Source organism: Cryptomeria japonica, chromosome 9 (genome assembly GCF_030272615.1).
Source record: "Cryptomeria japonica chromosome 9, Sugi_1.0, whole genome shotgun sequence".
NCBI classification, from domain to species: domain Eukaryota; kingdom Viridiplantae; phylum Streptophyta; class Pinopsida; order Cupressales; family Cupressaceae; genus Cryptomeria; species Cryptomeria japonica.
In genome coordinates this window covers 527824304-527896392 of record NC_081413.1, presented here as the reverse complement: position 1 = coordinate 527896392, position 72089 = coordinate 527824304, and the positions used below count along the sequence as shown (strand labels likewise).

At 37.6% G+C, this 72089-nt stretch overlaps 1 protein-coding gene across 6 annotated transcripts; it reads right to left on the bottom strand.

The window, feature by feature from the left end:
* Nucleotides 1–16965: 16965 nt before the first annotated feature.
* Nucleotides 16966–52563, bottom strand: LOC131077051 (scarecrow-like protein 21). Of its 6 annotated transcripts, none has more exons than XM_058014421.2 (3): nt 52121–52562; nt 47392–47786; nt 16966–19675 (listed from the first exon to the last, which is right to left on the bottom strand). In XM_058014421.2, the coding sequence occupies exon 3, from the start codon at nt 19316–19318 to the stop codon at nt 17633–17635; it is 1686 nt and encodes a 561-aa protein (XP_057870404.2). In that variant the 5' UTR covers nt 19319–19675; nt 47392–47786; nt 52121–52562; the 3' UTR covers nt 16966–17632. The 6 variants fall into 6 exon arrangements, with proteins under 6 accessions (XP_057870404.2, XP_057870406.2, XP_057870403.2 ...); XM_058014423.2 differs by having other exon boundaries at nt 52236–52562; XM_058014425.2 differs by lacking the exon at nt 47392–47786 and having other exon boundaries at nt 17737–17946; nt 18032–19675; nt 52121–52563.
* Nucleotides 52564–72089: the final 19526 nt, after the last annotated feature.

Here is a 72089-nt window from a genome sequence, read left to right as displayed (position 1 = left end):
TCCTATGATTCCTTTCTAGCCAATGATGCCAAATGATGAAAGTAGGACCAATAGACCAAGCTACTCGAAGAAAAGAAGTCTTAGCAGGAGGCCTACCCAAACTTTCCTAAAACTTAACCAAAGAAGTATCATTCTTACAAGCCTAATTCCAAACTCCCCACCAGAGGTGCCAAATCTCCCTAGAGTAAGAACACTGGAAGAAAATATGAGGGGAAAAAAGAAATTACTCCTAGGCCAAGAAAATTTGTTCCACGCCTGTTTCCACCAAGGAATGCCAACCCTCTCAAACATCTACCTATTTAGCTCTATATATCCCAAAGCAACCAAGAACTTACCTTTCAAATTTGGACCCCAAGTCAGAGAGTCCCTCCCTTTGAGTGAATTACACACTCTTCCACCCAAAATCCTAGCTAGCTCTTGTCAAGTTTCCTCTATACCTCTAATCAGCCACTCCTCAGGATCTTTCCATGTAAACACCTTCACTTGTCCCAAATTCTAAACAACTTTAAACTCTTCAACCTTGCTCCAACCAACTTAAAAAAATTGTTACAAAGGGACTATAAATGTGAAAATATTGATATGATAGGGGGATGAATTTCCCAAGAATCGTACTAAAAAGGATCACATAGCTCTTATTATATATCCAAAAAAGACCTTGCTTGATAAGTTTAGCCCCTCTTTTTAGAGTATCCCATATTATAGACCCCTTCCCCACAAGGCTACACCAAGAAATATCAGCATTGTTCACCTCTCATAGATACTTGTGTGTAAGAATTCTAGCCCAATCTTGGTCCTAGTTTATACACCACCACCAATGTAATTTGGTAGCTAAAACTTGGCCACTCAAGCTTGTCGAACAAAATTATGAGGCCTCCTTCTTGCTTCGGCCTGCACACAAACTCCCGCTTAACAAAAGCCCACTTAGATGAAAGTGAATTGTCTGCCCATAATAATTGACAAGAAAGTGCATCAAATTACTTAATGAATCTTGAATGAGTGACATGATCAAAGAACTTCTAAATAGGAAGGGCCTACATCACTTACTTCAAAAGGGTTATTCTCCCATTGACAAAATTCATTTGTATGTTGATTGGTTAACCCTCCTACAAAACTTATCCAACACATCCTACCAAAACTCCCTAGGATGACTGCCCTTGGTGAGAGGAATACTAAGATAAACCAAAGGAAGAGATCTAATTTGAAAATTGAGAATCCAAGAAATCCTAGGCTGAATAAGTTGAGGATTATTGAAGAAGAAAATAAAAGATTTTTCCTCATTAATCTTTTGCCCAAATGCAACCAAGTATCCAAAGTCTTTAAATTCATCACTTCATTGATTTTGGAAATCCCCCATCAAAGTGGTATCATCCACAAGCTATAGATGAGAATGAGGAAGCAAGCTATTGCCCCAACTCCATCTTAGGATCAAACCTTTTCTAACATGAGATTTGATGAATCTTCCCAAACCTTCATCTATAATAATAAACAAAAATTGAGATAAAGGATCCCGTAAGAGGTGTTGGATATTGTTGGTCATTGTTGCTGCTAGGATATGTTGTTGTCATTGATGTCAACATATTCCTGTGTATTGCTTTGGTGATTGCAGATTGGGAAGATCTTATGATCCGATTTGTAGTATTCAGTATTTTCTCTGGTATATTCTAGTGTGATTAGATCTTGTGTGTCTTCATTTAAGAGGGATTGTGATTTGGTGTTCCGCAAGTTACCTTTCTTCGTGACAGTTGTTGATTGGTTGTGTTCTTGAGCTTTCAGATGTTGATCGATGAAGATTTGATAACTGGTGTTGGTGCAATTGTTCATGATGATTCTAACATGCTCGTTGGTGTTTCCTAGTCATGTCCTATTTGTTTTGGTGATCCACATTGATTGTTGTGCGAGTTTTTGGTGGTTTCTATCAACCGGTGATGATTTTGTGTTATGCGGTTTTCCTAGTGATGTAGTGTGTTGTAGTTGATCTTGGCATGATTTCCAGTGGAGTCATGTGTTTGGGAATTTTATTTAAGTCCAAGTTATGTCATGTAAACCATTATATTGGTCTGGTGGTCGATCTTTGTATCATGTAATGTAATTTTGTAATTGAGGGCTGAGGGTTTAGTCGCCCTTGTTGTCAAGATTGATGATTTGTATATATAGGTGATATGTTCATGTAATTTGTGTGTTGATGTTGTGTTTGCATTATCAGAGAGAGGTTTATGTGTGAACAAGTGATTTATCCTTCGGTGTTGTGATTGAGGAGAGATTGGTGTTGCAGAGAAGATATTTGTGCTTAACCGGAACTATAAACAGGCATTTGGAGATGTTATTCTTTCAGTTCATTTCTTCTGGATTGTAGTCTGAATCTTGTTGTAAGTCAGTGAGACTTCCCTAAGGGTTGTAGCCTTCTGGGCCATTATCTTTTGAGAAGTGAACTCTAGGAAGTGTGTCTAAATGCATGTGCATTCCCCATTGTAATATTTTCATATACTACTACAGAGTATCATCTTACTGTGGGTAGGTTCCCACCATGGTTTTTCCCTTAACCGGGCTTTACAAGTCAAAATCTTGGTGTTGTGTGTTGTGCTTTTGTTTTCTTATCTATCTTATTACTGCAGTTTATGTGATCTATTTTTATAGCTAAATTTGCTAATCTGGTGAAGACTAATTCCCCCCCCCCCGCCTTCTCAGCCTTCCCTCTTTACTGCTACAAACAATTGGTATCAAAGCCAAATCCTTCAGTAGAAGCTTAACCACTTGAGGAGATCCGAGATGGCAGATCAAGGTGTTATCTTTAAGAAGGACAGATTGAGATTTGATGGGAGTAAAGTTCTATGCTATATGGAGGGACCAGATGGAAGTGCACTTGAAATGTCTTGGTGAAGAATATTGGAAGATTACAAAGAATGCCTATATTGTCCATCCTAATTGACCGACTACTCCTGATGAGATCAATGAAGCTGAACATAATATTAAAGCGAAGGAAGCATTGCTCAGTGCCCTGATTGATTCTGAGATGACAAATCTAATGGGACTTCAGACCGCACATGAGATCTTGGTGAAGCTTGAGATTTTGTATGAAGGTGATAAACAAGTGAAGGTTGCTAAGTTGCAGAGTTTAAAAGGAAAATATGAGATGTTAAGGATGGGAGATGATGAGAACATACACTCTTTCATGGATAAGGTGTATGACCTTGTCCTAGGTATCAGATGTACCGGTGGAACCATTGAGGAAGATGAAATTGTTGCTAAGGTGCTGAGATATTTGCCTCCTACTTATAAACATAAGGTTGTTGCTATTGATGATATATGGAGTGTGACTACAGTGACAAGAGATATGTTGGTTGGAAACATTGCTGCATTTGAGTTGAGTGAGTTTGGATAATCACATATAAAGTATGAGACTCCATTCAGAGCATTTGCATCTATATTCGGTAAGCAGAAATATGATCCTGATGAGTGCAGAATATCTATATATGAAAGAGAGAGAAAAGAGATGGAAGAGCAAGAAAGAGAGCTAGATGAGCTTGAAGCACTGATTGTCGAGAGATTGCCTAAAGGAGCTGGTAAGTATGATGGAAAGTTGCCTTTGAAATGTTTCTCTTGTAATAAGATAAGACATTTTGCTTCTAGATGCCCAGAGAGAATGGCCAAGTATGACAAGCATGATAAGTTTGATAAGCATGATAGGAATGATAGATATGAAAAACATGAGAAGTATGATAAGCCTTACAAGCCTAACCAGAAGTATAGGAATCAGAAAACTGCTATTATGTTGTTGATGAAGGTATTACTGATAAAGAATCAGAAGGAGATGAAGTTGTATTCATTGCCATTAAGGAAGACAGACATGTACCTGTTGATTCCACTAGTTGTACTATTGAGGAGAAAGCTTTAGCTGCTAAAGTTAAAGAAAAAGATGAATGGGTAATTGGTAATGGTTGTTCATATCATATGACCGGTGGTAAAAGCAAATTTGTGAGTATGGAAAGATATGATGGTGGAATAGTAAGTTTTGGAGATGACAAAGCCTGTGTAATCTGTGGGAGAGGTTCTATTTGTTTTGATGGTAAGCATAACACCAATGATGTCTTGTATGTTGAAGGTTTGAAGCATGATCTTTTGAGTGTTGGATAGATGATTGATAAAGGTTACAATCTACAATTCAAGGATGGAAAATGCAAGATCCTAAATGCCTCCAGTATAGAGATTGCATCTGGAACTAAGACTGAAGGTAACATTTTTCATTTGAATGTTGGTGACAAAAGTTGTTTGATTGCTCAAATTGATGAGAGTTGGTTGTGGCATAGAAGAATGTGTCATGTTAACTTTGATTCAATGATTAAGATCAGTTCTACACATGTTGTTAGAGATGTGCCTAAGATTGTTAAACTTGCTAATCTGGTATGTAAGGAATGTCAGTTGGGTAAGCAAACAAGGATTTATTTCAAGAGAAAACAGTATACATCTGATGGACTGCAAGATCTTGTGCATACTGACCTATGTGGACCTACAAATGTTAGAAGTGTGCAGGGTGACAGATATTTTATGCTACTAATTGATGATTATTCTAGGATGATGTGGGTGGTCTTTTTTAAGGAGAAATCATAAGCGTTGGATAAGTTCAAGCTATTCAAAGCAAAGGTTAATACTGAGTCGGGATTGAAGGTGAAGTGTCTGAGATCTGATCGAGGTGGAGAATTTTGTTCTGGTGAGTTCAATTCATTATGTGAGAAGCATGGGATCAAAAGACAATTATCTCCTCCCAAAACCCCTTAGTAGAATGGAGTTGTTGAAAGGAAGAATAGAACTATCTTGGATGTTGCAAGGACTATGCTGATTGAAAGGAATGTTTTGAAGATCTACTGGAGAGAAGATATTAGCACTGTTGTTTACACATTCAACAGAGTTCACATCAAAAGTGATACCGGTAAGACTCCTTATGAGCTTTGGTTTGGTCATGTTCCTACTGTGAGATATTTCAGAGTATTTGGTAGTAAATGTTATATCAAGAGAGATGAGGATATAGGAAAGTTTGATGCCATAAGTGATGAAGGTATTTTCTTGGGATATTCAATAAAGAGAAAAGCCTATCGGTGCTACCAATAAGAGACTGAGAAAGATAGTGGAAAGTGCAAATGTGAAGGTGGATGAAAACCTAGAGATCAGAGCATGTGGTTATGATGATGGTCAGCACATTGCTTTAACTCCTATTCAGACTAAAGAGCCTAAGCAAAATGATCTAGTAGAGATTGTTAATCTGAATGTTCCTGTTGTCAGTGAAGAGGTGTAGGAACCTGATAATCAGAACAATCAGAAGACTTTGAGGTATGTAAGATTGAATCATTCTGAAAATCAGATTATATGTGATAAGAATAAAGGTGTGATGACTAGAAGGTTAGTTGCTAAAGAAGTATGCTTGATTACTAAAGTTGAACCTAAAGATGTTGCTAAAACTTGTAAAGATGAAAGTTGGATGAGAGTTATGGAAGAAGAACTAGATCAGATTGAAAAGAATAATACTTGGGAACGTGTGCCTAGACCTAAGGATAAGAATGTAATTGGTACTAAATGGGTATTCAGGAACAAATTGAATGAAGTCGATGAAGTTGTCTGAAATAAAGCTAGACTGGTCTGCAAAGGATATTTTCAGAAAGAAGGAATAGATTATGAGGAGACTTTTGCTCCAGTGGCCAGACTTGAAGTTGTTAGACTGTTGATTGCTTATGCTGCTTATAAAGATTTCAAGGTATATTAGATGGATGTCAAATCTTCCTTTTTGAATGGTGATCTTGAGGAAGAAGTCTACATTGAGCAACCAGATGGATTTTCATTATTAGATAATGGAGACATGGTCTGTAAGCTGAAGAAAGCTCTTTATGGACTGAAGCAAGCCCCTATAGCCTCGTATGCTAGACTAGATAAATATTTGTTGAAATTGGGATTTACTAAAGGTGTTGCTAACAGTAATTTGTACTTTAAGATAGAAAATGATAACATCATGATTGTTAGGGTTTTTGTTGATGATATTATCTTTGGAGGTGATGATGACTTGAGAATGAAGTTTGTCGGTGATATGCATAAAGAATTTGAGATGTTGATACGTGAGATGAAATTCTTCTTAGGTTTATAGATTTCATAGACTGGAAAAGGTATATTCATATCTCAAACTAAGTGAAGGAATTGTTGAAGAAGTTTGGATTAGATGATTCCAAACCTGTTGGAACTCCTATGGTGTCTGGTTGTAAATTGTCTAAGAATGATGAATCTCTGAAAGCTAATTAGAGTTTGTACAGATCTATTGTTGGTGGACTGCTATATCTTACCCAAACTAGACCAAACATTATGCATGTTGTGTGCATGGCTACTAGATATCAAGTTGATCCGAAAGAGAGTCATGTCACTCTTGTTAAGAGGATATTCAGATACCTGAAGGGAACTGTGGATTATGGTCTGTGGTATCCGAGGAATGATGATTTCATGCTATGTGTCTACATTGATGCAGATTGGGTTGGTGTTGTTGATGACCAGAAGAGCACTAGTGGTGGAGCATTCTTTTTGGGTGAGAAATTGGTTTCATGGGCTAGTAAGAAACAAGATTTAGTGTCCTTATCTACTGTTGAAGCTAAGTACATTGTTGTTGCTAGTAATTGCACTCAAGTAGTTTGGATGAAGCAAATGTTGAAGGATGTCAAAGTTATTTATGATGAGCCTACTGTTATATATTATGATAATTCCAGTGCTATTAACATGTCAAAGAATCTGGTGCAACATTCAAAAACTAAGCATGTGTCAATCAAATATCATTACTTGAGAGAGCAAGTCAGTGAAGAGAAGGTGAAGCTAGAGTATGCATCTACAAAGGAACAAATAGTTGATATGTTCACTAAGCCTTTGCCTGCAGATACATTTATCTATTTGAGAGATAAGTTAGGGGTATCCACCCCTCATGTTGAGAACTAGATGCATTGAGTTGCATCAATCCGGTGGACTTCACAGTCTTGTCCTTTTATCCAGATTGGTGAGTTGGTGTTGCTCCTCTGCTGGAGTAGTCTGTGTTTTGGGGAGAGTGATCCATGTTTCATATTCTAAGGGGGGTAGTATGTTTGGTTTTCTGTTTTGAGATCTTTGGCATTGTTGTCAAAGGGGGAGAGAGATCATGTGAAAAACAGCATTATATGTCATGATCTTAGGGGGAGTTTGTTGGAGATATCTTCTTGCTTTGCATTAATTGTTTTTCACATTCATATGTTGCCATGAATGCCAAAGGGGGATATTGTTGGTCACTGTTGCTACTAGGATATGTTGTTGGCATTGATGTCAACATATTCCTATGTATTGCTCTGGTGATTGTAGATTGGGAAGATCTTATGATCCGGTTTGTAGTATTCGGTATTTTCTCCGATATATTCTGGTATGATCAGATCTTGTGCTGAGATTTTGGGATATTCTTGGGATGGTTTTGTGTATCTTCATTTCAAAGGGATTGTGATTTGGTGCTCCGCAAGTTATCTTTCTTCGTGACAGTTCCTGATTGGTTGTGTTCTTGAGCTTTCAAATCTTGATCGATGAAGATTTGATAAGTGGTGTTGGTGCAGTTATTCATGATGATTCTAACATGCTTGTTGGTGTTTCCTACTATTTGTTTTGGTGATCCGCATTGATCGTTGTGCGAGTTTTTGGTAGTTTCACGTTTGGGAATTTGATTTAGGTCCATGTTATGTCACGTAAACCATTATATTGGTCTGGTGGTCGATCTTTGTATCGTGTGATGTAATTTTGTAATTGAGGGTTTAGTAGACCTTGTTGTCAAGGTTGATGATTTGTATATATAGATGATATATTCATGTAATGTGTGTGTCAATGGTGTGTCTGCATTATCAGAGAGAGGTTTATGTGTGAACAAGTGATTCATCCTTCAGTGTTGTGATTGAGGAGAGATTGGTGTTGTAAAGTAGACATCTGTGCTTAACCAGAACTATAACCAGGCATTTGGAGATATTATTCTTTCAGTTCATTTCTTCTGGATTGTAGTCTGAATCTTGTTGTAAGTCAGTGAGACTTCCCTAAGGGTTGTAGCCTTTCGAGCCATTATCTTTTGAGCAATGAGCTCTAGGCAGGGTGCTTGAATGCATGTGCATTCCCCATTGTAATATTTTCACATACTACTACAGAGTATCATCTTACTATGGGTAGGTTCCCACCATGGTTTTTCCCTTAACCGAGTTTTCCACGTCAAAATCTTGGTGTTGTGTGTTGTGATTTCATTTGCTTATTTTTCTTATTACTATAGTTTATCTGATCTATTTTTATAGTTAAATTTGCTAATCTGGTGAAGACTGATTCACCCCCCACCCCCCTCTCTCAGTCTTCCCTCTTTGTTACTACTAACAAGAGGCTCCAAATTACTCAGGCAGCTCACCATTGATAAGAACAAAGAAGGAAGTAGAAGAGACACAACTCATGATCTAATTAAGCTAATTCATACCAAAACCAATAACAAGAACTTTTTGTAGGAAAGTATTTTGTACCTGATTATAGGCTTTTGTCATATCCATCTTAATGAACATAGCCTTTTACTTAGAAGTTTCCATAGAGTGAATATCCTCGGTGACAATCACAACCCCATCTAGAATTTGTCTACTAGCAACAAATCCACCTTGCTCTTCCAAGTCCAAAGAATTGAGCCATGGTTTAAGCCTTTCTACAATCAATTTAGTAATAATTTTATAAACCACATTGCAAAGCACAATGGGTCTAAAATGGTCCAGACAAGTATGCCCTTCCCTTTTCGAAATGAGGGAAAGGAACGTATATTTCATGGCCCTTAACATTTTTTTATTTCTTTGTGACCCCTACACAAACTCAAAAATATCAAACTTGATAGTCTCCCAAAACTCTTGAAAAAACTTAATCAAAAAACCATCTAGGATTTGGGTTTTCCCTTTTTTCGTTTGAAACATGATCTCTTCCCATTCTTGCAAATATATGGGTCATATAAGAGCCTCATTCATCTCATTTGAGACTAAAGAGGGAATCCAATCTAGAATTGAGATCTATTCATTACTAGCAGGGGGAGAGTCCTCAGTAAATAAAGATGGGGAAAACTAGGGGCCTCCCAAGAAATCACCCTCAGGGAGAAAAGTTGAATCCCCTCTAAGGACACAAGAGATGTAATAACATTTTCAATCCTTCTAGCCTTAACAAAGTTGTTAAAAAAAGTGGTATTTCTATCATCTTCTTGAAGCCAATCAATAAGAGACTTTTGCTTCCAGAAAATCTCCTCACATAACTCCCATTCCTCCAACTCCTTAGAATTTGCATTGTCCTCTCTACTTAAATCCTCTATTAGGACATGATATTGAATTTGGCAAGCGATAGCATCCAAAAAGGATTGAGTTGTCATTTTATTGAAATGAAGGTTGCCAAAGCATTGCCTATTCCACTTTATAAGATTGTATTTCACAAACTCCAATGTTTTAGCAAAGGAATACAATGGTGTTCCATAAGCAAGCCTACCATTATGCAACCACTCAAGAATTAAGTCCTAAAGAGAAAGGTCTTGAATCCACATAAGTCAAAACTTAAAAGAGGGGTTCTTTGAAGCTCTGAAAGAAACAAGTTTGATTGGCTAGTGATCAGAGCCTCTCCAATCTAATATCTCAAAATTGGTAGTCCGCCACCAAAAATCTACCAAGCCTCTCTAAAATAGTATTTTCACCACTTCTTCTATTGTTCTAAGTAAAGATACCATTGTTCAACTTCACGTCAATCAAAATTAGAAGATCCATATTGTCCCTTACAAGGCCAACAGAAAGCTCGGGCCTAAGTATACCACCTCTTTTTTCCTCAATACTAGAAACCGAATTAAAGTCTCCAGCTAAAATCCAAGGAAGAAAAGGAGCAAGAGACTGAACATACCTAACATGATACAAAGCTTAGATTTTCTAAGAAGATCTAAAGGATCATAAACATTAGTGAAAAGAATAGTTTCACTAGAGCAAAAACTTGAAGTCGTCATAGAAATAAAAGAGTGAGTCAAGATCCACCAAATTTGAACAACATTCCTTGGGTCCCAAAAGCAAGCCACGCCACCTGAGCTACCATGAGCCCCAACACATTGACATTGACCATGGGTCAAAATTCTAGGTGCTCTATTCATCATGCCATCTATTGACAGTTTTTTTTCCTAAATGAAGACATATCAAGAGAATGAGTGCCAATCAACTCACAAATAGCCTATTGTCTAGGGATGATACTTGTACCCCTCACATTCCATGATATGACAATAATTTTTTTAGATTGAGAGAAATGGGAGTCAATGGTTTTCACCAACCTAGATTCCACCAACATCTCACAAATAATTAGTTTCACTTTCTCCTGATCTTTCTTATGCCCCAACTTAGAAGATTTCTCTGGGAGTCCTTTTTTAAGGGGCTTTTGTTGCAAACCTAAAGAGTACAAAACTCAACTACTTAAATTACCAAAATTCAAATTCTCGTTCACCTAATAAGGTGGCATATCAACCGAGATTGTATCATCTTTCAAGACTAAAGTCGTGCTTGGTTCTAATGCTTCAAAAACTCGAAGGGGTAAATCTATATCCATCTAAGCATCATGTAAACCAACCAAACACAAATTATGATTATCATTCTCCTCATCTTCTAACAAGGTCATCCTTAAGGACCCAACACCAAAGGGAAACTCAATTGTAATCCCCCATCCTAAACCAATTCCTCCAAAGCATCAAATCAATTGAAGACTCCATAATTTTTCTATCCCCAAGGGTTCTCTTTTAGCCCCTCCCCTTATTGTGTGGCTTAACAAGAATAAATCACTTCTTATCTATGACCCCTCCAAAGAAAGGAGCCTTCCCTTTATCATTCTTAGGAACAAAGTTAGAGAACACACTGACAATAGCAGTCCCTTGGTCGAAATGTGGACACTTCCTTTGCAAGTGACCATACTCATGACAGATATGACATTGAAAAGGGAGAGTTTCATAGTCAATCTATTGAATCCAGGATGAGGATCTAAGACAAATTTCCAAAGAATTTGGTAAAGGGTTTTTCAAATCAATTTCAACACAAATTCAAACATATGAGATTACCTTCCTATCTAGAGTTTGTTGAGCCAAACCAATTAGCTTCCTAAGTAGAAGAGAAATCATATGCAAGATATCATGTGTCCAATACTCAAGCGAAAGTCTTAGAAGATGAACCTACACAAGGACCCTTGATAGGAGCTCCTCAGCAAAATTGAAACCCACATGCCAGGGTTTGATAAAGAGACCAACTTGGTTGTAGAAATATGGTCCCCCCTCAAAAGCCTTATTCCTATCAGTCATGCATGAGACAACCACCAAAAAATAGTTTTTGGCAATCAACATTATCTCCATATCATGGTCGGGGTTTCAAGCCTATCAAGTCTAAGATTCCAAGATCGACACATAAATTTGAAGCCCTGTGAATTTGCAGATAAAATCTTGATTGCTCAAGTAATTGACATCCTCTGTGACCAACTCTAGTTGAATCACCAAGATTGAACGATCTTGGCTTCTCTTCAAGCAACCATTCACTTTCTTAAATATGGGTAAACCATTCACAGAAGAAGAGATCTCATTAGAAGTCATCTTATTCAAGTTTTCCATGGTCTTTGCATACAAAGACAAAGATGGATCTACCTTGCTTATGGCCCTGAAAATCACTAATCCTGGGGAAGCAGCTCGTCATTCTATTAGAACCACCCACCTGAGGGCATAAGAATTAAAAAGTCAAAGATGGAAAAGCAAACTCCACCAAACACTAGAAGAAAGGCCCACATGGACAAAAACGCCTCTTGCCACAAAGAAGGATACCAAAATCAAGTCACACGCCTCAAAGAAGATACCCAAAACATCAAAATACCCTGCAAAAAACACCCCAAAAAGATCCACACCCACCCTACAATCAATCGAAACCCACACCCAAGCACAAGACCAAACGAAAACACCCCATCACAACTCCAAAATGTAGAGAAAAATAAAGAAATGGACACTACTTAGAGTCGTCGTCGCCCTTCGCCTATCCAATCCTTGTCATTATATAATACTATACTATACTACTATTCTCTCCACCCATAAAATTCAAGTTGTTCATACATTGACCTTGCTTGTTCTTATTTTGATGATGCTTTATTCCTTTCTTTATGTAGCGGTCCTCTTCATCCTCGCTCTTTCATTCTTACCTTATGGACATTTAGAAGCAAAATGTGTCATTTTACCACAATTAAAGCATTTGAATGGCAAATTACTTTTATATTTATCAGATTCTTTCTTTATCTTTCTCATGAAGTGAGCTTCTTCTTCATCTACTTCATTACATTTACTCTCACTTGGTTCACATACCTTGTTCTTTCCCTTTCTTGATGCTAAAGGCTACCTCTCTTTTTGATGGCTTGTCTTTGATCCTCATTTCATAGGCAATAAGTGTCCCATGCAACTCATCATTTGTTAATGTATCTAGAATTTTCATTTCTCCAATTGTTGAAACTTTGGAATTAAATTTTAAGGTCAAATACCATAGTACCTTTTGAACAATTACGGCTTCTCAGCTTCTTCACCAAGTCCTTTGATTGTGTTCATGATCTCATCAACAAAAAGAAAATAAGAGGTTATGTTCTCTTCTTTTGTCTTAAGGCTTTTGAATTTTTCTTGATGGGTTTGAAGCTTTTCCTTCTTCACTTTAATATTTCATTCATAGATGTTCTTCAAATTATCCCACATGTCCTTAAATGATTAGCAATACATAAACTTCATGAATTTGGATTTGGATAATCCACACAAAATTGCATGCTTGGCTTTCACATTGTTCTCATTTTCTTTCTTCCTAGCCTAATCTATTGGGGGAGTTGACAGGGGTGTGTAGCCATTTGCCAATGATTGTCGAATGTCATATCCTAGGACATTCAAGTAGGTTTGCATCCTTATGCTCCAAAAGGCATAATTTGCCCCATCAAAGCATGGTGCCTTATTTGATGAGAATTTGTGTCCTTGCTCGACCATTAGTGTTCTTATAGATCTACCTTCAAGCGGGTAGGCTATATCTAAAGGCACCAACTTTGATACCAATCGAAGAGCACATGATTATGCTGAAAGACGGGTGAATCAGTATAATAACAAACTTCTAATTTTCAAAACTTTACTGGTCTCAAAAGAAATACTTCAAAATTTAATCAACCACAAATGCAAGATCTAGCAAGTTGAAACACAAAAAGAACACACAATTTTCATGGAAACCCTTGGGGGAAAAAACCACAACAAAATATTACTTTTGTATTAGAAGCTTCTTACAATGTTTGTAGGCACCAACCCACACGAGACACCAATCCCTTTTAGATGATTTGGAGGCACCGACACACTGGAGACACCAATCCCCACAACTGAACACCAACTCCCACAATTGAGCACCAACTCAATAAGAAGCACCGATATATATATATATATATATATATATATATATATATATATATATATATATATATATATATATATAAAGACGAGGCACCACCCTCCAATATGATAAAGTGATAAGTGTTTGATCTTCTTGAATCAAAATTGATCCACTTTCACAAATCTGCTCAAAAGAATTCTTGAAATTTGCTCATAAACTTCAATAATTTTTGCTCATAGGTCTACAATAATCACTTTAGAATCTGCTCGTTCTTTGACAATTTCTTCTCATAAGGTCTACAATAATTCACCAATAATATCTACTCATAGATCTAAAATAATCTTCATTAATATCCGCTCATTTATGCTCCTTAGATTTGCTCTAAGGTATGCTTAAAAAAATGCTTGAATGCGAATGATATTTAGTGAATTACTTAACTGAATTGACTTCCAAATGATCTCTTATTTATACCAACTCATGCGCCTCTATACCCACGGTTGCATCACTTTATACTAGGTCAAATAAGGCATCAGTAAATGATTTTATTTATATTATTTGCATTATGAAATTGGGTGCCAAAAATACCAAGGGTCAGCCTTAGCCAAGTGTTAATTTATTTTTGTTTTTAAATATTCTTAACGTGGGTCATCCCATTACATAAGATTATTATTTGCAACTTTGAAAATCTTAAAAAACAAGTTAGCCAACATTTAATATTCTTTCTCCCAAGGTCAACCTATGCAAAAAGGCCTCAAAATGATTTTAATTTATTCTCAAAATGGAGCAACTATTTCAAATAGGGGTTGTACATATAATAATATCGCCAATATTTTCACTAGCTTTATTGAGTCTTCTTGACCTTTGAAATCAATGACAACTAACTCTAACAAGGATCTTATACATAAGAGGTTAATAGGAATCATGTAATTATGTTAATCCTTTTTACCCCAATCTTAAGGTGGATTACCAAATGTATCAACTTGCAACATTAAAATAGGGTCAGTACAATGTGGTTCTAAGGCCATTAAAACAAGTCATCGTCATTTTAATTATTGTGAGATCATAGTCAAAAACTAAAATTAGATAATCGTGTCCATAGTTCTTAATATATAAGAGGTCTATATGGCTACATTTTTAACCCACCTCATCCCATAAGAAATATTAAGGTTAAAATATAAGTAACCTTGTATGCTCAAAGTTTGAGCCTTTGGAAAGTGAAATAATTTAATCCTGAAGGATTTATTAAAAACAGAGATATTATAAAAAGGAAAAATAGAACAGCAGAAATAAAAACGGAGAAAATAAGAACTCAATGTGTGTTTTTATTCATCTAGTATGTTGTAAACTCAAGGAACTCCCTATAATATAGCTAATTGATTTGACAACATACTAGAATAATTGACAACAAACCAAACTAAACACATAACTAAAGATCTTAGAGATCCTTTTTAACATATTCATAATCCTAACTAATTCACTTACTCATAAAAATGGCATGATTTAGATAGTTTGGAAATCCCAATTGTTTAAGTCTATTAATTAACTTTATTTGATAGCCATCAGGACCACACCTCCCTTTTTGAGTTGACAAGGTTTCAATTTCTAAAGTTTGAGCAATCTGCATGCTACTAAATCCTATCTTATCTATTTCCATACACTTTTGACAACAGTATCCACCCATGTTAATTCTAATATGAGTAGCAACTACATCACACAACATTGACTTAACATCTAGTTTAACAACATCATTGATTAATTGTTTTTCACATTTAAAATAATTCTAATCAATGTTAAACCTTATAAACCAAATCTCTTTTCACAACAGTATCCACTAGATCACACAACATTAACTTAACATCTAGTTTAATAACATCATTGATTAATTGTTTTTCACATTTAAAATAATTCTAATCAATGTTAAACCTTATAAACCAAATCTCCACATAAAGAAACTGACACTTTTATCCATCCATTTATAACCAAACATAGGGTGGCGCTGTCTATGGGACCCAATAGAATGCACCAACCGCATAGTGTATTTATAAGTCTAAACTTCTAAATACTCTATGGGGCCGGTGCATTCTATCGGCCCCATAGCGAGAACCCCATTGGAATACTTAACTATTGAAGATTGCCAAGCACGTCTTTTCCACGCAACCTGCAGTGTCTCCTCCATGGATGGGGATACCATGCTTATTAATGGCACAGCCTCCCCCCTGCATACCATGCCCCTCTCACTTTTAATGTGTTTTGTCTCCTCACCATTTTCTTTAAATTTATGTTTCCCCCAGTCGACCACCATGGAAGTGGCAGAGGTGGGGAATGTAACAATTTCGAAAAAGGAAGAGCAAATAGTTTAAAAGCAAACCCTAAAGTATATTCAGGTGTATCTAATCAGCAACACATGACATAAAAGAAGAATCCCAAACGCAACGTCCCAACAAAAAATTGAAACTATGTGAGAAAGCAGAAAACCCTAACAGACCTTTGGGGAAAAAACAGTCTAATAGGAACTTGACTTCGGATTGTAGATACAGAAAACAAAATGCCCACTAAAACAGCAGCAGAATAAAATAGTTGTTAGAAACGAGAGAGAAATAAGAGAATCCACAATTTAAAACTAAAGAACATAACATTATAATAAGGCCATGGTAGAAAGGGTTTTCGAGAGAAATGGTAACATGTCCAATCCCTCTCCAGAAGTAAAACAGAACATGCAAGAACTTAGAAATGAGATATAGACAACTAACCCATTCCTGAACCAAGCATAGGAAAGCAGTAATCATTGAAGTTAGGCATTGCCCTTCAAAGACTGGAAATGCTGCTTAATGCATACCATGAAAGAGACATATAGTGTGTATGCCAAATAAATATCATACATTTTTATTACATTTATTATTTATATACTTCTAAAACTCAATATTGATCTTATTTTTGTATTTAAAAGAATTAAAAATATGAATCAAATTCCAATTTTACGAAAACAAAAATCAACTGAAAAAATACAAGAATGTGATTGTTGGAGAAATTTAAGGATCAAGGAGTAAACAGGCGCACTGATTACTAGTGCTGGACATGGGTAACAACACATTAACTTATAAAGTACAAATGGATTTGATTGGTGCTAAACATTATCTGGCGAAATGTTCTCATAAATTTCTAGACTGTTTTTCAAACAGAAAATCCCTCAAAACTATAAATTATTAGGACATGTTACATTTCAAAAAATGAAAAATTCCCAACCAAACATGCTTTAAAATGAATAGCCCGTCAATTCAAAAAGAAGTTCAAAATCATATGGCCTGCATGAACCAAACGTCCAATAAGTATGAGATAATTAGGAAAAACAAATACATCTTTCAATTTTCAGTCCTACAACAAGTACTCTGCATAAGAATCTAAATGGACGTATGTTTGTTTTAATTCTTGTACAAGAAACTGGTATCCCACTAGATGGGGTCTTCTGCAGGTTCAATGGATGTCATTAATATTAACTTAAAATTCTCCAGAGTACATAAAAGAAGAGAAAACAGTGCAGAGCTTGTGTTTATAAGAAGATATTGATGAAATTAGACGACCCAAAAAAGGGGACAAACATCCATGATAATGTGAGAAATTTATGGAACCTTGCATAATATTAATGTTTTATAATGGCGAACAACAGAACCGGCCCTTTTAAAAATATGATCTGATGAATAACGAATAGTTTCATTACATAACTGAATTCTAATATTTTAACATTCTTGCAAAATTGGGATACCAAAAGTTAGTATAACCTAAATCTTTCTGGAACTCAACAGGATCATCTGACTAATCATGATTCTATAACAGACCAAATATTTCGTATTTCCTTTCCATTGTTAGTTTTATGCTTTGTAGGTAAAGGCAAGGGTCTTCTCTTCTGTGGCACTTGTTAGTTTGTTCATTTTTGGAGCTATAGATTGCTCAATGATCCTTTCCAGGCCTGTCCATTTAGCTCATATGGTAATCACAACTCTTTCTTTTGGATTGTGCTGATAGTGGAGACAATCAAATGACAATGCATCCATCAAAGACTGCGGTCGGTTCTATGCATTAAATCCATCATTATTCTAGAATATTTACGAATTTGTACAAAGCTGGATATTCCACTAACTAGGGTCTAAAGACAGTATTGATTATTGCATGAACCTAATTGACTTAACTGTCTTAACAAGAAATAGTTGCCATTAATGCCAGGCAGAAACAGCTACCAACGACCTTTCCAACCAACCCAGATAGAGTACTTCATCCTTTTCTATTAATTTGTAACTCTCACAATAACTTGCCAAAAGAGTTTTGATTGTGATGTTCACATGTGAGCTTAAAGGATGTGGCTTAAACTCAGCCATGGTAAGTCGTGATCTCCACTTCCCAAACACTTCATGCCTAATCACCCGCTCAGCATTCTCACAGGCAATTATATTCACTATGTTACGTGCTAGACAGTTTTCCTCGACATCCACACGGTCTTTGCTATCTCTTGAAAGAGATGCATCCAGAGCTGCAAAAACAGCAGAGTAATAATTCAGTGTCTCCCTGAACCTAGGAAAGAAAGATGCAGTATTGGTGTTAGATTCTTGCTCTACCAGTGTCACCATTTTTGGATTCAGTTTTCTGACCATTTGTATCAGCCGATCACGATGATTATTTGTACTCACACTCTCATCGGGCATTTGGTGAAGTTGAAATGCAAAGTTCACAGCCAATGCCTCCCCATCTCTGACTTCAAGCATGTTAGCTTTAACATCAGACCCTGATAGTGGTAGAGGATGAAACTCAAAAGGAATATTGCAACTTTCAGCAAGCTTTGATAACCTTTGGCCAACTAAATGTAACCTTCCATCTCGAGCATATTCTGATTCAGGATCCTCAATGCCTGTAATTCGCATGTGGGATGGAAGAACTTTCCTTCTGCCCAATGCTTGAATTAAACTTACCCATTGATTGCCTTCAGCAATATGGAAGTCAACTATATGTATTCTATTTTTATCTTTTAAAGCTTCTGCAATAGCACCATTCGCAGCAACATACCCAAATTTGAAGGGTGGGCATGCTGCATTTAAGATTTGGAAGTATGAAATGAATTCTACACTGTCAGGTTCTTTGTATTGCGATCTTTTATAAATTGTTGGCCCTGTGGACCTTAACCGTGCTTCTAGTCCTTCTACCATATATGCACCTAACCTTTGCATTGGGTTACCCTTTATTGATACCCCTTGTCTCAAATGTGCAATCAACTTTTCTGCCTTCACAACATCACTGTTGGCAACAGCTTTTGCACATGCAATAAGCAGTTGTTGTATGTCATCCTGTGGTCTGTTAAATTCTTGAGCTTGTATTTTCATAGTTTTTATATAATTGAAACACCAATCAGAATTTCCTGACCATTTGTGGTCCCCATGGATAGCTTCAACATTACAAGCATCCACACTATCAGAAATGATATGTGATCCCTCTAATCCTTCTAGTGTATGCCTCACATCTGAAATTTTATCAGTACTGTACCTACTTACAGTGGGAGCAGAAGGAATTCTCGGCACATGGATATCCTGTAAATAACAAGATTGTGGTTGAGATGAAATTGAGCTTCTGTGGGAGAGGAAATTCTCAAGATATGGAGTAACACGAGGTGAATTCCCATTGAACCGAGGAAGAGCCTCATAAAAGAATTCTTGTCCTTTCAAAGACACGTTTATCTGTGAAATGCTTGGGAAAGAGACATGAGTCGATTGATCCTTATCACTTTTGTAAGATTCTGGACACAATTTAATGTGAGACAAACTTTCTGACCCAACCTCCTGTGGCGGAAAGGTAGAAATAGGGGACCTCTTTTGAATCAATTTTGGAGCTCTCCCGATGCATTCATGTGCCATGAAGGATGTGCAAAACAGAATTTGTGAATCTCTAGGAGGCCTGAACTCTATAAACAAATTCTCAAATGCTTACGAGGATGGCTCTCTAGAATATATTGAGAGTTTAGGCAAATTTAGCAAATGTCCAGATTGTTTCACTTGCTATATCAGAAGCTGGGACAATGCTCTCAAAGAATCAACTATTGACTCAAGCTTTTATAATATCCTCTGCCTGATATGTGGCACAGATTTTAAAAACAAATTTTCACTGGAAGATCACACCAGCCCTTAAAACTTGTATTGTGATTAATGTAGTTTTCGCTGCTATCTTTCTTCAATGCAGAAACAGATTTTCTCATAAGCATTGCTTTTTATAACCTGTATACCACCATGAAGACCAGAACAGAAATCAGTTCTAATGTCAATCACTTTTGTTCTACACATACATAGTCAAATGGAAATACCAAATAAACTAGGGCAGATCCTGTAAGACTCCCCAATGTCAGAACCATCATTAAAAGATGCCGCATGTAAATACATGATTAAGAGACACAAAGCAAAACTTTGAGCTGAGAATGCAGGTCCAGTGTAAAGCTAGAATTAAAACATGCAATCCGGGACTGTGATTTCTATACCACACGCTTCATTGTGATTTAAATAAGCCTCTGACATTCTCACTGGAAGCCCTTCTGCTGATGGAAATTTTTCTGATGCATGTTTTGAACCTTTGAAGTTACCTAGATTCAAAATGTAAGGCCTAGGTCAAAGAATCCAATTTATCAACCAACATTTGGAGAGAAATATTGCAGTTAAGAATAAATATTTTAAGCATTGCATTTCAAGTTAAAATCCTGTTTCCAAACTGCTTGACTAAGGTAAAAAATATTTTTCTCTTCCCATCCTTGATGAAAGTATTTTTAAGAAAGGGGATCTGCAAGTTTGATAGATGTGGAACTCCAAATGAGGTGATTGGCTATCATCAAAGACTGTTTTCAGGAACTTGTTCCAAAAAATATTAAAGGAAAAGGTAGAGAGATTTTTTAGTTCAATGCCAAGCAAAACATCAATATTGTGATGGATACTCTCCTTGTGGAAGCCCACAAGGGAATTGTTGTTCTGCTTGCCTTGTTTACTACACTACCACCCACCATATTTGGAAATGTGCCTCATATGTTATCCAGATGGCATGATTGAGACAGTGCTGGAGTTTAATGGTCATAGATAGTGAGGATTGTAGGTTGTGAAGAATTAAAAGCAAATTGTTGACTCTTTGTCCCAATCAGTATGGTGATCTGATGGGAAGTTCTTCTTCAAGAACTGGTCTCAAGATGACTACAGACAATTTGGCAGGGAGAAAGATTAAATTTTCTAAAAAAGCTATATATCAATATGTGGTGCTTGATTATCTTCGCCTTTAGGCTTGTTCATCTGAGAGCTTCTACAATTGTCAATTCTTAGTTTTGTAAGAAATATGTATGGTGATTGTGGCAGGATCTCTGACTCGCTAAGTTCTCTTATAGCTTTGAGAAGTAAATGTGATTATTACTTTTGCGAGCTCCAAGAAGGATTATAGTATAATTTTGGATGACTGCCAATTCTATGCTTAGCTCCTTGTACTTAGAAATTATGTTTCGTCTATCATAGAAGCCTATTCAGAGATCCTGGTCTTCCTTTCTTGGTTGGAAGGGGTTAGTGCTGTATTGCAAGGCTACTTTTAAATTTTATATGTTGTATTTGTATGTTATATGTGGCTCTTTGCAAAATGATCCCAAATTCTGCATTTATGTCTCTTAAATTTCTTAACAGGTTGTGAACATCTTAGGGGAATTTTATTGTGGATAGAGATAAAATAGAAGCTATGCATAATCTCTACAGACAAGTCTAAAATTCTCCAACCCGTCATGTCTCACTGATTTGTTCTCCCACTGATTAGAAAGAGAACTTCCAACTTTTTTCCTCTATTAACAGATGAAAAGCAGCTTCCTTATACTACAACTGTAACATATTAAGAATTCTGGAAACAAGGATATCTCTAATAATTCTAATACAGTTCAACTTGGCAATCCACTAAAGTAAAATGCAGTTGAATCAGCAACACAGATTCCAAGAAAATCCAACAATACCAGGTTTTCTTATTGTCTTTGCTTGTTGCTCAAAAAAACTGAAAACAAAAGTACGAGAAGAGTTTAAAAAAATATCTTGAATGTAATTGTTGCTAGAAAATGAATGTGAAGATGGACAGGCACCTAAACTTGGAATTAAAATCTACACTTGTAAAATAGGGCACAATTGTGAGCCACATTTTGTGTCCTTCGGACTTCCTACTATAGGTAAGACCAAGAAGGCAACTAATTAAATCAATCTCCTAAAATGAAGTCTTGTTTGGTACTATTTTTTAAGAGTATACTGCCTGGTAGGTAAAGGTCAAATCAAGCCGATCTCCAACACAAATATCAAATATATCATGTGTCCAGCACTATATTGTTAGGACTAGGGGACTAGATGGTGTTGTACACCTTGCAGTCCTAGTTTCGGTTGCAGTTATTTAATATTTTGTAATATTGCAAATAATGTGCCAACATGGAAAAAAGCAACCCACTTGGATTAAATCTTGAGATTTTGTAGATAGCATTCTCTCCACCATATGTCATTGACCTTATGATTGTTGTACGTAGTTATTGAAGAGGAGGTTACTACATGGACTACAACTAGCATTTTTTATCAATTGACAATTATTTATTGCCATGCACTAACGTAATTATTGTCTCGTGTTGGAGCACTTGGGAGTTACACTTGGACCCCTTGGTCATATGGGTCAAACTAGACAATCGGAAGTTGCATTCATTCTCCATCCCCTTAGCGCCTGACCCCCTCTCACAAGGTAGACATCAAGAGGATAATAATGCAGATTGTCATATTCTTTTTATCATCCTCTTATCTCTTTTATCCAGTAAATGGTTTGAATTTTAAAATTTTCCTTGCTGTCCTCAACAAGACCAAGGGTTTCAACAACAAAACCAATGCTAGCAAGAAATCTAGTAACACAAACTGGAGTTTTGAGCCCCAATGAATTTATGGTGTTGTAGTCTTACACCCCAGACTGGGTCCTATTAAGGAAGACAGGGAATCAGATCTGGACAATTGATTGCTTAGTTAACAGGATATAAAGAACACACAAAATACATAGGATTGAGGCCCAATATTACTTGTATTGATTGTATTCATTTAGCATATCACATACACCCTTATATCACCTCATACATTCATATTACATGTCCCCTTTCACCTATTGTATCTTTCCTTATGCCTTCAATATATTTCCCTATATTGACCTTACTACTGGTGATTGTATCTTACAATATATTTATATCTACAAAATGAGATGTAACCCATACATAATACCCCTAGCCTACATGATATGTTCCAACTCTTATGGTCTACGGCCTTGATGTGGCAAGATGTTGTGTGATCTCCGGATGTCTACCTATTGTAGCTTCCCTACCAATAGATGCCATCCTCGCCATCTTAACTACCTATAGAAGACTATATAAATGATCATATAACTTAATTAAGATTTATGCTGGCCAGTCAACTATCTTTCCAAACTATTGGCCTAAATGCACCCCAACAAATAGTAGGGGCCCTCTCACCCAAGAATTCAACAAGGTGGTGTTGACGTGTTTTTTATGACTACGTCAAACACACAATAAAGTTACCAACGGTCACCTTACTCTCTCTTGATCAAAGTGCAATTGCATGCTAAGATTGCAGGAAGTTCAAACAATCGACTCCAAGGTTCCTTTATGCTACGTACGTGACTCGATTGGCTGATGTGATTGCCGGTATTCCAAGGGGCCTTACGTTTGGATCATTCTTTCACTTCTTTGATGTGGCTGGAACTCCATCATCGGATATGGCAATTTTGCGATGCTTCTGCTTCGAAAGAACTAAAATAAACAGAAAATAAAGGGGAAAGGGTTTAGAAGGATCTAAATCTACTCCTAAGGGCAATGATATCAATGGATAGTGTTCTGGTGGGCAAATTCCAAATAAACCAAGCTCTGCTTCGCCAAGATTAACTACAACTCCGCAAGAACCGGTGCAAACTTCTGAGGATGTTGAGTGATTTTCACATTGAGAAAGTGCATTTGAATACCCAACACGGCGCAATCCAAATGACTATTCACAATTGAACTTAGCATAAATTTGGGGGTCCAGGCTAACTTTACACTACATCTTATAATCAACAAGATGCAAAAAGTATGAACCATGGAAATTCATCAAACACCATTACATTCTTCATTGAAATCAAAGCACTTTATTTGACAACTGAGAAAATAAAATTCTACTCTAAGTGAGGAAGGTGAAACCACGCAAGCTTTGAAAAAATAACTTAAGTGGACGCCATCAAAGAACAATGTTTCACTGTTATTATCTCAAAACTTATCACATCAATTTCATACAAGTCTCCCCCCCCTTTACAAATGATGGGGGTCACCCCCTTTATATAGGCCCCAGGTTGTGATTACATGCAACACCCTAATTAGGGTTTTCCCTAAAAGATTCCCCACACATGATGCAACAACGTGGGAATCAACAATTAATAACCCACCATGCCCTTATACAATTAATTCAAAAGTACCCAAAATAACATCCATTTGTGCATTAAATGCACCATCTTTACCAAATTCGCCCACATGCACTAAATGTTCTACATGCAAAATTGCCATGTTGTCATAAGTGTCCACCTTTCTTGCATGCGACGACAACATGCAAAAGATGCTCCACCACCCCGCCATGCATTGACTTAGCTGCCCCTTGGTCAAACATTCCAGCAATGAATGTGCCACCATGAAACCATAAATGCACCATCATCTCTTGGACGTGACGACCGCATGCAAAAGGAATCTGCCATTAATTCAATATGTGCTGACCTGGCTGCCACTTGGCGAGAAACCCTTGGAGAGAGAAAACTTTAGGAGAGAGAATCTTTGACTCTATAAGCATTTTCTTGAAGTTTTTTCAACTTTCCTTGCTTTGGAAGAGATTTTCAACAATTTTCCACCATCTCCAATTTTTTAGGAATTTTCCCAAATTAGGGTTTTGGGGTCCAGGCGAGAGAAAATTCTCCCACGAATCCAAATCTGCAAAAAAATTGAAATTCAAACGAGATTTGGCATCTAAAAATGGATTTTTCTAAAAATTTCTTGAGGGTAATTTCTTGTTCTTCAATCCATCCTTAACCCTCAATTTTCCCTTTGCCTTGGAAAATTTCTTGAATTCTTGACCTCGGTGTGGATTTTACTGTGTGAAGGAATTTGTTCAATTTTTCATTTCTTCCATGCCTTAGTCATTTCAATACTTCTCCTTGACCAGGGCGCTAAATCCACATTGCTAAGGAAATTTCAACTTTGTGCATTTTCCATGGGACCCTCAGTTTGGCGCCCTGACTTCTCTTTGGGCGCTATTTCACCCTAGCCAAGGAAATTCCATTTTCTCTAGTTTTCCATGCCTTGCTCTATCTGGTACCCCATCCACCTCTTGGGCGCTAAAACACACATGCCAAGGATTTTCATGATTTTCCATCTTTCCAAGAGGACCCCTGTTTGGTGCCCTAACATCTTCCTTAGGCAGAATTTCACATTGGTGAAGGAATTTGACATTTTTCACACTTTCCAAGACACCTTGTTTTTGGCATCCTGACTCTGACTATGGTGCATTTTGCACTAATCAAGGAATTTCACTATCTTTTCTCTTTCCTTCACCTCCCTTGTTTGGCACCTCTCCAAGACTTTGGGCGCTAAATGCATATTGGCAAGGAATTCATCAATTTGCATGCTTTCCATGCCTTGCCTCATTTGGCGCCTTGGTCCTACGTTGGGCGCTATTCTTCAAGCAGCAAGGAATTCATCAATGTTTGACTTCTCCATGATCCCTCTCTCCTAGTGCCCCTCCATCTTCATGGGCGCATTTTTACCTTGGCCAAGGAAATCACATTTTTCTTGTTTTCCATGATAACTCCCTCCTAGCGCCCAACTGACTCCTAGGGCGCTATCCTTCACTAGGTGTGGAATTTTACGCTTTGAGAGCTTTCCTTGCCTCCACGGATTTGGCGCCTACTTCTGGCTTTGGGCGCCATCTTCACTCTATCTTGGAATTTGATCCTTTCTTACCCAAACTTAGTCGATGTTGGCCATTTTCGGATCAGGATGTCATTTGTGGACTTGAAATGATTTCTCAAACGTAGATGATTTTGATGTTTCCAGATTAGCATGCTACTTCAGGAATGGAGATGAACTTTCCAAACTTAGACGATTTTACGATTTCCACTTCTGGATTGGTTCACCATACTTAGCCATTTTTGCCCCAACATGTCTACTTTCTGACTCTTTTGGATTTAGAGATGATCATGAATGTTCCATCTTCATCGTTTGCCTATGAGGACCTGTCACAAATGAACTTTCCAAAAATAGAAACTTTTTCAGAATGTCAGAGTTAGAGCCCAAAACACGACGCAAGATGACATACTATAAATAGAAACTTACTAAAAATAGTAAGTTTGATTTTTGGCAAAATGAAAACATTCCGGGACAATAAAATATTTAAAAAATAGGAACTTTCTTATAATAAAAGTTGCTCCGATTTCATTCAAATTTTACTAGGAGGTACCTTGAAGGGTCCTGATTCCAGAAACCCCTAAAATTTAGGACTGAAGGCAGAAACCCTAAAACTGACAAAACGAGCCCTAGACAACCAAATTCGCTCAAACGAAAAGCAAACTTGGCCAACTTAACCCCCAAACACTTGCAAAGTAGAGACACCGAAGAGATTGCCACCAAAAGACCCCAAAAACCAAAACAAAAGACTGAGAGGACCTAAAAAGTAGGGGGTCCCCATTTGCAATGGGGCGATGTGTGAAAACGTCACAACAGGTGGGTGGGATACGAGAAGCCCCTTCTATGTCCCCCCACCCCAACAAGAATTGAATAAAGGGCCGATGCAAAAGAAAGAATAAGAAGTAGCCAACCCATTTCCAAAGATGTTATAGCTCCAAATGCAAATGCCTACTCCTTTTTCTCCTCTCTAGGCAAACCCCCACCACTTACTATCTATTTCATGCTTATAGGTTTTGTATGGGCTTGGGTGGTGTAGGTTCAAGGGAGAGGTGGAATTCTTCCCAAAACCATAGCTCGAGAACCCCCTATAGAGCTATACCCACTACCCCTCAGTAATGGCTATTTGATCTTCCAGGAAAGCCTGCCTTTTGGAAGTTCTTGAGCCCGATACAATTATCTCCTCCCCTTGGCAACAACAATGAGGGAAAAGTGAGAGGGGGGAGGGGTGAATTAGTTTTCACCTGATCTACAAACTTAACCACAAAAACAGATCTGATAAACTGCAGCAATAACAAAGATAATCAAGTAGATAGCACAACACACAACACCAAGATTTTGACGTGGAAAACCCGATTAAGGGAAAAACCACGGTGGGAACCTACCCACATTAAGATGATACTCTTGTTGTTTTGTAACTAGTTTGGAAAATATTTATAATAGATTCGAATTGCCAAAGGCAACATTCGAATCCATTAGGATTAAATAGGGTTGAGCCCTATCTCAATCTAAGATGTAAAACAAACAGGGTTGGGCCCTATTCCAATGTTGTTCGGATCATTATAGTGTTGGGCCCTACTTCCCTTATATTCCTAACATATAATGTTCAAAACGCATGGACCTATTTGCCAAACGTGTGGGCTAACGTGTGGACCCATCCTCATTATGTGGCGTGTGAATTAAAGTGAGTTTAGGCGCCAAAATGTATTGGGCCGACCGTATATGCATTCCCTCTACCTTGTATAAATACAGATTCATTTTGGAAGGAAACTATTAAAAAAGCAAGTTCACAAAATACCTCTGCTCCAAAAGTGTGATTCAGATCTGCTCTAGGTGCGAAATCTCCAGCTGTGCAAATTATCCTTGAAGGTCTGCAAACTCAGTTAGGAGGACGGTGAATTGTCATTGTATGGTGCGAATTACATCTGCTGGGTGAAATCCATCTACTGTGCATCTATTGTATGAAGACAGTGAACATCATTGATGGGCAGCGCAACATATCATCATAGAAGCACAGTGAACCATCATCAAAGGAAAGCGAATTCATTGATTTCCTTGCATCCGAAGGACTGAGATAAGTCGGTTCTATCTATTGTCATTGTGCCCTAACTGGGTCAGACTTGTAACTATAATTTCTATCTATTATAATCAGATCTGAAGATCTGTTGTTGCTGGGTTTTTCCTCCAAGGGGGAGGTTTTCCCAGGGTAGTCTTGTGTTGTGTGCATCTCTATTTATGTGCTTTTTTTTTGTTACTGTACATTATCTACTTCTGCACCTATATGTTAAGCGATTGCAAATCTGATTACTAAAATCTAACAACTCTGCAGTAGTATGTGAAAATATTACAATGGGGAATGCACATGCATTCAGGCATAGTGCCTAGAGCTCACTGCTCAAAAGATAAAGACCCAAAAGGCTACAACCCTCAGGGAAGTCTCACTGACTTACAACAAGATTCAGACTACAATCCGAAAGGAATGAACTGAAAGAATAGCATCTCCAAAAGCCTGATTACAATTCCGGTTAAGCACATTGTCTGCTCTGCAACACCAATCTCTGCTCAATCACAATGTCGAAGGATGAATCACTTGTTCGCACATGTACCACTCTCTGATAATGCAGACACAACACTGATACCTAAATTACATGACAATATCACCTATTTATACAATTCATCAACCTTGACAACAAAGTCGGCTAAATCCTTAACTCACAATTACAAAATTACATCACATGATACAAGGATCGACCACCAGACCAATATAATGACATTCATGACATAACATGGGCCTAAATCAAATTCCCAAATGCTCATCACCACCGGAAATCACGCCAAGACCAACCGCAACACACTACACCACCAGGAAAACCGCATAACACAAAGAACATCACCGGTTCAGCAAAATCACCAACAACTCGCACAACGATCAATGTGGATCATCAAAACAAATAGGACACAATTAGGAAACACCCGCAAGCACGTTAGAATCATCAACAACAACTGCACCAACACCACTTATCAAACCTCCATCGATCAACATCTAAACCTCAAGAATATTCAAACAGCAGCAACTGTCACGAAGAAAAGATAACTTGTGGAGCACCAAATCACGAACCATCTAAAATGAAGATACACAAGACCATCCCAAATAATATCCCAAAATCTCAAATCAAGATCTTATCACAAGGGAATATACAGGAGGAAATACTGAACTCTGCAAAGCACTGATTAGATAAACAAACTGCAAAACCAGATCATATGATATGATCAATTAAGCTTTTCGGAACACCAAAACCAATACAGATGAATATAATGATACTAGAAATACTCCATACACCAAACCATAAACCCAATAAATCAATCTGCAATCACCCGAACAAAAGATCACAGGAATATGTTGACATCAATGACAACAACATATCCTAGCAACAGCAATGTCCAAAACCTCCCTCCCACCATGAATTTCCTTCTGATGTGATTGCATCCTACCCACACTACCCCATCTAAGTTCAATCAATCCACCACATGATTTGTTCCTATCATCAAATTCGAGTGATTTATCCACCCAACCAACTGTTTCCCCGATCGTAGGGGCTCAGTAGTGGCATAGTAACCGAGATTGGGCTGAATAATGATGGGAGTGGAATGATGATTGATGGTGGGTCTATTTGCCTGAGGTTGCAATAGAAGGGTTGATGCTTGACCTACAAAAGCAAGGGGTGGACTCAAGGCTCAATGCTCCACTCAAGCCTTTTATCCCCATCCCTTGCTCTAGATCTCCATACCTTAATCTGGATCCCCAATGATGACACTTAGCCATCAAGCCTTCAAGGCCAAGAGTGAAGCTCCATTGCCCAGCTGAAAACCATCTAGAACCACATCGCCCCATCGCAAATGGGGACCCCCTATTTTTGCTTTTTAGGATTTTGTCCGAGCTCTGCAGTTTCATAAATCCATTTTCCCTGAGAGTTTTGAGTTAAGAGTTTTGAAGTCATCCCAAGCCAAATTGAGAAATCATGCTCAGATTTGTGTTTGAACGTTGTCAAAGTGCTTAGAAGGTCTGAAGGATGAGGATTGCAATTGCTTTGGGTCATTTCTGACAACTTTCTATTTTTTGGAATTTCTGCTTTTTTGCTTTTTTCTAAATTTAGAAAGTTTTGTTTTCGGCACTTTGGGCCCAATTCGGGAAGCATCTTCTTTGTCTTTCTTTTTGTTTGTTTTTTGCTTTTTGCTTTTTTCTACTTTTTTGAAAGTAGGATTAGGGTTTTGTTCCTCAGGTCATTTCATCACTACCCATGTTGTCAAAATTGAAAAATTTGGTCTCTATGTAAAAAGTAGGGTAAAAGCCCTAATTAGGGTTTTGTTCCAGAAGATCAGTCCTTAAGCCATATGATCACTACCCATGTTGTCAGAATTGAAAAATTTGGTCTCTAAGTGTACAAAGCAAGGTAAAAACCCTAATTAGGGTTTGTTCCAGAAGATCACTCCTTAAGCCATATGATTAGTGCCTATGTCCTCAAAATTGAAAAATTATGTCTCTAAGTGCAAAACAGAAACCCTAATTAGGGTTTTGTTCCAAATAATCTAGTATTGATATGGCAGATCAAAGTTTGACATAGCAGGTTATAACAGCAGCATGGAAGATCAAAATTCATGGTATAAAGGTCAAAATTCGCTCAAGGCAAAGAAAGTTGGTTGTCCATCAAAACATATCCAGTCTCTCCTAAAATCTGCCATGTCCAAGAGGAAAGATGGCCAACAATGTCTAAAGTCCGCCTTGTCTAGAAGATTGGAAGTTGGCATGGCAAAGAGAAGATGAACTCCCCCCAAGCATACATGTCCAAGCATCTTTCAACTCTGCCTAGCCAAGGAAAGAAGTTGGCAAGTAATCATCAAACTCCTACCTTCGGTTAAGGAACCCATGGCGAGAGTTAAGCAAACTCCTACTTGATAATAAGTCAGCAACAAGAGAGATCTTGCAAACAAGTATTTAAGTTTGCCTAAGTTGGAATAAGGAATAAAGCAGCATGTCTAATAAGCTTCAAAGTCCGCCAAGACATGGCAAGCATCATGCCAACTCAGCCCTATCCAAGAGGCTTCAAAGTCCATCTAGCAAAGAAATAAAGCAGCATGTCTAATAAGCTTCAAAGTCCACCCTACCTTGGCATTTGAAAGCATGTCTAAAAGGCATCAAAGTCCGACCTAAAGAAAGCATGTCTAAAAGGCATCAAAGTCCAACCTAAAGAAAGCATGATAAAAGCATAAGGATGGCGTGGCACTAAAGCACTAAAGTTTGTCAAGCAAGTAAAGCAAGAAGAAAGCGCAGCAAGTAAATAAAGATTAAAACAAAGGAAAGTTTACTTGGCAAAGCACACTCCAAAGTCCACCAAGTGCAAGGAAGAAAGCAAAATAAAAGAATGTCCAAGAACATGTAGACTCCACCCAAGTAGATGAAAAGAAAACTTGGCAAAGGTTTGAAACGTAAAAGCCAAAACAAAGTTGGCAAGAGATCTTCCAACTCCGCCCAGCACTAGTTAGCATGTCTAAACATCTTCAAACTCCGCCATGAAGACATAAGGAAGGGAAAGAATATTAAAGCGAGAAAAGTTTGAAAGGAAAGATGTCCAAGCAATGTCAAACTCCGATCTGCACCATTGGATTCATTATCTTTCTTCCGTTGGTTCTGGTACCGCTTTCTCCACGAATTCGTTTAATTCGTTTTCCTCCAAGGCAAGCATAACTCTAAACTTCCAAGAGACGAAGCTTGATGCACCCTCAAGTCTGACTTCAACTTTAAGTCCATTCACCATCTTGACATTGATAGATGTAATCAAACTCGAAGGCAATAATGGAGGATAACCCTGCTTCTATGAATCTGATCTAATCTTTTCTTAAGCCTGCTCTGATACCATGTTAAAATTTTTAGTGATCAGATTAGATAGACAGTAAATCAAATACAAATTCACAGAATATACCCTGGGAAAACCTTCCTCTTGAAGGTGAAAAACCCAGCAATGAATATGTTTTTATTATCTCAGTTATGTCAAGAGACTTTACAATGATTTTGCTTCACACTTGAAGCTATATATGTGAGTGGCAACAATACACTATAGAGAATATACAATCTGCTTATACAGTTGATTCTCAAACTGCTGTAGATAGTCTTCTATTTGCTGTAGATGAATGTGCACCAACTGCTGTAGAATCTCTCAAACTGCTGTAGATAAACTTGATAGAGATACACTCAATATGAATCGATCTCAAGACGTGCAGGCTACTGTCTGAGTTTCCACGATCTGTTGTGTGTATGAGAACTGCAGTATGTATTCAAACTGCTGTGTATAACATTCGAACTTGCTGTAGGTTATATGTGAACTGCTGAAGATGTTATATGCGAACTGCTGAAGATGTGTATGTCAATCTAAGGAGTGAAGACACGATCATTATATATATCTGCCGATGGATAATAGTCTCCAAGAGTCGGCTCCTTTCAAGGAGACACGACTTCACATAGAGGTGCCGCACCCTTCTAATAAGACATGGCGGACTTTCACCATAAGTCGGCCACTTAACAAACATTTAATCAAGGCCCAATCGGTTATACACATACCGATTTAAATAATGTTAGTTTGCTTATTAATCATGCATATAAGAATTAAATGAATAGTGTATAAAGCATGGTGACAGTAAATAATCGGTTTACCAAGTATGTAAGGCCGATAGGCCATTCACATATTTGGTCTCAGTTAGTCGGCCTGTAGGAGTTATTCGGCCTGTAGGATTACTACCGACGCTATATATATTATCAACAAAAGGGACAAAAGCAAATAAAGCAAAGCATCCAAGTGGACATGGAGTTCGCTAGGCACAAGGCATGAAAGAAATAAAACACAAGACAAAGCAATAAGTTCGACATGTCTTAACACCATCAAAGTCTGCCCTCCTAAAACATGGATAAAAGCAAATCCAAGTTCGCCTAGACATGAAGGAGTAAAGCAAAAATTGAAGCATGTCAAAGTATACTTGAAATCCGCCATGTCCAAGCTTCTTCCAAGTCCGCCAAGCATAAGAAGACAATGTCTGAGCTTCTTCAAACCCCGCCCATACACAAAAAGATTGGCAAATGAGCATCAAACTCCGATCTGCAGTGAAGGGGAATATCCTAAGGTCAAGTAAACTCCGCCCATGAGTAAGGATGGATAAACTTGTGTAAACTCCACCCAGCCAAGTATGAAAGAATAAAAGCATGGTAAAAGAACCTTGAACTCCGCCTTGTCTAAGAAGACTCCAAGTCCACTACAAGGAGAAGGATAAAAACAAACAAGGAATAAAGCGAAGCATATCTAATGAATTCCAAGGGTTTGAAAGATAAAAGGAAATATGTCTAAAGATTTTCCAAGTCCACCTAGACATGATGGGATAAAGCAACATATCCAAGAACATGTGAAGTGCGCCTAGGCATGGAAAAGGATTAAAGCTAAGCAAAGGTGGCTAGACAAAGTTGCAAGAAAAGAAAAAATTAAAACAAGAAAGATTAAAGCACATCTAAAGGCATGGCTTAAGATGATCCAAGTCCGCCTTGGCTAAAGATCTTCCAAGTCCGAAGTAGACAAGGAGAAAGGTTGGCAAGACATGATCAAAGTTTGCCCTCTCTAGCAAGACATTGACAATGAAAACATGAAAAGTTCGCCTAAGGAAATTAAAATTTCCCAGGGTAGATTGTCCAAGCACCTTGAAAGTTTGATCAAATACAAGTTGGTGAAATGAATTACACCAAGATGGATGGACACTGACCAAGTTAGCCTAGGCATAAATGGAATATGTGAAGATGCCTAAGTAAGCTAGACATGAAAATTCGCCCAAGACTTGGAGATTAGACATGACAATGATCAACTTGCCATGGCGAAAGACAAAAAATTGGCTAAAGGAAAAATAATTGACAAAAAAATTGCTCATGAAATCAAGGGTCAATCAACACTTAGAAAGATTTTTGAAAATTCAAGAATTTTGGAATTTGGAAGAAAGATCTAGAAGATTCCTTGCTTTTTTGGAATTTTAGAGAAATAAAACTTTCCATTTTGGAAAGATTTAAAACATAAAAACACAAAAAAATAATTAAAAATTAGAAAAAAAAAAGGCAAAGATGAAGCTTCTAAGTTTAAAATCCTTTTTAACTCTATATATTTTCAACCAGTCACTTTCAAATTCATTATTCAGGTTGGAAATTTGGAGAGCAATTGAGAAGAAGTTTTCTCTCAAATTTTGTAGAGAATTAATTTTGAAGTGAAATTTTCAAGAATCAAAATTTTCTAAGTGTTGGGAAGATAAAACAAGTGCTTTTTTCTGATTTTAAGACAGAATTTTCAGAATTAAAGGTGAATTTCAGTCACAAAGTGTAATGCCCCTCCCTTGTTCAGACATTATTTCCCTTTTTGGTTAGACTTTTGTGGACCTTTTTAGTTTCATATGTGGTTGGATGATACTCTTTTGTTATGATGACTCTAATCAGGATACCATGATATGTTGTTTTAGATTTGATAAATGTTGGTTATGCATTATGTCTTCATGGATGTTTTGATGTTAGAATGTATTTACGAATATTGATTATGGATGTTAGATGTTAATCTTTTCCTCTAGGGTTTCTTGGCAGGGCGTTACACTTGGTATCAGAACACAAGTTCTAACACTGGGCACTCTGGGTTCACTCGATCCCATTTCGCTATCCTTGTTGCTTAAACCTTGCACGTGTGTTTCCCTTTTGGGTATCCTTGGCTTGTGATCTTAGACCCTTTCCTTTGGTGGTGAGTGTTTGTTTAGGAAGATGCCTGGTAGAGGTCGAGGTAGGGGTTGAGGTCGTGGTCGCATGGCCACTCGTCAAAACCCTTCTCCTCATGTTTCCCATGAGAATGATGGGGAAGAACAGCAGCATGTTGAGCATCAAAGTGAGCAGAGGAATGAGGGTCAGCATGGTGGTCAGCATAGCGGTCAGCATGGTGGGCAACAGGAGACTGAGGGGGTTTAGTTGCGTCAGTTGCTTCAAAAGGTTCTTGCCCATTTAGGCCCTAGACAGGGTAATGCCCAGCAAGAGGACTTACAACATGGGAAATCACACCAGTCTGAGCACATTGTTAGAGAGAGGGAGAGAGAGAGATCTCCTAGGAGGAGGGATGATGTGGTGGATCAGGAAGCCGTACTAGCAGGTCACATGAGGGACCTTCTGAGGTCCTGCCCTCCCACCTTTGATGGCTCAAGTAGTGGTCTAGATGCAGAAACCTGGTTGATAGATCTGGATAGGTGTTTTGCCATGCACCCGTATGGCAGCAACACCAAGGCGAGGTGCGCCATCATGCACCTTAGAGGATTTGCTTCTACATGGTGGCGATTGGAGGAACAGAAGATTAATGTGGATATAGCCTCCGTATCATGGGAGTTATTTATTGAGAGATTCATGACTCACTTTCTATCAGATCACTGGAGGCAGTGTCACGCTGATGAGTTCCATGAGTTGAGACAAATGGCGATGACAATGGAGCAGTATGAGCACAGATTCTTTGAGCTTAAACAGTATGCCGATATTGGTAATGATGAGGCGATGTTAGTCCAACACTTCATTAGGGGTTCGAATGCCCACATCAGTAGAGGAGTCTGAGTATTTGAGCCGAAAACCATGGAGATGGTTGTAGCAAAGGCTCGTTTGGTGGAACAGAATTTGACCTTGGCACTGGGTGGTCAAATAGGAGTTTAGATTGAGAGCGCACCACCCGCAGGATTTGGGGCTAGAGGTGGTCAGTCTCAGGCAACCAGTTCCTCTAGGAACTTCCAAACACCCGCTAAGGGTGGACACTAACAGTAGCAGCGACCCCCACAGAAACAAAAGGACTTTCAAGATCAACAAGGTGTTAGTTCTCAGTCGGAGAAGGATCGTAACTAGCAGTGAGCCAAACAGAATTTCTATAGTCAACCTGCTCAGAGTGCACCTTAGATTTCTAGTAGGGGCAACTAGCAACAGTCTTGTGCACCAACCGGAGATAGAGGGTTTGGTAGAGGTGGATGATTTTTGTGTGGGCAGTATGGTCACATAGCGGCTCATTGCCCTCAGAGATCTTCTCACGCAGCAGGTCAAAGACCTTTAGCCTAAGAGCCCACAGTAGGGGATGTAGGTAGATCCCATCAGGTGTTCACAGTGGTTGATGACCGCCAGGTAGATCATTAGAGGGCAGTCTGTGAGATCGCAGGCAGTCGACAGGTAGCTTTCTTTGGATCTCGTGCACATTCTGTAGTGTCAGGGGTTGACCCTCAGGGTTCGCACCATGGAGCAAGGGTCCTATGGGACCCAAATGATGACACCTCAGTTTCTTGGAAGGATGCGATATCTTTACCCGTACCTTTTTGTAGGCTTCCAGGAGTAAGCCTAGTTCGAGGGGGGGAGGATGTAATGCCCCTCCCTTGTTCAAACATTATTTCCCTTTTTAGTTGGACTTTTGTGGACCTTTTTAGTTTCATATGTGGTTGGATGATACTCTTTGCTATGATGACTCTGATCAAGATACTATGATATGTTGTTTTAGATTTGATAAATGTTGGTTATGCATTGTGTCTTCATGGATGTTTTGATGTTAGAATGTATTTATGAATATTGATTATGGATGTTAGACGTTAGTCTTTTCCTCTAGGGTTTCTTGGCAGGGCGTTACACAAAAAGAACTTTCAATGATCCAAAATCTGAATTTGACTGAATTCTTCTACCTTTCTGTCTTATTTCTCTTGAAATTCATCAATTTCTAGACCAAATTCTTCACTTTCAGTCTGCTTTTTCACAGAAATTTAGCTTTTTGACAAGCTGAAAGTGAAATTTTCAAGTAAAAGGGTCTGAAAATCAGAATTAAAATCAGCAAGTTGTCTTGAAAATAATATTATTTTTCATCCGTTTTGCAGGTTAATGACCACCAAAGGAGCACCTTCCAGAAAAGCACCAATGAAGTTTGTCAATAAAGGAGTGCAGCTAGAATCAAAGATCAAATCCAAGTGGAAGAACTTCACAGACACTGACCTTGGGCATGTGGATTTGGAAGAATTAAAAAAGAGAATGTACGGGCATGATGGATACCTACCGACACCTGTTGCTCGCCGGATGATGAGAAATGGCATCATCCAAGCAGCTGGATTTCGACCGGTTAAAGAATGTGCTAAGTTGATAGTTGAGCGTGCTATACACTACAACGCACAATCAAGAGAGATCATTGCACCTGATGGAAGGGTTTTAGATAATCTTTCAGAGTTAGCCATTCAAGAGACGTTTGGAATACCAAACTACAATAAAACCTCATACAAGACTAAAGAGGGTACCAAGAGGATTTATGATAACCAGTCTAAACTCTGTGCGGCAAATATTAACAAGTCATGGTTGGAAAAGAAAAGACCCCGAGGGAAAGTGCCAAAGAATCTGTTGCGCCCATACTTCAAAGAGGAATATGGTGATATCATCCTACTGCTGAATAGGGTAATGGGCGGCCCTCAGGGAGGGCCATTCAAGAAGTGGATGTACTATTTCATTGATGAAATTACCTCGGGGGTCAAGATGTTCAATTGGTCGTGCATAATCAGCAACAATCTTCATGAACAATTGATAAATATGGAGAAGACAAAGTCATTCTACATGAGCTCCTACATTATCTACTCATTGGCCAAAAAATTTAGATATTCCGGACTGATCTGCAAAGGCATAGTTGGCAATGGAGAAAATGAATTCAAGTCTTATGATTGTCACCCACAACTACAACTCAAGGAGAAAAGCCATTTCAAGCGAGTCAATGATGCATTCCTGATGTATATCACAAGGATACTACAAGGAGGAACTCATCAAAGGCTATCTCCTGAAGCCAAAAGTTTAATCAGCAAGTATGGATTCTGGTTATCCAGTTTCTGAAATTTACATACATAAGAGTTGAAGGTTTTGACGGTCATCCTTACCGACTTCCACTCTATCCAACTAACAGAATGGTCCTGCTAGAAGTTCTTAGGCAGCTGGAAACATATCAAGGCTTCAAAAGAGCAAGACAGAAGGCAGCAATTACCTTTCCATTCTTTATTGGAAATATGAAAGAGTCTTGTCCGACAGCACAAGCAGTTGAAAGTGCCAGGCTAGAAATGCAGTGGTGTTCTTTTACATTCTACCGATCCAGAGTTAATTATGATCCTCACAGCAATATTGGATCAGTGAATGGAGAAAGATTCAGACATAGAGTGGACATAGAGGATTTTTGGGCAAATGTTGCAGATGAATTTGACATCAGGAAAAAGTTATCATCTAGACTGCCAGTAAGCTTGATCAGAACAACTGAATGTTTCCTTCTGCCTGATCAGTTGGAAGACAATGAAGAATACACTCAGCCTAGCTTTGATGAGCATGCACCTCTTTCTCCTATCAAATGGTTAGAACCAGAGCATGCAAACTTGACCACCTAGATGCGACCAATTGTGAAATATTCCAAGTGGTGGATTGATCAGCAGAGTCATAGATTAAGACGGAGAAATATAACCTTGACTTATGACCTAATGGGTGAAGCAAAAGAATGTTCTTCAAATGCAGAGGCATCACAAAGTGTTAGGCTGATTGAAAGTGCTAAAAAGAAAGGTAAGGCAATTGTGAATGAAGAACCTGCTCAAAAGAAACAAAGGCTAGAACCATCTTGTTCTGTCGCATCAACAAACATAAATGACATATTGGCCATTGATGAGTCATTGGCAGGAATAGAAATTTCTTCCCCAATTCATGGAGAAAACGTAGAGTCGATCCATCAAGAAGATGAGCAGCCCCCGTCTCCTACTAGCACAGAAGTATTGGAGTCAGACAATGAAATGGATGTTGAGGAAGGAGAATTTCAATGAGGGATGATCTCCGCTCTTCAAGGTATCTCATGTGAAGAAGGCAACAAGGAAGTGGAAGGCATTAAGCAGCCCACTATTTTTTATTGGTTGAAGGAAAGATTAAAAGTAAAGACACAAGAAATATCAATTCTAGAAGAAGACGATATAGCAGATTTCTTGGCCAGATTAGAACAGGTTGCAGTAAAGAAGCCAGCCAAGAGGTTTTCCACCATCCAGAGAGATGAAACTGGCTGCCATACAGTGCAGGTTGTTGTGCCAAAAGTGGACAAGGCAAAAGAGGATATTGCTCCTCATGAATATGAAATCACTACAATCAATTTAGGACCAACTACCAAGAAGCGGGAGGCTGAAGACTTGGATAATTCAGTCGCTTCCATGAATGCAAGACTAGACAAAGAGGTAGGAAAGAAAAGGGAATACAAAAGAGAAGTTGAGCAACTAAGGGACTACATCCAGCACTTGACTAAGCCACTTAACCAAGCCAATCCAGAAGCTCCTCCACATTTGAATTCACAAGAGAGTCAAAAATTCTAAGCAAGAAGTAGTGACGACCAGAGAAACTGAAAAAATGGAGAGCACAAGTAAAGAGGCAGCCACATTTGTGGAAATGTTAGCATTAACATATGGACAAACCTCCTCTTTACTCTCCAAGATTGCAAGCATGGCAGAAGCATGGGCTGATCTTCAGGACATTCAAGAAAGAGTTATCCCTTGCCTTAGAGTGTTGAAAGGAATGTCAAAGAAAGACTTAATTGATGAAAATATAATTGAAGCAGGAGCAGCATATGATTTCAGCAATTGGCATTGGACATTGATTGTACGCAGTGAAGTCTTGGAGAAGGTGAAAGCTGATGCAGACAAAGCTGAAGAGCAAATAAAAGAAATCCAAGACAAGATTTTCCTTGTAGCTACAGAAATGCTTGAGAAAGAAACCATACGAGAGAAGGATATGCAACTGGAAAATCTAAAGAACAAGACACATAAAATCTTCCCCACTGGACCAATCCTGAAGCAGAATTTGTCTAAGACATCGAACCTCATGTCCATCAAAGATGCTTTCCAAAAGCAAGAACTAGATTGGGAAATCACTTTTGTTGTATGTGCAGATGATTTGGAAGGATTAGAATTCAAAGTTAGTGTGCTGCCACATGTCACAATGGAAGAGGTTGATCAGATTGTTTCCAAGTTCATTGAACATTTTGCCTCTCAACAGGAGAAGGGGGTGCAATCCTAAAAGATAGCACCTTGTGCCACTTGTCTTACATGTACTGGATATTAATTTTATTTTGGAAAACCCTAATCAGGGTTAGGTTGTCTTGATCTCGGCCATTCATTTGTTTTCAAAAACTCTATATAAACTCATTCTCTTATTTCATTTTAGTGTGGAGAGATTTATGAAATTGTTGTATAGAGCTACTTCAAGAATAATAAAAAGTTATCAGTATTGTTTTGAAGTCTTATTGTTATCAAGTGGTTGCATGGTTGCATATTTTCTTCAACACTTAGAATATATTTGCTTTGAGTAATTTGCTTTGAAGTTGTTAGATGAATGAAGGATTGATAGTTTAGATTGGTGAAACTTTTGCTCATACTTTCTTTGGATGGATGATTTTCATTCAATGTGCAAAGTTAGCCTGAGCTTTTGATGTGGATTCTTAACTTCTACTTTCAGTAATATTGTTCAATTGATTGGCATTATTCACAAGTGTGAAAATCTTGAGCACAACCTTAGAAGATTGCACATGCTTTGCGTAGTTGTCCTAAGTGTGGCGAAACAAAGTGTCGTTTATTGGTTTCACCCAGTCTACACCATCTCTTGAGTTCTTAGCAGTAGTTAGAATTCCTAAACCCTTATCCTTTTTATCTTTTTTTTTAAATCCCAAATCAGAAAATCCAAAAACAAAGAGCATTTATTGATAAATTCGCCTAAGTCCAACTTGTGAATGATACTAGTTGAAGCGTAAGTCCCTTTGTGTCTTACCAGCATATCACAACGCCCATTGAGTTTACCCACACGTCAAGACCTCACAAAAGAAACCTTGGAATCGCCATATGATCTCACAATCTTAGAATAAGCGGTGATTTTTCAAGAGAGGATAGAGTGTCATTGGACATTTTATTATGTGTTCGGTGAATGATAAAAGACACACCAACACCACTCACTAATGAATTACACCCCCCCCCCCCCACACACACACACAACTACCTTATAATGATAGGGGCCCTCCCACACGAGAAGATATAGTCAACTATACACATCTCAATACAATCAATGGACTAAGGGGATAGCATAGCCTCTCTTCAAAAGAGCATTGTCTTCAACACACATCAATTGTGGATGCTTTTACGCAAAATCTTCATTTCCCAAGTAGCATCTTTGGTTGGGGAATTCTTGATCATATAGTCTATGATCTTCGTCAATCACACCCTCTTAGTCTGTGTTTGAAGTGTCTCATCAATTTCCTAAATAATTCTACCCTCCTCACCAAGCTCTATTAGTTTAGTTAAAGTTGAAAAACTTTTTCGAATAACCTTCTTCAAGCAAGAAACATGGAAAAATGGATGTCTTTTTATTTTAATTTAGGTAACTCCAATTTGTATGTGACATTGTCAATCCTCTACAGAACCTTCTAAGGCCCATAATAATTACGTGCTAGCTTGTTATCCTTCCTCTATTGTTTCAAGGACGTATAATTATATGGCTGCAAGCGCACAAAGACCCCATCACCTACTTCAAAATTTCTTTAATTATGGTGCTAATCAACTCGTTGCTTTAATCTATTACATGCCACTGTCAATTCTCCTTGAGCCTAGAAAGTATTTATTGCTAGTGTTGAATGTGTTTTTCAACTATTCTAACCTTTGGGTGTGCTTGTAATGAAGAGGTCATTGATGGTGAATAGTACCCAGGTAGTGCCAAAAATGGGGAAATTTTGGAAGAAGTGTTATACGGCTTACCACTGTTCTATTAGTGGCAAACATTGCACCCATCTCTCCTACTCTAAAGAAAAACATAGGAGATAACTCTCCAAGCACTTGTTGACCACCTCAATTTGTCTGTCCGACTGGGGATGATATGACAAGCTCCAAGAAAGCTAAGTACTCAAACATGAAAATAATTCAATCCAAAAATTACTTCTTGATATAGGATCCTAATCACTTATTATGATTTTTGGAATCTCATGCAATTTTTGAATCATATCCATAAAGGATGTTGCTATAGTGCTTGCTATAAAGGGGTGTAACAAAGCACAAATATGTGCATATTTGATGAGTCGATCAACAACAACCATGATGAGATTTTTACCTTTAGACTTGGGTAAACCTACGATGAAATCCACAAACTCCTCCTCCCAACTTTTGCTAGGAATAGATAAGGGTTGTAGAAGACCTAGAGTCTTAATTGTCTTGAATTTAGTTTGTCGGTATATCATGCATTTTGCTACAAATTTTCAACATCATATTTAAGTCTACCCAAAAGAAATCTTTCTTGATAAGTCTCCACGAATCCAGAGCTTCACCTACTAGATAAGCATGTGCTTCTATCAAAACCTTAAACTTAAAGGTTGAGTTTTCACATAGGTACAACCTATCCTTGTATCATAATGCATTACCTTTCCTTGCCATTTTGTTTAGCACTTGAATTTTCATGGATTTTTCAATGAGTTTGAGTATCCATGCCCTCCTCCCATTCTTTATGTGCCTCATACACCCAATCTGCTTGCCTATGTCAATGGCATACAATAGTGACTCTATGGGTTCATCCCTCCTAAATAGAGCATCAACCACAACATTCTCCCTTTATTTATTATATATGATCTTAGATATCCCAACATCTTTGTGACCCATTTTTGTTGCTTTTCAGATGATAACGTATGCTCCAAGAAGTATTTGAGACTATAATCGTTTGTCTTCACCTTAAAGTGTCTACCACTAGAGGTCTCCATTGTTTGATTGCATGTAGGACAGCAACCATTTCCTTCTCATAAATTGGCTTCAACAAATTTTTACCTTTGAAATGGCAACTCTCAATGCTAGTTGTCTTTCCCCTTGCATGAGGATTTCTCTAATGCCATGTCCAAAGGTATCACATTCGACAATGAATGTTTAGAAAAATCTAGGGTAATTGGAACTAGAGTTGTGCACATAGCTTCCTCTGGCTTCTCAAATGCCCTAGTGGCTATCTCATCCCATTGGAAGGAATCCTCCTTGAACAAAGCTATGAGAATTTTGCCATACTGCCATTATTTTTTATAAAGTGGCAATAGGAACCAATAAGCCCTTAGAAACCATGTAAGCTCTCAAGGGTCCTAGGCATTTTCCATTCTACTATGGCTTTGATTTTATGTTAATCTTAAATACCTCATGTGAAACACTATTAACTTGGTATTCCACTTATTCAAGTCAAATAACACATTTGAATAGCTTTGCATAAAGCTAATGTTGTTCAAGAATGGTCAAATTTTGATTCACATGTTACAAATGTTCCTCCCAAGTTCTCCTATCTATTAAGATGACATCAAAAAACACCAAAACAAAATTAAAAGGTTTCCATACAAATGGCCTGAAGATAGAGTTCATCAAACTTTGAAAAGTAGATGATGTGTTTGTGAGACCAAAAGGCATCATCAAAAAATTCATGGTGGCCCTCATTTGATCCAAAAGTTTCCTTGTGTACCTCCTCATCACTTTTTTTGATTTGATAAAATTTGGTTAAATATATAGCACCATTACGCTCATCTAATAAATCACCAATTACAAGAATTGAAAATTTATCTTTTATGTGCTCTCTGTAATCTAGACACATCCGTCAAGTATTGTCTTTCTTGTACACCATTACCACTAGAGAGGAGTAAGCACTCCAACTATTCTTGATAATAGGTGCCTCTTAACATTTCTTGTACCATCTTCTTGATCTCACTTTTTTGTACATGTGGGTACCTATAGGGCCTAATCTCTTTTGGGAAGCAATCATTTTGGCATTATATCCAAAACCAGGTGACTATCTATAACTACTTGTAGATCTTGTCGTTTAGGGACCTTGGATTGATAGACTTCTAATGCAAACAAGTGGGACACGATCCCATTTGCTCCCTTGTTAGAAATCTTTTGCATTTGATGAGAGTTTACCATTTGTGGTCTTTGCATGCCTCATTTTGATTGTCCTTACCTCCAAGTGAAAATACACAATTAGCTCTTGGAAGTTCATCTTAGTTGTCCTCAATGTGGTACACCATTAACCCCCAACATAGTGACTATTGCACCCATGGAGATAGCAAACATGGGGCAATCAAGACTATATTATCCCATGGACAATTTAATGTTATGAAATTTTCCTAGACAATTAACTATGCCCCCATTTGCAATCATGAAACAAATTCTAGAGTTGGATAGATAAATAATCTAGACAAGCAACTAACTTCTTGATGATGAAGTTGTGAGTGCTTCTCGAGTCTATCAACATTGTTACTCTCTTTCTTCAAAAAAACCACTACCTTGAAAGCTTATTGGGTGCTAGTAACATAAATTGCATGACACGAAATGGTTGGTTGTGTATCTATTGATTCCTCATCTAGCTCATTGCCAAACTCTAATATTTCTTCTTCATCTTCTTCCTCACTTGGCCCTTCATTGTAGAACAATTTATTTTCAACATATTTATGTCCTCTACTATATTTCCTATTATAGTTAAAACATAACCCTTTTGCCCTTTTTTTCTTCAAATTGTTGAGGAATCAATCTAGTGGGTTGAGGGAATGGTTCTATTGAAAAGCTCTTCTCACTTATGCCACCAAACCCATACCTTCTAGGAACTAAACTTTTTTCCTCCACCTTGCATAGAAATAGGATTAAATATGTGTACCTTGTGTTGGATGTAGTCCTTGGTCCCACCAAGAAATAAGTCATTCAAGTTCTCCTCTATAATTGTCTTTACTGCAAGGATAGGTTCTAGAATTGCTAGATATAATCCTTGACTAGTCATGTTTGTCATAGTATAGCTAATTGGCTAAATTAGTTGTCTAACACTATTACTATAGTGTGACTTTAGCTCCTTTGTAAGAACTGAGTGACAATGAAAGCATCTTCCTTCCTTTGAACACATAACCATCGATACCAAATGAATTATTTTAGTTTTATATATAAGGAAAATGTTGTTACTTTTTTCTAATTTGTAATTTGATTTACATCAAAAAATCTACCCATTTGATTTATCCAAGTCATGGATCCTTGCCTTCAAACTTTTGCATATCCACCTTTGCTAGCAAGTTATGAGATTCCCTACAAGTACTAGCATTTGAATCCATATTGGTTAAACTAGACAATCCACCTTGTTTGCTTGAAACATCTTCTTGTGAGCCTGATTGATTTATGATATTGATAATTGACAATGTGTTATTGATGCCATATATATCTCCTTGCACATTAGCCAAATTTTCCTATATGATAGTTAATTTCCCTTTAATGTTGTGCATATCCTCCTCCATCTTTTCCCCACTTTGTCAATGGGGTGGGAGTTATAACCAAAGGCCCACCCAATCCAAACTCAAGTCAAAATCCTTTTTGTCAAGACTCTTTCTTAGTGTGTAGGAATTTTCAACCCTACCTCTAGTCTATGGTCCTGCCATGCTAAGGCTTGAGAGTTGTAATTTTTTTATTTTTTTTTACCAGACATAAAACAACTCCAAAAATGACTTCAGATCAAGACTATAAGAGGATCAATGTGACCTTGCTCAACCCTCCAAAAAAAATTTTATATAAATTGTTGTTTCGCAATCTTGGAAGTAAAGTACTCCCTTGGAATTGCGCAAAATGACCTCAAATCTCGACTGCAGCAGCTTCAATGCCCTTTATCAAACCTCCAAAAATCAGAAATATTTTTTGACAGATGGGAGAGATATGCACTTCACAATTCATTCTCCTAAATAAAACAAAATTGCCTTGTTTCTTGCCTTTTGAATGCCAAGATCATGCTCTAATACCACTTGTAATGAAATAACTTGCAAATAGAAGAAATCAACAGCAAATACTTGGAAATATTATTGGAATGCTTGCAAATAGTTGATAATAATAATTTCACTTTGCGGGGGTGAAACTGAAAAAGTCTCCAGCAAGAATAGAATTTAGAATTCAATGATAATAAGTTATCATCTACCTTCTATATATACCATATTTATGCCATGGATGCCATCTAAGCCAACTTAACTACCTATATAAGTCTATATCAATGATCATATAACTTAATTAACAGTTACAATAGCCATGGGTCCGCTATACATAAATATTCCAATACAATCAATGGATTAGGGATGTAGTATTGGAAAACTTGTAATACTTTCTTCACTGGATTAACTACAAAATAGCACATATTTCTTTCGCTTATAGCCTTATAGGTATCTATGTTAAACAATCATTAAAATAATAATTTTCTCATCTATCACAGAAGGAATCTTAAAATAACCTGAAACGCTATATCCTTGCATCCATGTCGCCCTTTATTTGAACTGTAGAAAGTTAGGGCACAAACACTATGCACAATTCAAAGGTTGACTTCGGAAAATGCAACAATCCCATTACCTTCAGCTTACAGAAAATAGCAAGGGAATCACCCCATCTAATGCATCACTAAAGTTCAATAGTCTCACTTATACATACCCAAAAAGAGGGTTGGACCTACCTAGAGGCATGAATTCAGATATCATAAAGAATACAAATGCCAAAATGAATTCCTGAAGTATCTGTAAACAGGGAGGTTATCCCTCATGCATTGTTGTCAACTACAAATATTATTAGACTGAACCTTACAACAACCTCCAAAAACAATGTTCTACCACTGACAAATGGTTAATCAGACAGTACACAATGTATTGCTGTTCATTAGAAAATGCAACAAGGCACTGAGAGCATAACAGAAGAAACAAGATGCCATGAAACTCATACACAGTGAAACAAAAGACCCTATAGCTGGAAAACGTGAAAACAAGGAGAAAAATACAATAAGAGTGAGTAAATCTCAAGCCACTATGTCTCCAGCTAGTGCAAGTGGTACAAAGCCCCAAGGGTGTATATAGAGCTTGACAATGGTCTAAACCAGCTCCAAGAACCTGCAATTAGTCTCAGAGACTCTAACACCCTGTTCTTCTATGCTAAAGTAATTGAAAAATGAACAAAAAGAAGGCTCACAATGAGGTTTCCTAACTCTCCAATGCTTCCAACAAGAAGCAACAATGTGACAGGAAGCCTAAGGCTTTCCAACAACATCCCACACTCAAAGAATGGAGGACTGAATGCAAAAAGGAAGATTTAAAATGCTTAAACTCTTCATATCCCACTTATTGCTTGCCTTTCGACAGATTCACCACTTCTGCTAGACTGGCATTTGCATCTATGCCGACTATGCATACCAGCAAAGTTGCTAAAGAAAATTTTCTGGGTCATTTTGAGGTCTGCAACTTTGTTTCGGAGACTCCTGGAGTTGACCCATACCATCCCAAAAACCCTCCTAAATTCACCATAACCCCTACTCTAACAGAGCCCACTAAAAAGAAAAGAATTTCATAAAGTTAAAGCACAAGGCTACTCTAAAGACTAATGACACCAAACAAGATCCTGATGATCCTACAACTTGTTTTCAGATAACCAAGATAAAAGAAAGAGGTACACTAGCACCATGGGAAGGAGGTCTGCCACAGGTGCAAAAGTAACCGCCTCCTCTCACGAAAGCGGTTGCCTGCAAATTAGCCCAACATCATCCACTGAAATCCCTTCCAAGGAGTTTTGCAAGTAAGACTCACACGTTGAGTAGTGCATAATCAGTCAGCCAAACAAGTTCTCAAGCAAGCTTTCAATAATCATACCTTTTAAAATTTGATCAAGATAGGAACATTGATGGATTAGGTGTACAAAAGAATCTTCACCACCATCTCCATAAATAGAGCACCTATTAGCTATAAAATTAAATGGATCAACCTATCAAAATGTAACAGTTAAATTGACCTATGACACAAACCCTACTCTAGCTATTAGCAGCCAACAGGTGGCTTTTACAAACTATGGTTCTTACCACTGGATGCTATGAATATAATCTCTTACCTTGGCAAACTTGAAATCCTCATAAAATTTGAATAACGTTGAAGAGGAAACTTGCCATTCCACATAACAAACTTTATTCTCTCCTCCGAATCCCCCTTTCATTACACTGCTAGTATATGCTGTATGATGTACTTCATTGTTCTGTGAACCCACGTCCATCTTTTCCCACACTATATTTGAAGCAATATGGTTAACAAAATCTATGATATCCTTTAGTTAAGCTCTGACTTTCTATTCTGCACGTATACCATAACAGCCAATCTTTGAGCTCACTGTGCATGATAGCCTTCCCCAGTGACAAGGATTCTGAAGATTTCCAGAAAGTTTATTTCATCCCTTGCATTACTACCTTCTCCAATGAGTTCTGAAACTGACATCGTGCATTCTTACAACTTCTGCACCAAAAGTGATCACAAGGAATTTATCAATGCCTTAAAAGTCAAAACTTAGCAATAGGTTTATTCTCTCTCCTACACACCAACAAGTGTCTTAGATATGGAGGGGAACAATTGAACTTAATATATCTATAATTTCTTGTAAGTTTCCCTACAGCTACTTTTCTAATGGAATTAAGCATTATAAAGCACTATAGTATGAAAAAGAATTCAAACATTTAATTCTAATGGGATATTATAAGCAGGTAGTCTCCTTGCATTGATGCACTTATTTTCCCTTGTATACTTCTGATTTTATCACCTATATCAGATTCCTTCTACTATGTTAAGATCCAAATTTTCACTTTTCCTAGCCTTTCTACCAGAATTTGGAGAATGTCATCACCTCCTCTAATGCTGCTTCTCAATCACACAAGTCATCTATTAATTTAAAACAACTCAACAAAGCCCTCTATAGAGGAGTTTCTGCAATGTTAGAGCAGCATGCCAGGATGATGGTGGCAAAGCTTTATTTACCAATAAGTTATCCATTGTTTGCTATCAAAAATGTTATCTTAGGTAATTCCTATGGTTAAATTTTCACTTGAAAAACTGAAAATTTGTCTTTGGAGGTTGAAGGAAAGGAATTCAGTACGTCATTTCATGTATTTTTGCCCATATCCCCAAACCCTCAGAGTGGGTTGTGAATTAATGGAAATTGCTTTCTCCAATTGTAATGTCATCTTGAGCTGACACAGATCTATTTATCAAGGTGGTCACTGGTTTATGAACAGTAACATGTATTTTTATCTAGGTCAGATGGATTGCAATCACTTCCAAGAGTGTTTTATACAGAGTCCTCTCTTAGAAGGATTGGTAATGCAATTGGACAATTAGGTAGCCTCTGAGCTTCTTTGCAACAGTGTATCCTTAATACACACAAATTTAAATCAATATTGATCTTGAAAAAACACTTCCACATAAAGCAGAGCTTGTTCTGGCTGAGACACCATGGGAATAACTATTTTCTGTTAAAAAAAATTCCTTCTGATGTAAACACTGTCATTAATATTGTCAAGTGAATTGGGCATGCTTGGAACAACAGTCCAAGGAACCATTTTCTATTCTGTTGATGTTTCATCTTTGAAAAAACTCACCTTCCACTAGTACTTATGCTCAGGAACACCCCATGAATGCATATTATAAGAGACAGAAAATCTCACTCCTCCTGAAATCCCAACCTATCACCACTACTTCTGCCCAAGGGCAGCCTATGAGAGCATACAACAGGAAAAACAAGATCTCTGAGACCAATCTCTTCTCCCCATTAACAATTAAAATCTTCACTTTATTTGCTTAATGAGGAAACCATTCCTTAAGCACCTGTCTGGTACACCTTAATCCATACCCATGGCTTCTCCTCCTCTACTCTTTCTATTAAGAACTATCAACCTGTGGAAAAAAAAATGAGCAGACTGTAACTGAGCAAAACTTTGAATCTGCTGTCTCTTTAGCAACCCACTTTTCTGAAACAAGGTTGCAACATGGATACTGGCAAACAGAAACAACTCTCCATGAATATAAAAATAAAGTGATGTCCAATAGAGAGCAAATATTCATTGCCTTTAGAGCATTGGAAGTTGAACAAAAAAAGGAAGGCAGTTAACCAATTTCCAGCCTCTCAGACTGCTCCATCAGAAGCTGATAATTTCAGCACCATGGAGAAACATTTAACGAAATGCATGGTAAGTTCACTCTGCAATAAGCCTTTAATTGTTATCAAGCTCACCAACCCGCATAAGATTTTTTTTCTTAAAATATATGGGGACTGGGCTCTGTTTCAAGTGTTGTTTGTTCAAGCAAAACTCAAAAAAGAAATGCTGATTAGTACCTCTATGGAAAAAAACTATTTTCTTCATAACAGTCTTTGGTATATTTCTGGGAAGTTTTTCTTCTTATGAGTTTCAAAATGATCTGCATATAACTTTGGTTTCCTTATGTGCTTCTTGAGCTGCAATTGTGGGATTTGATTTCAACATGGTTGACATATGTTTGTCAGCTCACTGGAGCTTCAAGATTGATTTTTTAAGACAGCAACCCCAAATTTCCCCCAGTTAAGGACACTGTTAATTGCAACAAGAGGTCAAATTTGGAATACAAGAGAGATCAGCATTTGAGATTAATTCATTCAAATCATATTGAAGGTGGTCTTCTTTTATGGAAAATCCAACTCCATTACCAAGTCAATACCCCTGTCCTGATATTTTCAAATTTATAAACACGGATCTTAAATGAACATTTAATAGACAATACCTTTCTCAATTTGTTGTGTTATCAACTACCAGAAACTAAATTAAAAGATCCCATAAAAGGGAATGCCCCAGGACCCCTAAAAACTCTAAAGGCCAATATCTCTAGAGCATAAAGTATGCAGACAAATCACAAGAGTTTTAACTTTCATTATATATGCATCATGCTTCAAGAAAATGCACTTTACTAATATGAACTTAGCCAAACCATTTAAATTTTTATTTTCTATTATCCAAAAAAAATCCATTGTAATAATAATAAAATTAAAATTAGTGTATAAAAGAATATAATAAAATATAATGAAGTTTTAATTAAGTTAGTGAATGGTAAAAAGAAATGAAATGAAAAGTTGACTCCCTCGAACATGAGATATAAAAGGGAGAAGAGAACCTCATTTGAGGGGGATAATTTGGAAATCAGAAGTGCGGATCTGATTTATATAGGAGGGGCAGACCCGATTGTGAAAAGTTGTGCCCCTTTCAAAGGGCAGGAATAATGAAGGGTTGTACTCTTCCAAAGGGTGCTAATGGTGAAAGGGTGTGTCTCTTGCCAAAGGGCATACATGGTGAAATTGTTATTCTAGGGCTTGAATAAGGGAGATTCCAAAACGGGACATTACATCCATGGAAGAGATAAGCAACAGTCACAATGCAAATTGAAGTGTTTGACAGTTCCTAACTTTAGAGTTTCCATCTAGACAACCTCTGGATAAATTTGCAGTGAATTAACAAATTTTCCTAGAGACTTTCCATTAATTCAGTACCCATCAGATGCCAGGCGGTTTACTAAATGGGATCACGTATGACTCTTGCTTTAGAAAATTGTTTGGAAAGTCCTTTTTAATCCACAAAGACAATTACAGTAGCATATGGTCAGTTTTTCACTGCTGCATTGTGGACGATCAAACACATGGATCCAATCCTCTGATGTCTCCGTGATGGGTATACTATAAAAATACTATAAAAGGGAATTAATCTGTATTTTTTCTAAATTCTGGAAAAATTAATCTATATTAGAAAGGGAATTAGTCTGTATTTTTTCTAAATTCTGGAAAAATTAATCTATATTAAATTAAATATTATGTGTTTTGTGTTGCATTAAAGTACCTGGTAGCCTGATACATTAGGATGAAGATACCATAGCTTAGACAGCTCCAAGAAAATCAATTTCATTTATATGGAGGGGCTTGTTATCATTAAGTAAATGAAAAGGGTTGCAGATTCTGTTTCAACCAAAGGAAATGACCCAGTGAAATACAACTTTAAGCCTTTAAACTAGCCATAGATTGGTGATAGTGATTTCACAATCTATCTAATAAGATTTCCATGTCCTTTCATGCAGAGCATTTGATCTTCTTACAAACTAAACGTCCATTCACACCTTAAGAAAGCCCTCTCTATCAAAAAAGCAATCCTAAAACTGCGGCTATCACAAAGCTTGCTCTATATGAAGTTCTAGAAACCCAAAGACGTAAAAACTTGAAAAAATATTTCTACAGGGTTGCCTTCCTCTGTTCAGGGGGCAAACACCCATTAATGGTGCTGGCTAGGACTTGACCTAAAGATTACCTTTCAATTGACCAACTAATTAGGGATTGCAAATAAACTTATAAATACAAACAACTCCCAATTTCTCGTAGTTTCACACTAAGACAAAACGCAGAAATCTCTGCCACTACAAAATTCAGTTTTTCTTTTATCAAGCTGAATTACATTTGACCATATTTGTAGTGATTTTTAATGAGCTTCAAGAGCATGAGAACCTGGAAACACAGTATATAATTTTAAACAAAGAACCTCTGCTTGACGAACCATCTTCATTAATTGCTCATTTGCCTTACACCAAAGAAACAGAAACTAAAAATCTTGGGGGAAAATGGAAAAAGAAAAAAAAGGTTGAAAAGTCCATTACATTATAGAGAAGAGAAACCGCGTACTCGACGGTTTAAAACCACTGGCTTAAAGAAAGGAATCACAAAGCTTTAAAACACCAAAGAAAAAACAAAAACAAGAACACAGAATCGCATAAAAGTGAGTCAAACTTACATTACATCAACAGCCTGTCTGAAGACCGGAAAATGGGGTGGAGCGCAGGATGAAAATGCAGGGGAGTGGAAGAAAGCTGAGAGCAGAAAGAAATTCAACAAAGGAAAAGAGTCACCTTCAGCATCACCAGGTGGAGGGTCCCATTGTAGGGCACCGGTGCCTTTGCCACCCTCGGACTTCCAAAATTCTCCGCCATTCCCGCCGCTAAATCCCAACTTTTTTGATGGTGACAAGACAGCTTTAAGACTAATGTGACAAATATTCGATATCCCTCCCATACCCACCTGGCGCATCCAGCCTTCCGCCATTTTAGTGGACGCAATCTTTGTTCAATTCAAATGTTCTTACGTCCTCCTGCATATATCACAACTCTTGCGTATGTTCTTATGTCATAGGTAACCCACCTGGACAAAAAATGGATTGGAACGTTCCCTACGACAACGGTGTTTCATGGGACCTTTTATTGGGGTTTATGGGACATTTGATTCAAACATTTCAACTTTATGTAATGTTAATCTTTTCTTATTTGATTTGATCATGAGTTTTCTTTTCTTTTATTTTTTAAAGTATTTATATTATTGATCTAGATGTTGTTAGGAATCTTGGGCATGCAAAAGATCGCATTTTTTTATTTCGTTTTTCTTATTTACCACATGTAAAATAAAACGGAACATTTTTTAATAGTTGTTTTTAACTTTTAAATAGTAACATGTAGAAAAGTCGGCTTATGTGTGGTGTAATGGTTATTAATGATAAGGTTATTGTTATAATCAAGGTTCGACAGTTTAGAATAGTCAATTGGTGTATGGTGTAATGGTTTTTAATGTTAATGTTGTTTTTTATATTAATAGCAGCAAAACAAGGGTGTTGTCCCAAAATACAACAACCCAGAGGGCATAAAGTCAACCAGAAAACCAGTAGTAGGATGCTAAGAAGATCAAAAACAAAACTAGAAGCACCTATAGTAAACAAAAAGAGACTAGCCATAAGCACCTCCACAGCATGTTGGCATAGCTACTAACTATCATAACAAACTTAACCAAACTACTTAAGGAAACCATAATAGTAATAAAGTCTTTAGAGTCTAGCCAAGTCTGGCCTAAAGCGGTAAAAGAAAAAACATAAGGGACCATGTCCCTAGCAAGCGTTTCCAATATTTCACCCTGCCTGTTGCAGCACATTTGACCAATCTTCAGTGAGGAACTTGAATAGTTCCATATAGTTCTCATCCATTTTTTTGTCCTAGCTAAGCACCTTCTGTTGTAGAAGGCACAAGGTGGTGGTTGAGCTATGCATCACCCTCAGTCCAAATCTAGAGAGGCTAGCCATCTTGCTTTCCAACTTGGTCAATCTCCCATTAGTTTTTTTCAACTCCACCTCCAATTTAGTGCATTTCAAACAAGTCTCCAACTGATTATTTTTACAAGTCTGTGAGTCCCTTGTAGTCCCCTCCACCTCATATGGCATCATGTCCTGGGTAAGATCAATGGGTCCATCATTACCATATTCAGACACATGGGTTGAGCTATTAGCATACTCTGACTCGTCCCCTCCTTTTTCCACTTTCTTCTTCGACAACACCTTTTTAATCTTATTATCTATCTCCTCACTCGCATGCTCTTCCTCCTCCTCAGACTTTGAATCTTCAAAACCTTTTTTCTTCCCCTTTGTAGTAGGGCAGGGAGCAAGCCTACTAGATCTCTTAGGAATGTCAGTTTCCTCAATCACATTGTCTTCAGAACCCACTTCATGGATAGTGAGTTTAGCCCTCTTGACTGTGGTTTTCCCTTTCTTGTTTGGTAGGGGAGTCTTCCACTTTCCTTTCACAGAATCTGACTTTGTGGCTCTATGGGTAGAGGTTTCCGGTGGACTTTAGTGAGGCCTAAGTTTCGATTTCTTAAAGCGTTTTTTCCAGCTAGGGTCTAGGGTGTCAAGTAAGCTAGAAGAGGGGGGACAGGCGAATTGGGGGTGTAGTCACATAAATTTGTCCACTTAATTAAATGAATATTTAGTATTTATTTGATTATTTAACCATCAATCAATAATTATTTAAATTAATATTTAATTAATTCATCTTAACCCTCTTCTCCTATTAATTAAATAATTTATTCAATTTATTTGATTTAATTCACTTAACCAAACTCAGACCATTAATTAAATAAATAAATCATATTTGTTTAATTAAATCTTCTCTCACATTTAAATAAATTAATATTTATTTAAATCCCACCTCTCACATTTAAATAAATTAACATTTATTTAAATCATCTTTATCCTCCACCCACTTGCATTTTCCTACAAATGCAAGTTGCACAACTATTTTAAATAAATTATTTATTTAAAATCCTATTTATCCTCACCCGCTTGAAACCTTTAATGGTTTCTCTTTAAAGTCTTCAAACTTAGTGGCTTCCTTCTAGAGTCTTCTCAAGCCTTTAATGGTTTCCCTTAAAGTCTTCAAACTCAATGGCTTCCTTCTATAGTCTTCTTAAGCCTTTAATGGTTTCCCTTAAAGTCTTCAAACTTAATGGCTTCCCTTAAAGTCTTCTTAAAACTTTAATGGTTTCTCTTAAAGTCTTCAAACTTAATGGCTTCCTTCTAGAGTCTTTTTAAGCCTTTAAAGGTTTCCCTTAAAATCTTCAAGCATTTAATGTTTTAACTTCCTTTTTCTCATTTAAATAAATTAATATTTATTTGAAATACAAATTACACCATTTAATTGAAATAAATGATTTTATTTTAATTGAAAATCCCCAAATTCCCCCCACTTGCATTCTCCTACAAAATCCACTTGCATGCATAAATCCCTTCTAGATTCTTCTAACTCCTTCTAATTAGCCTAATCCATCCCCTAAATATTGTCACATTCCTAAGCAACTTGGAGTCACTTCTCAAAGCCCTCAAAGTCTTCAATAACCATTAAAGGTTTTATGTCTTCAAATGGTTAACCTCTAAAGTCTTCCAAACCATTAAAGACTCTTACATAACCATTTATGGTTAACTCACCTTTTACCTTTGGTTAGAGACTTTCCTCTAACTTAACCATCCTTTTGACTCATGGGTCTCTTCAAAGCATTTATTTCTTTGACTAAGGTAACCATTTAACCCTTGCACATTCATTTATCCCTTGGATAAAAGAAATATCCATTAACCTAACCCTAACCCAACCCCCTAGGGTAACCATCATGTCCCCTCAAGCATTTAATGCTCCTTATCTCTCCTCTCAAGCCTCCTCGTGGTGACACTTGTCAACATGGGATTGGGTTGAAAGTCTCACATGGATTGAATATCTTTCAATCCTAACCCTTGTTAAGATTGTTCAATCTTAACCCTTCATTTTCCCATTTCTTCTATAAATAGAACCCTTCTCCTCAAGCAAAGAAGGAAGAATTAGAGTATTGTTGTTATACTGGTATTAGCATAGAGCTTTTTCATAGCATCACTATCTACACTTGCATAGCATTTGTTTATCATTTTCAACCATCTTGAATCTCCATATGGCATCCATGGCTAGTGCTAAAAGCTGAGAACTACACTCATGTGGAACTTAGAGAGGAGAGAAACAAGGGAGGAGCAACTAGGAGCATCTTGATTAGCATTTGGAGGAGTATAGTTTATCTATTCTATGTTTGTATGTTTTCTATTTTATGCTTAATATCTCTCTTGATATGCCTGTTTAGGATAATCTTTTGTTGCTAACACTAACGTTTGTTTCTTGTGCTCTTGTGTGTGTTGCCATCAAACAGATTTTCTAATCTTTTTTGTGGAGCATCAGGGGGCTTCCTGAACCATAATTGGTATTGGCAGGCAAAGGGTCGGGGAGATGAAAATAGTAAAGATGGAAAATTAAGCCTTGGTGCAAGGGGATGGACTTTCTACCCTGGGTTTTGGCTCCTTCCATGGCTTCAAAAACAGAGCACTCCAAGGAGTTTAAAAGAAAAAACAGAAGGGAAACCAGAGAGTGATTACGGAAATGATTAAGAAAGGGAAAATGGTAGAAATAAAAAACTTTGAATCTACCCTCAAGTGTAAAATATTTCATTACCATGAGGCATACTTAATCCCAGGGCTCTGGTAGTTTTTCCCTATCAAAGCCACCATGAAGTTTGACAAGGCTTTCATCCTCCTTGAAAAATTGATTGAGGCTTTCATTGTCTACAACCCTGCTCGTTTTCTTTCATTTTCTCCCTATAGTAGGGAGACCCATAGCCTTCGCAATCACCTCTTCATTAATCTCAAATAAAATTCCCCCCATTGTGACCCTACGATCAACCCACGAGGAGGCAAATTGAATGGATACATTTTCATTGTACCCATTCATGCCTTCAATATATTGGGCCACACCCCCTCCTTACAAATATGCCAAATAGTAGCCTTGTTTTTTAATTCCTCATGCTTATCAGGCTCTGTTCTCGGTCTATCTCCCCCCATTATGTCACTCTTTGCAACAATGTTTCTAACGCACTTCAAAAGTTTAATCTTGGTACTATTATTTTGATAGTAAAAACAATGAAATTAATGAGGGCATCATTACTATTCATGTCATTAATTTCCCCTTTTCTTGTAATTACACTCCACACGTGTCAAAAACTCATTTCCATTGGTAAACCAAGAGCAGCATTGATCACATGATCTTGCCAAATCTGCCTGTCGATTGAATATCTTATCACACCCTTAGCTTTGTCCTTTAGATGACGCCATCCCATCATATTAGTATACATGTCTCTATAGTACTTTTTGCACAGCATAGCCCATGTTATTTTACCATCTATGGTCTCTGCCTCATCATCTTGCCACATGTCATTTGCCTTTTGTCTAGTCATGTGATTTGAATTATCTCTCGCCCTAGCCAAATATTGTCACTAGGTTAACATATTCAATCGCTCATGGCCCTTGCTAAGGAAAATAAGCAATCTTAACAAGGAGCACCAAAACCAGTTAATTTTGATTTCCATATTCCAATTTATATGTCTTGCTTTCCTCCCTAAGGAGTCTTCTTACTTGTTGGGGGAGGGAATCCCATTGTCTCCAACGTCTGATACCATCTATCTGTAGTCCAATTGCCACCATCAAATTTATACCTTTGTTACCTTCCCTATAAGTATGAGAAATTGTGAATAGATCTAGACTTATGAGAAGCTTGAAAATATCCTCCATTATAGCTTCCATTGACCAATTCAATTTGTTGTCCATTGGCAACATCAACAACTAGCTTAGAATCACCCACAATAACCAAAGTTTTAATGTTCATAAAGAGGGTAAATTTAGGGCCATGCACTCTGCTCGGTTATTGGTAAGGCCATTGAGGTTACCAAAGTAAGCAGCAATCAATTGTTTTAATACTCCTTTGAGAGAGGAGGAAAAATTTGGTGGAAGCCCCTCTCAGTTGGAAAGTAGGTTGGCCCTTATGGACTTCATAAATACACAGGTTCTCAATGATGTGGAGATACAGGGATGCAATTACACATGGACTAATAGGAGAACCGATCCTGATCTTATCCAAGTTCGCCTTGACAAGGCTCTTATTTCTGATGAATGGTACAGACATTACTTTTGCTCCCTATCTGCCCACGCCCGGGTTGGGTCAGATCATTTTCCCATCACCTTCATTGCTGACCCAATTAATAGAAGAAGACATTTTCCTTTCAGATTTGAAAAAATGTGGACTCGTCACCCTGACATCAACCGTAATATTCAGAAATGGTGGAGTATCCAAGTAGAGGGAATTGCTATGTACAGAGTTGTTAAGAAACTTAAAAGTGTTAAGGACAATATAAGACTCTGGAATAAATCCAACTTTGGGAACATCTTTGAGGCCAAAGGTAAAATCCAGGATGACCTTAAGAAAATAGAGGACCAAATTCAGAAGGATGGTTTCAGTACTATGTCTATAGCTGAAGAAAATGAGACCCTTAAAAAATACCATGAAAACATTGCTAAAGAGGAAACTTTTTGGAAGCAGAGATCCAGATGCATTTGGCTAAAGGAAGGAGATAGGAATACAAGATTTTTTCATATGTCGATGATCAAACATAAAGCGGCAAATAGTATTACAAAATTGGCAGTGGACAATGGGGAACTGGTCAAGGAGGAAGAGATAAGGAATGAGGCCAAAAGGTACTTTTCAGAACTTCTGAGGAGGTATCACGGGTTGGATGTTGATGCTCAATCTTCTTTTCTCCAAAATATTCCTTGTCTCATTGATGAGCAGATGAATGCCTCTCTTTCTTCTATTCCTTCGATCTCTAAAATCAAAAATGTTGTTTTTTCTTTTGATGGTAACAAAGCCCCTGGTACCGATGGCTTCCCCATGTTCTTTTTCCATGATTTCTGGGACATTGTAGGAAAAGATGTTTCCAACGGGGTCAAGGAATTTTTTGGGGCTAGAAGAATTTTGAAAGAAATTAATGGCACATTCATTGCACTTATTCCTAAAACCCAAGGTGTTGACTACATGGACAAGTTCAGACTATTGGCATTTTTTATGTTTATGTTGTGATTGTCATTGATGGACACACACTTGTATTGAGATCCCCTTTATATGTATGAGCTCATGCTCAACCGGTATTTGTTCCAACCGGTATGTTGTATTCTAGTCTTTAGACTAGTAATGATTTTGCAGAATGTGTTTCCCGGTCTAAAGCAGCATGTCGACCCCAAGCAGTTCGCAGATCACAAGCGGTACGAGGGTGCAAAGCGGCACAACACATTCTTACCAGTCTTCATTTCTGTCAAACCGGCAACCGGTATTTTGTATGAACCGGTAATACTCTGTGATGAGTTACCAATCGGCATTTTGTGATGAGTTACCAATCCACCGATTGTTTGACGATGCTGACACATTAACGATGATTCCTATGTCGTGTTACTAAGTATGTCTAGGTTCATTGAACCTAGGAAATTGTAAAGAAATCCTATTGGACCGACATGAAATCAGATTCCTTTAAAAAGGGACATCATGTCTAGGGTTTTAGGTTGTTGTGAAAAGGATTAATGTTGAGCTAGGGTTTAAGGTGGATGTTGAGTTGTTGGAAGAGCGATCTTATCTGAGAAGATCGAGTTGTAACTAAGAGAGAGATAGAGAAGACTGAAGTAATGCTGGAATGCATTAGCTGTGAGCAATACTGGATCTAACCAAGCAGTTTGTGCTATTAGATAGATCAAACACTTGTTGATTACTCATATCTTTAACAAGTCAGTAGCCCCTAACCGGGTAGGCCTCAAAGCCTTTGTAAAATCCTCTAACAAGGTGGTCCACACATGTGAATCTAAAATCCTCTAACAAGGTAGTCTTTAATCGGACTTATCTCCTAACAGAGATTGAGAGTCCTAACAGGATCTGTTCTGGTGAAGAACATTGTAAGACCTTAACCGGTCTGGTTTCTATTCTGCAGATAGTGACTTGTGAGTTCCATCTCACCGTGGTTTTTTCCCAGTTGGGTTTCCACGTCAAATATCTTGTGTTATGGTTGTATTGCTTTTGTGGGTGAATGTTTTATTCGCATTTTGGTTTGTATGTGTGGTAACCGGTTTGACTGTCAGACTGCTTTATCGGTTTATCTTTAGACTATGTAAGTGTTTTAGTGCAAAGATTTTTGGCATACTAATTCACCCCCCCTCTTAGTATTCATCACAGACCAATTAGCTTGTGCAATTATTTTTATAAGATTATCTCCAAGGTACTTACCACCAGAATCCCGATTGTCCTTCCTTCTCTGATTAATCATTAGCAAAATGGTTTTGTCCTAGGAAGATAAATTCTCGACTACATCATTACTGTCCATGAGAATATTCATTCTCTTGTTAGGGCTAAGAAACAGGGTCTCGTCCTCAAGCTTGATCTCTCTAAGGCCTATGACTGAGTTGATTGGTCTTTTCTTGTGAAGGTTCTTGTGGCTTATGGTTTTTCCACCAAATGTGTTGACCTCTTCAATCAGCTTATTACCTCAGCCTCTTTTGTTGTTCTTGTCAATGGTCCCCCTTCCCTCTTTTTCCAAGAGTCTAGAGGACTGAGGCAAGGGGACCCCATTTCCCCTATCCTTTTCATTATTATGGCTGAATGTTTTGGTAGGTCTATGGAAAACATGGTTATGCGAGGATCTTTTAAGGGACTCCAACCTTATTCAGCTGATCTTATTTGCTCTCACCAACAGTTTGTGGATGATACCATTGTCATGGGGGAGTCGAGTATCTCAAAAGCTAGAACCCTGAAGAACACTCTTTGTAAGTTTTCCTTTGCATCTGGTCCACTCATTAATTGGGTAAAAAGAAAAGTAGTTTTCATCAATACTCCAGAGAGAAGACAACATAGAATCAGTAGAATCCTGGAATGTCGGATTGCTGATCTTCCTGCCACTTATCTTGGCCTCCCCTTGGGCATTGCACCCCCTGATTCTTTTTGGAGCTCTCTTGTGGACAAGTTTCATAAAGAGATAGCTGGTTGGAAAGGAGCCCTTTTAAGTCAGGTTGGAAAGCTTCAACTTCTCAAAGCTTCTCTTCAAAGCATACACCTTTTCAAAATTCCAGTCAAGTATGCTAATGCTATTAAGAAAATTCAAAGAAAATTTCTATGGTCAGGGGTAGAGGATAAGAAAATAATGTCTCTTGTGGCTTGGGATCAGGTATGCAGACCGAAAAGTAAAGGTGGTCTAGGCTTAAGAAGAATCGGGATCTTAAATGAAGCTCTCCTGTCTAAACAGGTTTGGAGAATGTTCCACTCAGAGGGTGAATGGTGCAAAATCTGGCGAAGTAAGTACTCTCTTATGTCCTCCTCTCTTTCCTCTTTTATCAATTCTGAAATCAAAATTAATGGGTCCCATATCTAGAATCATGCTTCTAAGTGCAGAGATAGCATTGCTAAAGGTGTTACTTAGAAAGTAGGCAATGGTAGGAAAGTTAATTTTTGGGAAGACCCCTGGCTTTTTTATAAACCTTTGACTGATTTCCCAGAATGGGCCCCTTATGTCTCCTCCTGTATTAGAACTTTTGGTCCTCTAGTTGAAGGGTATTGGACTGGTAATAAATGGCAGAACATAGAAAGTATTCACCCAAGCCTTATCAAGCTCAAAAATCATCTGTATTCAGCCTGGTTGAATAAAGAGGAAGGCTCCCTCATTTGGAAACATGAACCCAAAGGTAATATCATTGTCTCTTCAATGTATGGTGTTCTCTCCCCCGCCTCTTTTGAAAAATTATTTCTGGTCTAAAGCTTGGTTAAAGGGTCTAACCCCCAAAATCAACTTTTTCTATTGGACTATTCTTCAAAACAAAATCTTGACCTTAGACAACCTCAAGGGTAGAGGATTTGTCTTTCCTAATAGATGTGCTTTGTGCCTTATGGAGGAAGAGTCAGTGGACCATCTAGCTATCCATTGTTCCTATTCTGCTTCTATCTGGGAAAGATTTCTTAAGAGTTTTTGCATTGATTGGGTGTTTCCTAACACTATCAGTGAGTTGTTCTACTCCTAGAATTACCATTGGTCTAACTCTTTTTTGAGATCTATGTGGCAGCTATCTCTCCCTCACATTTTGTGGGGATTATGGAAAGAAAGAAACAATCGTATTTTTAGGGACACTTCTCTTACTCAGGATATTGTGTTCCAGAAAATACAATGGGCGATTGTGGAGAACATTGGGATCATTGGGGGTCCCTGCTTTTCGACCAACCCATTGGAATCTCACATTTTAAATTCCTAGAACTTGAAGAATGCCGACAGTTCTGACCCCAAGCAAAACAAAAGATTAGAAGCAAGATGGCAAACTCCCCCTCATGGTTGGTTCAAAGTCAATTTTGATGGTGCTGCAAAAGGGAATTTGGGTCCTGCGGGATGTGGAGCTATTCTTAGAGATGACAAAGGTATATGTAAGGAAATGGTTGATGTTCCAATAGTAAGCCAAACAAACCACGAGGCAGAAGCAATGGCAGCACTCCAAGGTATACTCCTCGCAAAAAGATGGAATTGCCCCTACATATGGATTGAAGGGGACTCTAACAATATCATCAAATGCCTTGAGGGGACCTCTAAGCCCTCATGGTCTATCAATAACATTATAAAGGCCACTAGAGACCTCATTAACACTTTTGAGAAAAGCTACATATCTCACATCTATCGTGAAGTGAATGCTTTTGCTAATTGGGCAGCCAATGCGGCGGTAAATCAAGATGAAATGATTACTTGGAAGGGAGAACAAGGTCTCCTAGAGGATGTCAGATTAATCATTTTTAAGGACCGATACAATAGCACCCCAAAGATAATTAATGTACAAAACAATAATGAAATGGATTAAAAGGAGTACTTCGAGCAATTATAATGTTGTCAGCACCATTTATTATAACACTCAATCTATCACTTCCCACACTTTCTGGGTAAATTTGGTAGCTCCGAGAAACTTTCTATCTAAAACTCTCTGCAAGTTTCGACATTCAGCTCAGAATAGCAAAAACATGGGCGGAAATAGGCGTCGCTACGAACCTAGCAGTTGTAAGGAATGGAAGCAAAAGGAGGCGGTCTGGAATGTTCTGCAGAAGGGAGGGTTCTCAAAATTTATGGAGAGGCTCCATGGACGGGATGCAACAATCACTAATTTCTTTTGTAAAAACTAGAGAAAGGGCACTTTGAAGATGGGAGACCAGTCTGTTGTCATAGATGAAGACCTTATTGCCCAGGCCACGGGTCTCCGAAGGGAAGGAAGCAACTACTACAGAGACAGAAAAGTGAGCAAGGAGGCCATTGAAAGATATCCTGAAACTGAAAAGGAGAAAAAATGCCTGGTGAAGCTAAGTAAAACTTACTATCCCCCTAGGGCTTTTGTTAAACCATGGCAGGAGGTCCTTTTTGTTATAATGCACTATATTACTTTGGATGGTAGATTCGTATACAACTACCATTTTGTTTTGATGAATCATTTTAGGCATGACGAGAAGGTTAACATTCCATATTTTTTGTTATGTTCTATGAATGCCACCATTAAAGCCCACAAAGAGAACCCTACAGGTGACATTGTCATGCATCAAGGCTTAATGGTTCTTATTTATGACCACCTCAAGGCTAACCAAATTGCCCGCCCGTAGCCCTCTATTTCTGAGTCTGAGGGGGATGGGTCAGAATTTGTTTTTCTTTAGATGAGGGTTCTGACAATGATCCAACGAGCAATTCTGAGGAGAATACAGATGACTCGGAAGTTCAAGTTGGCAAGAAGAGGAAATATATGAAACTAGGCCTTCCTCCTCAAAGGGAAAGAAATATAAAGGCAAAATTCTCCAGATAAGCTCCTCGGAGGAGGAGGAGGTCTCTGAAAATTCAAAGAAGGAGAAACCCTAGGGTTCACTGAAAAATAAAACCAAAGCCCATACTCAGACCAGAAACAAACAAAAGAGAAAGGATGAGAATGTGAAGGAGCTGGAGGAACATAAGCAAAAAAAGATTTTGAATGTTGATCAAAACTTGGAGGAGGTGACCACTGGAGAAGTTCATAGGGTTGAAGATAAAGCTATTGTTGGTGACAACCCTAATAGGGAACATGACAACTCTGGTAAGATAGAACCCCCCTCAAACCCTCCCCATGAGGGTTTGAAAGGTTTTATGGACACCATGGAATGGTTAATCTACAATTACAAGAAAGTTGTGGATGACAACAAGAAGCTCAGCCACAGAATCCAGATTTTGGAAACTATCAACACTGGTGAAGGGAAGACTATGGAAGATTATATGGAGGATTTGACAAATACAGTTGCTAAAGATGAAAATATAAGAGACTCCTTCAACCCCAGATTCGAGAAAATTGAGAAAGACTTGCTGTGGAGTAAAGCGAATGCTAATGCTATGGATCAACCTATTTCGGGAACTGTCAGTAAAGTCAGCAAAATTGAGGAATGTCTCAAAAGCATCGCAGAGCAAAGCTTAAACATTCTGAAGGTCTCCATTGGCAATACCAAAACTATCATCAACAAATTGGATGAGGAGAAGGACATCCTGGAAATTGACCCTGACACTAAAGGTACAGGAGATGTTCAAGGACCCAGAACAAGAACCAGAGGTAAAAAGAAGGAGAAGAAGCCTAATAAGGACTTGGATGAACTCAAAGCTGTTGCGGCCACCTATGACCAGTTGGTGATTAAGGCGAAGGACCTCCTGAAGACTCTTTAACTGTGCAGTATTTTCCTGGTTTCTGTTGTTTTGTTGTTTCTATCTTTTGTTGTCCTTTCTGTTTACTGGCTTTTTGCCGATCGTTTTGTAAGCAGTTTTTTTGGTTTGGATACTCTTTGATGATACTTCTTAATCTCCTATGTTAAAGGTTTCGGGTCCTGAAAACCTATTTTTCTCATTAATCAAAACTCCACCTCCAACCGCCTTCTCTTGTCTTGCAACCCCATCAAAATTTAATTTATACCATCCAAGATTAGGGGGTTTCCAGGTAGTGTTCTTCCTAACAAGCTTTTTTGAATTATCAAATTTGGCATAGTCTTTAGACAATCCCCAATTTTTGGCCACTTTGTCATCATAGGGAGTTGAGGGCTAGGTTGGACACTTTCAAGTAGTAACTAATAAATTCTCTAACAACATTTTGTACATAGTTTTGAAAACCATCTCCACTAGGTTTTCAATGTCTCTAAAGATTCTATTGTTCCTTTCCTTCCATAGGCTCTAGCAAACATGTGGGGGGATTTGTCTCCAGAGTTGTTGAACCAATGGGTTATGGGAGGGACCTTTCCATTCCTCAATGAGATGTTGGAGATCACCACTCCTAACCTAGGACACTTTAAGTTTGTCTAAAACTTTTAGCCAAACTTGTTCAACAAACTAACAACTTAGCATTCTATGCGAGATGGTTTCTTCTTCCTACTTACACAGGGCACACCAGTTAGGAATTTGGAATCCTTGTTTAACAAGATTGTCTTGAGTGAGGATTCTACCATGCATGGTCATCCACCAGAAGAAGTTAATTTTTTGGATCAGGTGGGGGTTCCAAACCTTCCTCTAGCATCCAAGTGAAAAGTCACTCTTCGACGATGCATTGTAAGCAAATTTAACTGAGAATTCCCCATTGTTATCCAAATTTTAGACACCTATCATCCCTAGGAAACAAGGGGATTCTGATCCTCCCAATTTATTTTTGGAGCTCAGTAGCCTTCTAAATAAGATGGGGGTGGTTTTGACAACATAGTGAGAGGTCTTTCCATTTTCTCCAAGGGGATATATTGTCTTTTACCATGTGACTGAAGTATCTCTTACAATAAGCTTGCAGATCTCTAAGATTAAGATTAGATGCCAAGGTGCTATCCCCCACCCAAACATCCTCCCAAAATCTGATATTATTCCCATTACCAATTTTCCATTTTAGGCCTTCCATAATGATAGTTCTATATTTCAGGATATCGTTCCAAATCTTAGAGCCAGCCAGGAAGTCATTGGGTAAAACTGTGACCAGATTATTTCTATTTTGACTCAAATTGGGCTTGTATAGATGTCCTTAGTTGTACCTAGATGTGTCAATCGGGGGTCATAGACTAATGGAAGATATTGTGGTTGTTTTCCAAAGGGATGAAGATAGTGACTCAAGGAAGAATGAGATGCAATTATCTGAGTAAGAAACTGGATCATGCATCAATAATTAGCCAAACTTCAAATTAAACTAACTTAGACTTCACATTCTATAAGTCTAGATTAAAGATTTTACTTCCTGTCAAACCCTGCGCTAGGAAATGTGACATAAATTATCACAGACTAGTAAAAGTTACAGGATTAATTACAGAAACTCTACTCAATTCCACACAAGTGAATCAACTCTAATAAATGTTGAATGTAATTTGAAATGATCATAAAACAATCACGAAATCTATTAGAGTATAAAGAATTAGATGTCTGAAAGTAATTATATTTAGCATATTTCTCTCAAATCAAATGAAATGCACAAATCAAACGTGAACATGAAGCTTAAACACAAATCACCATGTAACTTGCAGAGTGGGCTTTGCCTCCTTGGTCACCAAGTGATGAATTACAAATGCAACTTGTTACTCTATATCGGTTTTTCGTAGTGAGCAGAAACACAGATTCACGAAATTTAAGTTTTGAACTAAAAATATGTATTAAGGATGATTAAGTTCAAATAGGCATACATATATATACCAACCATACATCGTAACAATAAGTTTGTAAGTTTGTTTGTTTGTTTGTTTGGCCTATCAACCACTCACAACCAAAAGTCTATGAAAACAACAAAGGGCCGCAGGCCACTTATGACGTTAAAATAAAATATCCTAAATTAAAATGATCGGTCACTAACAAATTTTTGCTAATTTCATTCCATCAATCTCCCATGGTCCACATGCTTGTAACAACTTCATCTTCCTCCTTAACCATCTCTTGCCATTTCGAACACAAAATAATCAAAATTATCATAATTTTTAGCAATTTGTTAATCCTAATTTATTTTCCATATTTTATTAAATATTAAGGTTCCTTCAACAAATGGTGATAGGAATATGGACAAAGGCAAAGGTAAAGAGGAAAATAAGGCAAAATTAATGAAATATTCTACACCCACCATTTCCCCCCAGCTGGACAATTTGCATGTCCTCATGCAAAGGAATGTAAGCTACGAACCAGGTAAAGCTATGAGCTTCTGTAGAGTGCCATTGATCTCATTGGCCCATTATTGTTACATTGCCTGAATTTTCTACTTGTGCTCCTGAATGGACGTTTGAGAAACTATTACTTTGTTAAGTTCAGCCTTGAGTTCATCTATCTCTTTTGTTTGTGAATTGATAATGGAATTAGCTTCTTATAACAACTCATGTAAAGTTTGATTCTTTGTCTGCATTTTAGTCATTTCAGCTTTCAGACCTTGAAATTCTTTTTTTGTCACCCTTTGAGGATCTTCCTCCTCAAATTCCTCCTCAGCATCATGGTTTCAATTTGAAGACTTCCATTCACATTATCAATCAATTCATCTACCTTCTCATTTTCATGTGGGTCAGAATTAGACAACTCATCATGTATTTTGTTTTTAAGGCCTTGTTGATCATGCTTTGGCTTCTCTTGTTCTGTTTCATGAACAATGTCTTCTATCATGATCTGTACTTGAAGATTATTATCAATATTGTCCATTGGTCCCTCTGGAACCTAAGCATCTATCTCTCAGGGTATTACATTTTTTGTTTCATGTTCCTAATTCATCGTTGATGGTGGCTTGACCCTAGCATACTCTGTTTGCCCTTGTTGATTTTCTATTGGCACATTCTCTAGGTTAGCACTAGGTAAATCTTTTGGAGACTCATTGGCTTGTTGCTTGGATTCCTATTCTTTTACCTTTTGGCATTTTTCCCTACTAAACACCCTGCAGAAATTTTCTCGTTTTCCAATTACTTCAAACAAAACTTCTATTTCCTCAGAACATACCAAAGTACTAGCTACTTGGGTCAAGTTATCTAACTTAGTTGAAGCGTCCAATTTATGTTTTCCCTTCCTGTCACCAGATTGATCAGTGAATGGTGGTTCCGAAGATTTCTTTTTTTCACTACCCTACTTACTTAGGGGCGAAGGTTTCGGCTTGTTGGACTCCGATGCAACTCGCCTTGTAGTAGTTTGGGTCATTCTTCTTCTAGGTTTGGGGTTTGTACAGAGGATTTACTAGTGCTTCCTTTGTGTTTCTTTTTACTAGTCTATTTAGATGACCCTTCTTGTTTACTTTCTTCAGAGACAGACTCCTCTTCATCAGTCCCATCTTCATCCAAAGAATTATCTTCAAAGGAACCCTTTGTGGAAGATTTATCTTCCTTAGAGGGTCTCGTATCCTCATCGTCTTGAGAATGGATAAATGAGTCCCAATCATTGGGAGGAGACAAAAATGTCAATTCTTGGACTACCAGAAGTTTTATCAGACCATGATGGGATAGACAATGGGGTTTACCACTTCTTACGGTTTTAGACATTCGTTGCAGGGCACGATATAGAAAAAATGAAATGTTGATTAACAAACCTTGCCGCAAATGCAACATTAATTTGAAATTCTGGGCAAAAACATACTGGAAACTACCTTCATAAGTGATATAGTGAATGATGTACCTAGCAACTTCCTTCCAATGTCCTGGTAAGGACTGTAATTTGGTGCCCTGCCCAACAATCATTTCCACAGACTTGCTCCTCTACAAGAATTTCTTTCATGTTGGCTTTAACTCTATAGACTGCTTGGATTTCTTAGGGAAATATTGTTCTCTTATCAGTGGCAGCCCAAAAAATTCAACAATGGTTTCCAGGGTAACTTTAATATCCAACCCTCGAGCAGTAGCCTTCTGATTACAAAAATTGTGGGCAAATTCTAACACAATTTTCTCATTAAACCCTCTCAATCTTTGAAATAGACATCCCAGTGGACCTTTTGAAATTCTTCATATGCGTCAACATGCGCTTTTAAACCTTGCAAAGTGGTAGGTTCATGGAATGGGCAGTGACCTTTTGCCATTTCCATAAAAACTCATTGTAGCTCAATACCAGTGACTCAGACAAGTATGGTTTTGGTAAAACGGTTGACAATAACAAATTCTAAATCCGACAATGAGTAATTGATAGGGAATGATGAGCAAATATAGTAATGAGAGGTTATAAATGACAATGCATTAAAATGATGATAGTTACAAACCCTCTCCCCAACTGAATGGTTGAACTATCTACAAGGCAACTCACCATTTGACAGAAGGAAACACAAAATATAAAATAAAATAAAAAAATAAACTAAGAAAAACAAACTACCAATCACCACAAGCGAGAGAGGAACATGGCGAGCCCAAATAGGAAGCAGGTACATTGACATGCCTCGAAATGATGGAACAAGGTACGCCGGGGATGGAAGATCTGCAGAGGTGTGACGAGAAATAAGGTGGATGGAACAAGTTGGGAGTCGTATCGCACAGATGACAACAACCATGATCATAATGTTGGATATGGACAAATAAGCGACTATGATGGAGAGAGACGTGGCAAGGGGTCCATGTAAGCAAAAACTACCAAAGATCAGAAAGAAAAAAAATATGACACCATGGAAAGATGAATGGAGGAAAGAACATGGAGACAAGGTTAGGTCCGAATCACAACAAAGCACGCCAAAAGACTTCCTGTCAAAAAGAGAGTAGGAGAGAATTCCAAAGAGGAGTTGCTTGAAAAGAATGAGAGTGGTAGACCAAAAGACAAAGAATGGCCAGAAGTGGGCAAGGCAAGAAGCCAACCACCGAAAACGGTGGAACCACTCAAATATAATAAGAGAGCACCTGGTGAAGTGAAAATGCAATGAAAAGAAAAGGAAAGACAACTCCTAGTGCGGAGGGCAATAGGAGGTTGTTGTTTTTTTTTTCTTCGGTTTTTATAGCAAACCGTCGATAACCCGGTTTTCATCCTATCACCGCCTAGAGGCGTCGATAACCCAATTTTCACCTCTAAGATTATTTAGTAGTTAACGTCCATTGAAAACCGGTTTTCAAACGTTAACTGGCCAGCAACACTTGAAGGTTTTTGTTGTTGGATCTTTTATTGCTTTTTAAAAAAAAAAATCAATTTTTGAGGAGACCAAAAGGAGTGATTGTAATTTCCTTTTCTATTTCACAAAAGAAAGTTTCTTTTGAGAGAGGTCGTTTGTAGAGTTTCAAGTGATGTCCATTGACAAGCAAAACTCTTCTTTCAGAGTCCATAATACAGAGACGTAAAACACCATTGTATACAGTGAAAAATGATGATGAAAACTATTATAAAACCATAAAGATCCAACCACAATTAAAATCCTAGTCCTACAGCCAAACATTCACCATACACCAACGAAGATACCTAAGATCATGTAAATCAACAAAATGAACAATATTACCATTCACATGTCAAGTAGGGTTTCAATCTCCATTGTCTCCTACCTCCATTGATCTTTTTAATATATTTACTCTCAGATTTTATGTGTGCACAAAAGCTCAACAAAGAACAGATTGTGGTTGAAGACGCTTGATCGCAAGAAGGCTCAATTGCATAAGATTGATTGGTTGATTAGGGTTGATAATGAAGAAGTATCCGCTTATATAGAAGACACTTTAGGAAATGGAGGGATAAGATTAAAGGGTGAAGAGGATAAATGGTCGGCTAAGATTAAAGGGTAGGTAGAAGAAATAATAAAATGATGAAGGGGGGTAGGTAAGAGAGGATTATGAGATAAGTGACATGTGTGATAGAAGAAAAGCTAATGAATTAATTAAATAAAGATTTATTTAATTAATAGAGGAAGTGGGACCAATTAAATAAATAAAATATTTATTTAATTTAGGAAAAGGATAATTTAAATAAATAGAAGTATTTATTTAAATTAGAAAAGGGCTAGAAGAGGCTAAATGAATTAATTAATTAAATAGATTTATTTAATTAATAGAAGACTCGGGGTAAAATAATTAAATAAATAAAATATTATTTTAATTAGACAGGACAATTTTAGGTGTCTACAACCATTATCATATATCCTCTCAATCTCGTAAGGCCTTAGCCACAACATGTGAAACTTTCCTTTGAAATCTTAAAAATGGGAGTCACACAAGAGTGCCCAATCACCTAGCTGAAATGACCTTTGTTGAATGAAGCGATCATTCCAAAGAGTGTGTTGTTTTTAAATTGTCTCTTCATGAAATAGAGCCTCTTGATGCAATTCATCCAAAGAATGCAATTGAGCAATACACTCTTTGTGTGCATCAAAAAGACTCATACCTAACTGAAGTGCAATGCGAAGTCTTCACCTAAAATTTGATAGGGAGGATAGCCTTTTTACCATAGACAAGTTCATAAGGGTTTAGAATTGTGGTGGTCTTCCACGTTGTACGATAGACCCACATAGTTTCAGGGAGCTGCATGGTCCAATCATGTGTCTTGGTAAGGATGTTTTTGATTTCTCTATTGGTGACTTCTACATGCCCATTGGCTTGAGGATGATATTGTGAGGAATTTCGATGTTGAATTTAATATTCACGAACCAAAGCAGAGATGAGGTCTGATGTGAACTGAGGTCCTTGATCTATGACTATCTCTTGTGGGATTCCAAATCTTGTAAAGATTTATGAATAAAGGAAGTTGGCTACTTTTGTATCCCTGGCATGTTTCAAGGCAACAACTTCAAACCACTTAGTTACATAATTTGTACATACAAGGATATATTCCTTGTTCTTTGATGGTGGGTTAATCAGTCTGACAAAATCCAAGCCCCATTTCTTAAAAGATTCAATAGACAACTGAGGATGTAGTGACATTTCATTAGAGTGCGTGGGATGACCCATACGTTGACATTTATCACAATGATTATCATAGCACTTACAATCCTTGCAAATTGTTAGCCAGTAGTATCCAACAGTAAGAATCTTGGTAGCAGTGCACTGGGCAGCAAAATATCCTCTGCAAGATTCAATATGGCAGACACGAAGTATGTCAAAGAATTTTCCTTAAGCATGCATCGACGCATGACATTATCAATTCCCATACGAAAGAGAAATCCATCAATACATGTATATTGACCACTAAGTCCAACCATCTTCCGACATTCTCGTGGACAGAAGTGTGGAGGAAATCAACATGTGACAAGATAGTTTGCAATGTCAAGAAAACCATGAGCTTTTTGCTAAAATAGCAAAAAGATACTCATCAGGAAAAGTGTCATCAACTGGTATCAGTTAATCCTATTGTTGTAACCTAGATAAGAAATCTGCAACCACAATCTCACGACCAGGCTTATCAAGTATAGTAATGTCAAATTCTTGAAGCAAAATCAACCATCTAATTACTCTACCAATTATAACAAGTTAATTCATCAAAAATCAAATTGCAGAATGATGAGTATGAACAAACACTTTATACCTAGTGATATAATGACGAAATTTGTTGATTGCATAAATAATAACTAAGAATTCCTTTTCAGTTACCGTGTAGTTTACCTCTGTTCCAGTGATATTTTTGTTGAT

Bases quoted from the DNA above. Each gene is read 5' to 3' on its own strand.
- LOC131077051 (XM_058014421.2), bottom strand. From the start codon at position 19,318: ATGGCACATGAATGCATCGGGAGAGCTCCAAAATTGATTCAAAAGAGG.